At 40.8% G+C, this 71,795-nt stretch overlaps 3 protein-coding genes across 3 annotated transcripts in view; all 3 read left to right on the top strand.

Moving 5' to 3' along the window:
• The window catches only part of LOC123827696 (nuclear body protein SP140-like protein), a gene marked incomplete at its 5' end in the record, with an annotated part of 17,495 nt that extends 4,717 nt beyond the window's left edge, over positions 1-12,778 (top strand). Inside the window, 7 exons of the mRNA XM_045852138.1 lie at positions 2,828-2,970; positions 4,147-4,194; positions 9,958-10,073; positions 10,759-10,867; positions 11,168-11,245; positions 11,465-11,596; positions 12,341-12,778. Of these exons, the coding sequence (XP_045708094.1) occupies positions 2,828-2,970; positions 4,147-4,194; positions 9,958-10,073; positions 10,759-10,867; positions 11,168-11,245; positions 11,465-11,596; positions 12,341-12,418 (704 nt within the window). The remainder of the gene's footprint in view (positions 1-2,827; positions 2,971-4,146; positions 4,195-9,957; positions 10,074-10,758; positions 10,868-11,167; positions 11,246-11,464; positions 11,597-12,340) is intronic.
• A 20,966-nt stretch (positions 12,779-33,744) lies between these two features.
• On the top strand, positions 33,745-52,313 carry LOC123827695 (nuclear autoantigen Sp-100-like). Its single transcript, XM_045852137.1, has 6 exons — positions 33,745-33,928; positions 43,492-43,642; positions 44,731-44,899; positions 46,584-46,667; positions 47,355-47,417; positions 52,228-52,313. The coding sequence occupies exons 1-6, from the start codon at positions 33,894-33,896 to the stop codon at positions 52,302-52,304; spliced, it is 579 nt and encodes a 192-aa protein (XP_045708093.1). The 5' UTR covers positions 33,745-33,893; the 3' UTR covers positions 52,305-52,313.
• A 793-nt stretch (positions 52,314-53,106) lies between these two features.
• On the top strand, positions 53,107-67,428 carry LOC123827694 (nuclear body protein SP140-like protein). Its single transcript, XM_045852136.1, has 8 exons — positions 53,107-53,110; positions 54,799-54,849; positions 55,486-55,578; positions 57,650-57,704; positions 63,499-63,602; positions 65,663-65,805; positions 66,960-67,007; positions 67,186-67,428. Exons 1-8 carry the CDS (start codon positions 53,107-53,109, stop codon positions 67,204-67,206), a joined length of 519 nt encoding a protein of 172 aa, XP_045708092.1. The 3' UTR covers positions 67,207-67,428.
• Positions 67,429-71,795: the final 4,367 nt, after the last annotated feature.

Genomic DNA, 71,795 nt, shown 5'->3' with positions numbered 1-71,795 from the left:
GTGCTCCTATGTCGGGTGCATATATATTTACAATATTTATGTCTTCTTGGTGGATTCTTCCCTTGAGTATTATGAAGTGACCTGGGTCTCTCTTTATGGACCTTTCTTGGAAATGTCTTTTGTCTGATATGAGTATTGCTACCCCGGCTTTTTTTTTCCTGTTATTTGCTTGGAAGATTTGTTTCCAGCCCTTCACTTTCAGCCTGTGCAGGTCTTTTATCCTGAGGTGAGTCTCTTGTAGGCACCATATATGTGGGGCATTGTTTCTTATCCATTCAGCTATTCTATTCTTTTGATTGGAGCATTTAATCCATTTACATTTAGGGTTATTATTGATAGGTACTTATTCATTGCCTTTTATGTACGAGTGTTCCTCTCTCTCTCTTTTTCTTCCCTTCCTTAAATCAGTCCCTTTAGCATCTCTTGCAGAGCTGGTTTGGTGGAGGTGTATTCTTTTAGGCTTCTTTTGTCTGGGAAGCTTCTTATTTGGCCTTCTATCTTGATTGAGAGCCTTGCTCGGTAAAGTAGCCTTGGTTGCAGACCTCTGGTTCTCATTACTTGGAGTATTTCTTGCTATTCTCTTCTGGCTTGGAGTGTTTCCATTGAGAAATCAGCTGTTAGCCTTATTGGGGCTCCCTTGTATGTTCCTTCCTGTTTCTCCCTTAATGCTTTTAAGATTCTCTTTGTCTTGAAATTTTGCCATTTTAATTATGTGTCTTGAGGTGGGCCTCTTTGGGTTCCTCTTGGCTGGGACCCTCTGTGTTTCCTGGATTTGTGTGACTTTTTCTCTCATCAAATTAGGGAAGTTTTTCTTCATTACTTTTTCAACTAGATTTTCGATCCCTTGCTCTTGTTCTCCTTCTGGTATCCCTATTATATGGATATTATTATGGTTCACATCGTCTTGCATTTCTCTTAATCCCTATTCATTCTTTCTGAGCCTCTTTTCCTTTTCTTGCTCTTTCTGGGTGTCGTTTTCTATTTTATCCTCTAGCTGGCTAACCCAATCTTCTGCTTCATCGATCCTGCTTTTCATTCCTTCTACTATGTTCCTCAGTTCAGAAATGGCATTCTTCATTTCCTCTTGGCCTTTGTTGAGAGTTTCTATTTCCTTTTTCATGTTTATATAGTTTGCAGTGAGATTGTTGTAGCTTCCCTCTAGTTTCTGATAGCTCATTGTGAGTTCATTGAATTTCCCGATAATCATTGTTTTGAACTCACTATCTGATAGTTGAGTTGCTTCTATTTCATTTAGCATTTTTCCTGAGGCTTCCTCCTTTCCCTTCACTTGGGGATTGTTTCTTTGTTTTCTCATTGTTTGTGGGTTTCTTCTCGTTAGCCTCTGTTTCTTAATTTGATCTGTTCTTGTTTCCTGTAATTATGGTGTGAACTTCTGTGGTAGAATACTTGTGAGATTCAGTGGTGCAGTCTCCTTCGTGTATCTTGGTGTTCACAACTTCCCCCTACTCTTTTTTGTGATCGTCTGGTTTTTCAATGATCGCAATAATTATTGATGTCCTGTTTTCGAAAATGTTTCGGTAACCTAGGCTACTTGCTCTGTTTCTCCACCGATCCGCAAGATACCCTCCTCTTCACAGAAGCCGAGAAACATACTGCCTAGAGTAAAGCCACCATCTTTTCCCCCTCTATCATAATTATTTTTTAAACAGCTTCCTTGAGATATAACTCACATATGTATAACTCACCATTTAGAGTGTAGATTTCACTGTTTTTTTTTTTGCTTTGTTCATTCACAAGATTATAAAACCATTACCACAACCAAATTTTAGAACATTTTGTCCCCACCAAAGGAAACCCCGATGCCTCTTAGCTATCAGTGCCCATCCTCGCCCAGGCTCATCGCCCACCCTAAGCAATGATTAATCTGTGTTCTGACCTATAAATTGGCCTATTTAAGCATTTTATCTCAATTGACTCACATAACATCTGCCTTCCTGTCACTAGTTCCTTCACTTAGCATGAAGTTTTCAAGGTCCATACATAAAGTGCCATGTCTTATAAGTCATTCTTTTTATTGTCATATGTGAGCCATAATATGGATATGCAATACTGCATTTAGCCTTCAGTTAGGGTTTTCTCATTCTTTGGCTATCATGAATAATACCGTTTTCTGTAAAGTTTTTTTGTGAATATATTTTTAAGATGATTTTTAGTATATGCCCTGGAGTGGAATTGCAGGATTACGTGGTAATTCTATGTTTCTCTTATTAAGAAAAAAAAAACGAAAAAATTTTCAAAGTATTGCACCAATTTAATACTCATCGGCAAAATCTGAGGGTTCCAATTTCTTTGCATTCTAACCAACATTTGTTATTGTCTGTCTTTTTTGTAGTGGCCACCCTAGTGCTTAGACTGTAGTATTTGATTGTGGTTTAATTCCCTTTTATCTAATGATAATGTTGTTAAGTATATGATAATTTTTTACATATCAGTTAAACTTTCTACTGATTAGTATCTCACAATTATTTTAGTATTAGCTACCCATGATTTCAAGGATGGGAAAATATCTGCTCAACAATGACAGTAAACTCAGAGAAAATTGTTGTAACACAGGACGTGGATGTTGCCTTAGTGCCATTGTGAGCTGCAGGGCCTCCACTTGAGATTTTAATTCAAAGCAGCAAATCTCCTTGGAGGGAACTTAAAAGCTAGAATTGTGGGTTCTGAAGTATGGAAGGGGAAGCCAGAAGCTTCTGCTATTGATCTTGAACCCAGATGGGTGACATCAGATCCAAAATGGTGGGAGGCCAACCTCTGAGCACTGAGGACAAAGAGGGGTCAGGATCAATGTACCCTGGTCTTACAGGAGCCACAAGGAAGTGCATAAGAACTGAAGATGGAAACTGGTTCACTCCCAGGGAATTTGAAATCAGAGGAGGCTACGAAAAAGCAAATAACTGGAGGAACAGCCTGACCTGCGGTGGAAAAACCCTAAAACAGCTGATGGAGGTATTTCAGTGACAGGGGGCAGAAGGTGTGACTTTCTTTGTTGTGGTCAAAGATGAGGTCACTATTTGCTTACCCAGTATGTGCTGAGTTGTGGCTGGAGCTTTGAGGCCCAAGACTTTATCCTTTTCACAGGAAGAGGTGCCCCACACTCATACCTCAGTACAAGGGAACCCATCCATTTGTCGAAGGGGCTCTGTCAGGGTGGCTGCAGGGGCTTGGAGGAAGGAAAGGTCATTCTGACCCAGGTGCTTACAGACAACTTTTGGCACTAAAAGAAAGAAGACTCTCTACAGTCAAACAACTGGGCAGAACACACTCCAGAGAAAGAGTGGTATAAAATCAGAACCACAGTTACCATGACTCCATGAGTTGAGGTAGATGGATTGTGTGTGATACAGCATAATCCATCAATTGGGGTTGTTTGCAGAGGGATTTAATGTCAGGCTAAAGAGTGTGAACTTGTAACATGGACAGCGCAGAGCCACAGAGTCTCCTCAGGTGTGAAATGACATATTTAAAACAGTGTTTCAGACAATGTGGGAACTTGAACTGACTTCACTGTCTTTCAGCCCAAGAAACGTATAGTCAACCTTCAAGGCTCAGCTCCCATGTCACTCCTGTCTGAATGTTCCCTGACTGACCTACCCTGGTCACCCCTTCCCTTGGCCCCCTGAACTCTCAAGTGAGGCCCTTCTCACACTGTCTTATTCTTATCCTTCTACCCATTCCCTTTGTATCTCTAGACCCCCGTAGGTCTAGAGATTGTCCAGAGGGTGCCCAACATTGTGCCCAACATTGTCCAGGTGTCTGACACCCTGTAGGTGTGGGACATGTGTGTTGGTTGAATAGCCATAGTGTGAGGAGGCAGGTGTGAGTGGCACTGATGGGAATGGAGAGGGGGTGAGAGGTGCCAAAGAGATTGTGAAGGAAAACCTCTGAAAAGTTATTTAAAAAACACAAAAGAAAGGGAAGAGTTTCCAAAGATGTATTTCTGGGTTCTGTGGATGGATCTAGAAGAACAGGTGAGGAGAGGGAGATGGTTCCTCAATTAGACACCCGGGCTTTGAGATGACAGTTGGACATTTGTGTAGAAATATTTATAAGGAGGTTGGAATGCCAGACTCACAAAACTTAAACACAGGCTAAGCATCAACTTGGATCACTTTTATCTTTCAGCTTGGATATATCCATCTACCTCCTACTACACGTGAAAGCAAAAAAAAGGTGATTATTACTTTATACTACTTCTTATTCATAACTGCTTTTATATGTACTGCATCATTTGTATGGTTTCTCAGTTGCATAATAACTTTGTTTCTTTTTCTCCTCTTGGGTGCCTTTATTTATTTGTGTACCTGTTCATGTATGTATGTATTTTGCATGCCTTCAGAGTTGCTCCATTGAACATTAGGTTGTATGCAGGGTTATCTTCGATTGTAAACCATTTCAGATGAGGATGATAAGGAGCCATCAAAATAGATCCCATAGCTGAGTGTTAGCTATAGATGCAGATGTTGTAAAGTTGTTAAAGTTGTAAAAGCAAACGTGATTCTGGAATACAGGAAAACCTTTCTTAATAAGGTCATAGGGTCATCTTCAAGTCCCTCCCAGATTTTTCTGATAAAGGTTACTATTTTCTAACTTTAATGAAATTTAATGAAGAAAAAGTTTGCTCTTCATCATCCAGATGAACCTGTCTAGTGGATCATCTATCTTGGGACACATATGAAACCATGTACTACTTCATGAGATAGGAAACTGAGAGCCTATTTCTTCTCTGATTACTTACATAGTCATTCATTCTTCAATAAAACATATACACAGACAAATAAAATTCCTTCTCAAGCAGAAATTATTGCCACATTTTTCATCAGGATGGTGCTGTTGGGGAGGGACCCTTGGGAGATAGATGCAGGTTAAGTGAGGTACAGACCTGGAAAATTGTTTACTTTGATGCCCTCCTTTAGCTCCACCTCAGGGTCTGTACAGGCCTCCTATCTACCAGTGAAAGTGATTTCTCCTTCTGTGGAAGAAGGCTATGGAGGCAACAAACACAAAGGTAATATGAATGCAGATCCTGGACAAAGTGGTAGTTTTTACAACAGTGGGTATGAATGAGAACTTGAGAAGCAGGGGAAGGTGTGAGGTGCCATTCTCACACACTACAGGTAGAAATGGCTGCCCAGGACATTCACAGAATTCTACTTTAGCTTATAAAGAGCTGGCCACTGGGACTTCATATAGCACTGGGAATGTGAGGTCTAGGCATTCACATTACCTGATGATCTGGGTCTTTTAAAACCCCAGATATTGGGACATTTCACCCACTGGGTTTAATAAAGAGAAATTACTGTTGGACCTAGTCAGTAACTACTGTAAAGTTTCTATCATTCTCCATGTGCCTAGAGTTACTTTATCTGGATTACCTGAAGGAGCTAGCAGCTTCCTACCCACAGGTTCTATCATTATACATGGGCACAACACTTTGTAGCAACCAGGTTGAATTTTCCATATATTTTGTGTCTTTTCATCAGGAAGCAAAGTGACTCAGATTGGCAGATCTCAGGATGCATTTCTACCTTGATGGATCCTTTGTATCTCCTAGAACTTCTCTTGTTGACGGAGCCCCTGGTTCCTGAAAACTTCAGTGTGAATTTTGGCACCACACAACAGCTTCCTCTCATCAGATGAGGTCCACACATACTTTCTGGTGATAGCTGCTATGTGTTTTCATGTAATCTGAAATAATCAACCAGAACAACTATTTATTATATGCTAATATTTGCTAAAAAGATAACAAATGTTCTCTCTTCCTAAGTGAAACCATACTCATTTATTTACTCATTCAAAATAGTTACTCAGTGCATAGAAATGCCCAATGTCCATACAGAATATTGAAATCATGTCCCTGAGTTCAAGGATTGTTTCAAATTCAATTATCCACCATGTAAAAAATAACTGTTGGAGAGCAGGGACTCTAGAGTACCCAAGAGACAGGCTGTGACATGACCATTTCTCAGGTCACTTATCAGAGGACCACACTAGTCTGTGACCTCTCTGCCCTGGGTGGAGATAAAACCTGAGGCTGCCTGAAGGGAAAGAGGCCAAGTCATTCTAATGAAGGTACAAAAACACTGCAAGTGTAGTGTACAGAGCTTAGTTTCCTGTGAAAAGCCAGTCAGGTGCCATCTGGGGATTTGGATGAATGGAGAGGGGTGTGACCTTCTGGAAGAAGAATTGGAGTACAGAGGACCTAGGATTCATTTTATCATTAGGCTGGTGTCCTAGAAGAATTGTAGGAGCTGTTGGACTTCTCTGGGACATGTGCATGGTTCCCAGGACCCTGGATAAGAGATGGCAATCCAGTGGTTTCTGTCATACTGCCACTAACCAAGAGGCTGTCAGGAGGAGAAGGCAACTGTTCCAGGAAGAGTACTCTCACTCCTGTTAATAAGAATGTTTCCCAGGATAGATATTACAGGCCAATTCAACAATGCCTTATAAGATTCCCATGCATTAATAACCACCCTGGCTCAAGCTAAAGCTCAACGTAGGCTGTACTGGAATCACCTGAGGACCTTTGGAAAATAACATTGCTTTAGTCCCACTCTACACAAAATTTTGATTTCACCGTTCTAAGTTATCACTTTGACACTAGAATTGTTAAACAATCTTCAGATAATTTTTATAACAAGTTACTCATTCTAAAATTAAGGAAAATGCCAATGCTTAAGCCCTACTCAAATCAATTGATCAGAATCTCTGATATTGGAACCAGGACATTATTTGTATATATATATACAAAATTTTATATACTGTCCTTAGACAATTCAAATGTATGGCTGGGCTAACAAAGAAAGAACAAAAGAAATAAGAGCTGGTTTTGGTTGAAATGTATGAATGCAAGATTTTTATGCACTGTTTACATTTATTATTTCCTTGTTCTCCTGAGAAGAGGGTCGCCACTTTCTGGAGAGGATGATGGTAATCTGAGAGTCGCTACAGTGAGGAGAAGGAAATTATCCCTTGGCTTTCATGGTGGAGCAGTCTCAGCCCCCACTGCGCATGTGATTCAGGATTCTCCCAGAACACTGAATGGCAGCTCTTGGCAAGATGTCATTTGGCACTTGCACTTACTCATATATGGATATAAAACAAATGACCAGACTCTTGATTCTGGGAAAACTTATCACCCAAAATCATAGAACAAGTTTCAAAATGATTCTTACTGACTTATCATCCTTTATTATTTTCTACATTCTGAAAAATAACATAGCTATATTCCAAAGTACTCTGCCCAGTGATTTCAAGAAGGACATTTGTGATCTTTGTGTGTTGTTATTAGAGATATAATACAGACTTTGAGAAACAGACCCCTCTTTTGTGTATTAAGTTGGAACCATTCTTTAGGGTCTCAGCTTCCCTGTTTGCAGTGGACCCTACAGGGACAATGGATTTAACAACAACAACAAAAGCTTATGTTTTACTGTGAGAACAAACAGGGATAGATTGGATTTGGGACAGGAGCAAGAATATGGACTCAGAATGGATTCTCAGGTTTGTGGTTGAAGGTGCATGTTTTATGAGATGGAAGCACCAGGAAAGAGCAGGTAGTGGGTTGGGGAAAGAGAATACATTATGTTTTGACTGGATAAGTTTGGGGTGTGATTTAGGGCCCAGGAGGAGATGCTGGTGAGCACAGGGATGTACACAAAGGCAGGAGGCAGGGTGGACATAGGGGCACTAGAGACATAGTGATGTAACTGCGGATTTGAGAGTGATTTAACCATCTGGGGCCAACCAAATGGCCAAAAATGGTAACCTGGAGTATTCTTTCTAAATGTTGGAGGAGGAAGACTGAAGGTAACGCCAAACATATATGAGTCAAGGGAGTAACCCCAGGAGAAAGACAGCACAGACCATATGTGTTTGGAGAAAGCAGAAGGGTCTCAATATTGAAAGGTGGAAGCTGTCATTCCTGCCTCTTGCTCTTCAACAGCCCACTTCCCTCCACCCAGCACTCATCAATGGGAGGGCCAGTCCCCAAGCCAACCTCGTTTGCATGACTTCAGATGGTCACAGGAGGTGAAGAATTTCTTCAGCAGACCATGGGATAGACAGTATGTTTCTACCTGTGAGAGAACAACCTTCAAGCAGTTCTCAAACTTCTTGATTTTCTCAGAAGGCAGAACCAGAAAAGCAACCATGAGCTTGTACAGTTCCTAAAAGTTCATCCCCATCTATAAATGCTGCTTTTCATTCTTTTTGAAGAGGGTTTCTGCTTTAATCACCCCCTTCTTCACCCTACTTGTGAGGGAGATATATCCACTAGACATTTGGGAGGAGATGGCAAATAATAACATCTGTCACAGCACAGTTGGATGGACAGGTGTAATTAGTCACACCTACTCCCAAACTGAGAAAGGAAGTCAATACCAGACATGCAGGCCTTACCAAGATCACCCCCAGGAACCAAGTGACCAATGAGGGGCTGCAGAGTGTGGGGTGGCCCCCTGGTTTCCATGGCAAGTTGTGGCTGGCTTGTGTCAAAGATTCCATGGCTCACAGGGAAGTGAAACCTGATATTCCAGGATGGGCAGGATCAGTGCTGGTCCCTTGACAAGGAGTATTATTTAGCTGTAGGACCTTATCCAGGGAAATAGAGTAGGGAGATGAATATGGAGGAAGGCTGTCTGAGGCCATCTCAGTCTTAGCAGATGTCACAGCAGCACCTGACATTGAGCTTTAATATTATTTCTTACACTATTTTCTTCATTAACAAAAAGCTCAGTCACAGGCCAGTTCCTTATCAGGATACACGTGCTTGTATAGAACACAGTGTATCTTCATATCTGTTGTGCAAATTTATTTGGGTTTAATGAATAACAGTCAAGATTTGGATGAAAATATTATCAAATTTTATGTTCTCTAAGTGAAATTAAATCTGCTTAAAAGACACATATTGAGAGTGGAAAGAAATCCAGTTTCAGTTGATTGTGCATAGGTTGGGAGAGCACTCTCCATTCTGTTTAGGCACAAAGCACTTGTCCCACTCCCTGGACACTCAGAGATGAAGGCTCCATATCATACATGCCATGCTGAGTCACAGGGCATCTTCCTCAGGCTTCCAGAATCAAAGAGCTCCATCTTCCCGGGCAAGACATGGTCATTTGTGTCCATGACCTTTCCAACCCAAAGGCACTGTCACAGGGCCAGAGGCCCTCCAGGCCCACAATCCATAGTGCAGAGACCCCTACCAGGCCCTTCAACTCAGGGGGAGCCTACAGCCAAGAAAACGGGACGTTTATTCCACCTTATTGATATCCCAACATACCACCTTTCCATGATTCATTTCAGGCATTGTGTGTAGGCATAAGGATTTATCACTTTGTTTCAGAAACCTGGTTTTTCTGCAAGGTAATAAGATGATTCAGATTCCCATGAAATCATCCTCTTGTTTTGTTGCCTGTCTTGCTGTGTTAGCATCTCTAGTTTTTTTTTATCATTTTATTGCTGTTCAAATACAGTTGTCTGCATTTCCTCCCCACTACCCACCCCCTCCCCACACTGCAGCCAAACCGACTTCTATCCCTTGCTTCCACTATCCCGCTTGGTTTTGTTCATGTGTCCTTTATAGTAGTGCTTGAAAACCCTTCCCCCACTGGGCCCTCCCCCATCCCCTCTGGCTATTGTTAGATTGTTCTTAATTTCAATGCCTCTGGTTATACTTTGTTTGCATTTTTCTTTTGTATTGGATCTCTGGTTTTATCAGAAAAAACTCCAGTCTGGTCACACAGGCCCCTCCTTCTGAACTTCACAGCAGACCAAGAATTCCTCTTCTGACACCTCCACTCCATGCTGCCCCTTCACAGCTCACAGAAACACATAAGAGTCCCTGCAGGCTCACACAAAGACCATGAGTCCTAGATTCCCACAGTGCTTGTCATCAGGGGCCCATGGGAATGTGGACCTTATTTCATCTTCTAGGAGGAAAACTCAGGCAAATGCAAGATCTGCCAGGATGGAGGAAAGCTCTTCTGCTGTGAAAATTGTCAGAGCTTCTTTCATGGGGACTGTCACCTCCCACCTGTGGACACAAAGAGGTTTGTGAGATGCAGCCCCCTGTCTCCTTTTAGAGACCAATCCTCCTGCCATGCACACTCCCCCTGTGAGGTTCCTCCTTGTTTCCTGATGGGGACAGAGTGGGGCTGGAGGTACAGGGTCCAGCAGTATGATCCTGGGAGCTGCTGAAAGAAGCTGGCAACAAGAGGGTATTGTTCTCTTCTCTCTTTTGGGGAGGAGGGACTAGGGACTAGGTTCTTCGCCAACACAATGCTACTGTCCTTTCCAGAACTTTCCCAGCACAGACACCTTTTTATGGGAGTGGTTATGCCAATCGTTTTGTACTCTGGGCTTATTCAGAAAAGGAGGAAAACATGCCTGGTTTCCTCATTTCACTACATTCCAACTGGATGATGAAGGCCTAAGGTCCCCATGGGTTAAGGTCCAGTCTCTGGTGCTCAGGTTGATGGTCAGGGCTTCCTGTGCTACCAGCAGCTCAGACAAGAAGAGGAGAGCCCACTACCCACCCTGACTCAGCCTTCCACCCACTCACCCCCTGTGGTTACCCTCTATGGGTATCACATGAGAATTCTGCGGATGCCTGAAGATGTCCCCTTCACCCCCAGTCTGTGCCTACTGGCTGTTCCTTAAAGAGAACAGTGACAGCTATAGTGATGGTGGCGTTTTCTGAGCTTTGCCCTTTTTTACTTATATCTGACATCTCAGGAACGGTTGGAATTGTACCTTCTGCACAGTAGAAACTTCTTCACAAAGTCTGCAGTTTTATACGGAATCTGAGGTCCTGGTGAAGCAGATGGATCCTGGGAGGAAGTTGGTGAGTTGAATGTGACCCCAAGCCTTTTCTGTTGTGCTCACATGTAAGAAGTCAGTCAGTCACAGGATGAGGGGGAGGGTGTCAAACGATGCCTCCTCTTCTGAATGTGTCTCAGCCACACTGAAAACTCACCAGAAGCTATATGCAGGGGGGAAAAACAGTCATTACTTGTTAGCATCCAAGAGCAATACCAGTGTGGGGAAACTTCCAGAAGACTGATTGGGTTTGCGCCAGTCAGGGCATGCCTCTGGGCGCATTCTCTCCAAGCTGTTTTTCATTCACTGACGCCTTCTTTTGCAGAAATGTGAGTTCCTGCTCTTAAAGGTCTATCAACATTTAGAGAGCAACATTTTCCCAAATATTCCACGTGGAAGTTATGTGAGTAACAGCAAAAAAAACATCAATGCCGACCACCATGATATTCCCTGACCTTCACAGGGGCACTTGTGGGATTTATGCTCTGAAGCCGCTGGGAGGGAGAGCATGGGCTACTTTATCATTACCTTGGATTTCTGCTGGATTTGATGGGAATCCACAGAAGACATTGAACTCTGTCAAAACTCTCCATTTGATTGCTATTGGTATATTTTTCACCAGGTTACAAAGGCTTCTCAATACATAGGGAAACTTAGGGCGTTGGACACAATCAAGAAGAAACTAATCATGAATAAGTACTCCAAAGTGCAAGATTTTCTGGACGCCATGAACAAATTTTTTCAGGACCCCAGGGTAAGTGGCTCCCATGCATTCATTGCATTTTCTTTCCATGAGTTTCTCTGCTCTCATTTCCTGGTGCTGGGCATTTTTTAGAGTTTCCCTCAGATTTTAGGATCAGCCAGTATGAGCAAGAGTTCAGGAAGTGAGTGGGCTTTTACATTAAGGATTTCAGCTCACCAAGGAGAGGAACTATGAGTGAGAAGGTGTGCCTGCTTCCAGAACCCCTTGAGAGCTTCAATGAAGGCAACAGGTGCCCATTGAGAACAATCACATCCTTCTTCCTCCACACCTACAAAGGGGACTACATCCTAAAGTCACGTTATTCCTCTTACCTCTCCCCATTTATACTTACTGAGACCTTCCAGAAGTCACAAAATGCAGAGTCTTTTGCAAGTGACTCCCTATATAGTTAACAAGGGTAAACAAAGGGGAATAGAAGTGTCAATGTGAAAGGAAGACCACTGGTTGTACTTAGACATCTGTGATATTTAATTGTTTCTAGGATCTTCGGTTGCTTTTCTAACTCTCATTTAAAGAGACAACCCAAACCTAAGGAGTGAGAGTCCTGAAGTCTAGTAATGATTTCCCATTTCTGTCTAGTCATCAAGAAGTAATCGTTATTTTACGAAACAAGTTACTCTTAGCTGTGTGTATTTTTAAACTTAACCTGGTTAAGGGTCCTGATATTCTCAGTTGCAAGGTGTCTAAATGACAGTGATAATGAGTATCATTATTTTTGTCTGTTTTTTCTTGTAGTGTGAGAAATTACACTTAAACCAGGAGGAATTTATGAAGAAATTCAAAGAGGTCTTCGCTATTAAGGAAACAAATTAGAACAGTGCACTGGTGCAGTGCATGCTGTTGGCACCCTGAAACATCACACTGCTTTCTGGCACATTTCTTATCCCCCTGCTGCTATGAGGTTGGCTGCTGATGCCACCTCTCCCCAATGTATTGCTTTGGGCCAAATGGAGCCAGATTCACCTGAATGTTATATCTCTGTGGCCTAGGGGGTGGTTCCCACCCCAAGGTTGAACCAACTATGTTCAGTGACTCCATGTCCCCCAGGGACTGAGGCTACAACTATTGTCCAGCTATGACCATATCCTTGCTTAGCTTTCTCCTCCATGGTATCCTACATCCCTTACACTCCTCCTCCTGAGAGAATCCTCACAATAAATCACATAATCAAGAGACTTTATCTGCGGCTTTGCTTTTGGGAGCCCACCTTAACATAATGGTTTTAGCAAGCCATCCCTTAGGCATGGAGTACTGAGTTGGAAGGCTGGCTAGACAGACAGTTCCAGGCAGAATGTAGATAGTACCTGGGGTGCTCAAGCAGTGTGGTTCCAAAAACATTCACCTTCAGTAACTGAATGTGATAAAGGGGAAGATGTATACTACCTGATACAATTGTCTAGCATTCACAAAGGGAGAAATAGCAACCATAAGAACTATATAATTTGGTGCCTATTTCTAAACACCACTAATGTCTTAAATATTGAGTATATGATGGCTTAAATGTATTGGTTATCACCTACAGCTAGAGAGCAGGCAGTGAGAAAGTCCTAGCACAGCCCCTAATTTTAAGAATGATACCACTTCAGAGAAGACTGAATTCTAAGCTCAGTGTGACCTCTTGAGTAAAGTCAAGGCGTGATAAAGAAAGCATGAAGCGCTGAAACTCAGAATGGGGTTTTCTAGGTAGATGCACGTGAACTCTGAACTCAAGACCCCTCTGATTCCACAGACTTCAAAAGTCGTCCCTTGTCCTTATTTGTAAAGACCCTATCATATTCCCATTTAAGACTATGCACAGTTCTCTCAGCATAACACAACTAGGAATATAAGAGATAAGACTGCTAGGTGAACAATTCAGCAGAACTGCAGGACTAGGAGATTTGTGTGGGACTGGATCCTGGAAAAGCAATGTTACAAGGTACCACTGATGGGCAGTGGAGGCTACTGATACACGTACACTTTCCTGTGCCACACAGATTAATTTTCCAGATCAGTTCCAAAGGAAATGATTCTTGGTGACTCTTAGTGGCTGCTATAAACCACAGTGAACACTAGATAGAGTGAAAGGAGGAATACTAGACTTGCCAGGGCCAGCAAAATGGAGTTGGGGCACTCAAAACACTTAGGAAGATGGCACAGCTCTGCTCTCTACAACTGGAAAACCCATCCTTCAGGTGACTGTGTTCTCAGGAGGCCTCCGAAACACCACCTTAGTGAGCATAAGGAATGCACTGTTAAGAGGGCACCTGCATCCTTAAGATGATCACGTGGGACTGTCGTCTGTAGCCTGGAATAATGTAGAATTCAGGTACAGAGCTGGATTTCCTTGTAGCAAAGGAAATGATAGCATTTTACAGTAATTTAAGCTATGTGACAGCACTAAATTATCAAAGAAAGATGACTAATCTCCATAATGAGCAGCAAGCTTAGAATGACAACCAGGGACCCTGACCCATAGATGTCTAAGGGTATAGCTCATAGAAGATGGTGTTCTCACAGGCAGAACAGAGCAGCCAACAGGGTATTGCTTCATATATCTCACCAAAAAATATTTTTAAAATATATTTATTTATTTATTTTTTAGAGAGGGAAGGGAGGGAGAGAGAGAGAGAAACATCAATGTGTGGCTGGGGCTCATGGCCTGCAACCCAGGCATGTACCCTGATTGGGAATCGAACTTGCGACACTTTGGTTCGCAGCCTGTGCTCAATCCACTGAGCTACGCCAGCCAGGGCCCAAAAGATATTTTTAAAAGATGATCAGATGGTTCAGGTGCTACCTGAAAGAAAAGAAAACATTCGTTGCCTCCTTTCCAGACCTCAGCCAATCCTTGCTCCAGAGGCTATTGTTGGAAAGGAAGGCAGTTTTTATCAGAAAGGAGGATGCAAATGTACACAGTAGTAATTTCCTGAGCTCTTCCCCAAAGGAGCCTATGGCCATTCACTCAAGCAACCATATTCAAAACAAAGAAAACATATAGAAATTTTAAGGGTTATCAATAGAGTGTCTCAGTTCACATTTAGGGACCCAAAACACCACCTGTTAGAGTACACTTATGGAAGTAAGGTAATGTCCACCTAACACTGGGTCCACTCGATCCATGCAGCCATCCAGCAGTCATTTCCCAAGTTCCCAAAGGTATAATCAGGACACACATAGCAGTTGGCCAACCTGGTTTTCTATCCTATCATTCCTTAACCTAGGAAATAACAATGTCTGTCCTAGGAAAGGCCTGATGGAAGGCTCTGAAACTGAAGTTTTGTTTAGTGAAAACAGTAGGTTAAGGCAATGTCATCATTCTGGCAGAGAGGGGAATGACAGAGGTTGGCACCACCTGCAAAGACTTAAGGTTAAGGGTTATAATCCCCATTACATCTCCATTGATTCAGCAGTCTGGCTTTGTGATTTCTGGCTACTAGTTGACTAATAGGAACTCAGGCAAAGGTGGGGCTTAAGGCACCCAGCGTTAAGACCTTGGTGGACTGCTTTCCTCCTTGTAACAGTCCCTAAAGAGAAGGCCCAAGTAGTGGTTCTTCCCTTCTTCAGAGTACAGACCCTCATACCATCTGTCCAGAGAGCTCAGTTGTCTGTTTTACCTGATTTGGGTCCTAAGTCACACCATACCAACCATGGAGTCTATTCTAGCACACTGGATAACCAGAAAACACATGTGCAAGACCCACTCAACTACTGAGTGTTGCCCCAGTCCTGGCCATTTAAAAGGCTTGGACAAAACAACCCTGGCGGCCATACCAGCAGCCTATGATTCAGATGATATATGGAGACAAATTTATATCGCCATCTAGTGAGGCAGCCCATACTACAATGCTGTTCAATTGACTAACTCAGCCTGTGGTCTCACCCGTTCAAGGAGCCTACGCAGTTAACTCACTCAATCATAGAGTGTAGTTCATAACCCGCCCAGTGAGGGTTATGAGCCAGAAGAGTGACACTGCCCAATTATGGAATAGTCCATATCCCTACCCAATTCTATCATGCAGTTGGAGGCCCTTCCAAGTTGGGAATTTGGCCAATTACCACACCCAACAGCAGAGCACAACCAACAATTTTATTTATTGTGAAGCCAAGTCTGTAACCCTGCCAACTTAAGGAAACAACATTTGGCTTCACAAGATTTCATATCACATTCCAAGGCCCAGTATGACTGTGAAGCTCTTCTTGTTGCCCCAACTGAACATGAAATCCATCCAGAAGCAACATCAGGCTAAGGGAATATATCCTCAAACTTCCCCCACACAGGAGCCATTGCCAAATAGAGCCTGTAACCCTGACACATTGCAGAGTCTGACTAGTGGAACCTCCATACCTCAAAACACAGCCTGAAACATCACCCAACAAGAGGTGATGGTAAAACTCAGCAAGTGGACCCATCAAGCCCCAGAAAACAGTAAGCAGCCCAGTCTGATCAGGAAGCTGAATCAGCAGACCCAGAAAACCACACAACTCAGCCAACATCCAACCACCAAACTCAGTGCACAGGCATTAACTTTTCCAACAAAGACCCTGTTAACATGCCCCACACCCCCAGGAATGCTACCAAGTCTTCTGTTTGTTCTCTCCTCCAAACTGAGCTGATTGATAAAAACATTTTCATGATGAAGTGAGCCTTTAAAGTCTGGAATAGACACTGCTTACTTATATGCACTGATACCAGCACAAGGAATCAAGGGTCATGAAGACTTGGGTAAATATGGCACTATAAAAAAACTAATATGCTTTAATAACTACCCCTAAAAATGGTGATCTGTAAATCATCTGACAAAGACTTTAGAATAATCCCCTTAAAGAAGTTCAGTGAAGTACCAAAACCTGTAGACAGAAAAGTAAATAAAATGAACAAAACGACAAATTCAACAAAAAGGAAACTATCAAAAAAAAGAACTAAAATCCTAGAGCTGAAGAACACAATAACTGCACTAATGTATTTAATAGAAAATGTTAACAGCAGACTCAGTCAAGCAGAAGGGAGAATCAGGGAATTATAAGATACGTTATTTAAATTTATACAGTCAGAGGATAAACCGAGGATGTAAATGAGTGAAGAATAACCGCAGGATTTATGAGACATTATCAAGTAAAACATAAGAGCATTATGGGAATTCCAAAAGGAAAAAAGTAAAAGAAATGGAAAGTCTATTTAAAACAATAATGGTTGAGAATTTCCCATGTTCTGGGAGCAAAATAGACTTCCAGCTCCATGAAGCCCAATGGACCCAATAGGTAGAAACTGAACAGGGCTACACTGAGTCACTTGATAATTAAATTGTCCATAAGTCGAAGACAAAGAGACAATTTTAAAAGTAGCAAGAGAAAAGTGACTTATGTGTAAAAAACCTCCATAAGTGTATTAGTGCATTTCTTACCGGAAACTTTTCAGGCCGAAGAAAGAGGAATGATATATTCAAGATATTGAAAGAAAAAATCCGTGAACCAAGAGTAGTACCCAGCAAAGCTGCTTTTCAGGAATGAAGGAGAAATAGTCTTTCCCCAGCAGCTAAGCTTAGGCAGTTCATCACCAGTAGACCTGCCTTATAAGGGACGTTAAAGGGCCTTCTTCAGATGGAGGTGTGGGTAGACACACTGCACCTCCTCGCACAACCAAAATAAAGTCAGCAACGATTTAGAAACAAGATAACAACCAGATCTTACATAAAATTGAACTATATGGAAGTTGGACAATCAAGGAGTTAAAATATACGCATTCATCCAGACCGGTAGGAGGCGGGGAGGCGGGCAGCTGGGCAGAGAGGGGTTGTGGCACAATAAGAGATGCTTAATGCATCATGGGCCCGTAGGCATCCCAAGCACACAGGCGCTGGCAGACCCAGCGAGGCCGTGACTGTGAAGTGAGGCACTGTGCACAAGGCGCCTGGCTGTCCAGACCACGTGCATGCGCAGATAAACCAGGCAAAATTGGGCAGTGAGACAGACTGTGCAACCCAGGGTCACAGCGCTGGGAAATAGAGCCTCAGGAAACTGATTGAAAACACCTGCAGGGGTTGAGGGACAGGGAGAGATTCTCAGCCTCACAGGAGAGTGCGTTGGAGAGACCCACAGCATCCAAGAATATACACAATCCCACCCACATGGGAATTAGCACCAAAAAGGCCCAGTTTCCTTGGTGGAAGTGGTGGAAGGGACGGAAATCCGACAGAGAGCAGAGCAAGCGCCATTGTTTCCTTTCAGACCCCATCCCCACATAGAATGTCACAACCCAGCAACTGGGTTCCCCACCCTGGAGAACACCTAAGGCTCCACCCCTTACTGCGTAACAGGAGTGACTAGACAAAGAAAAAAAACAAGACTCAAACTGAAGTACAAATCAAAGCTCCAGCCCAATATTTTTAAGCAACCAAGAGATGGCCAACCTATCAGATGCACAGTTCAAAGGACTGGTGATCAGGATGCTCACAGAATTGGTTGAATTTGGTCACAAATTAGATGAACAAATGAAGGCTATGATAAGAGCAATGAAGAAAATGTGTAGGGAACCAATAGTGATGGTAAGGAAACTGGGACTCAAAACAATAGAGTGGACCAGAAGGAAGAAAGAAACAAGGAAACAGAAAAGAATGGAAAAATAAGAATTAAAAAAAAGGAAGAGAAGCTTAGGAACCTCCATGACATTTTAAACGTTACAACATGTGAATTATAGGGGTACCAGAAGAGGAAGAGGAAGAGCAACAAGTGATAAAGCTATTTGAAGAAATAATAAAGGAGAACTTTCCCAATCTGGCAAACGAAATAGACTTCCAGGAAGTCCAGGGAGCTCAGAGAGTCCCAAAGAAGTTGGACCCAAGGAGGAATACACCCAGGCACATCATAACTACATTGGCCAAGGTAAAGATGAAGGAGAGAATCCTGGAAGGGCAAGAGATAAGGGGACAGTAACCTACAAAGGAGTTCCCATCAGACTGTCAGCTGATTTCTCAAGGGAGACCTTATAGGCAAGAAGGGGCTGGAAAGAATTATTCCAAGGCATGAAGGGCAAGGACCTACGTCTAAGCTTGCTCTATCCAGCAAAGCTTTCATTTACAATGGAAGGGCAGATCAAGTGCTTCTCAGATAATGTCAAGTTAAAGGAGTTTACTATCACCAAGCCCTTATTTTATGAAATGCTAAAGGGACTTAGCTAAGAAAAAGAAGATATAAAGCATGTATAGTAAAATGACAGTGAACTCACAATTATGAACAACCACACCTAAAACAAAAAGAAATTAAGCAATCAACTAGAACAGCAGCAAAACCACAGAAATGGAAATCACATGGAGGGTTAGCAACAGGGGAGTGGGAGGAGGAGAGAGGGGGAAAAGGTACAGAGAATAAGTAGCATAGATGGTAGGTGGAAAATAGACAGGGGTAGGGTAAGAATAATATTGGAAATGTAAAAGCTAAGGAACTTATGACACATGGACATGAACTAAAGGGGGAAATGTGGGTGGGAGAGGGTGAGCACAGTGGAGGAGATTGAATGGGGGAAATGGGACAACTGTAGTAGCATAATCAATAAAATACATTTAAAAATGATGTTAATCAACATCATAAAAACATGTACATGAGTAAAATTCCTTGTGATTTTTTCCTTTTTTTGTTTTTTTTTATTTTAATGATTGTTCAAGTACAGTTTTCTCCCTTTTACTCCCAATCCAGCCCACCCAGTCAACCTTCCCCACTTCCCCCCCATTACCATTCTCCCCCTAGTTTTTGTCCATGTGCCCTTTGAATTTGTTCCTTTAAACCCTACCCATTCTCCTCTGAAATTCCCTCTTCTCTCCCCTCTGGTCACTCTCAGTCTGTCCTTTATTTCAGTGTCTTTGGTTATATTTTGCTTGTTTCTTTGTGTTGTTGTTTGCATTCCTGTTAAAGGTGAGATCATGTGGTATTTGTCTTTCACTGCCTGGCTTGTTTCGCTTAGCATAATGCTTTCCAGCTCCATCCAAGCTGTTGCAAAGGGTAGGAGCTCCTTCTTTCTTTCTGCTGCATAGAATTCCATTGTGTAAATGTACCACAGTCTTTTGATCCATTCATTTACTGATGGGCATCTCGGTTGCTTCCAGCATCTAGCTATTCTAAATTGTGCTGCTATGAACATTGGGATGCATAGGTTCTTTTGAATTGGTGTTTTAGTGTTCTTAGAATCCCAGCAGTGGAATTGCTGGGTCAAAAGGCAGATTCATTTCCAGTTTTCTGAGGAAGTACCATACTGCTTTCCATAGTGGTTGTACCAGTCTGCAGTCCCACCAACAGTGCACTAGGGACCCCTTTTCTCCACAACCTCTCCAACACTTGTTGTTTGTTGCTTTGTTTATGATGGCCATTCTGACTGGTGTGAAGTGGTATCTCATTGTGGTTTTAATTTGCATCTCTCTGATAGCTAGCAATATTGAACATCATTTCATGTGTCTTTGGCTCTTCTGTATGTCCTCCTTGGAGAAGTGTCTGTTCGAGTCCTTTGCCCAGTTTTTAATTGGGTTGTTTGTCTTCTTAGAGTGGAGTCATGTAAGTTCTTTATATATTTTGGAGATTAAACCCTTGTCTGAGGTTTCATTGGCAAATATGTTTTCCCATACAGTTGGTTCTCTTTTTATTTTGGTACTGTTTTCTTTAGCTGTGCAGAAGCTTTTAATTTTGATGAGGTCCCATTTGTTTATTCTTTCCTTTATGTCTCTTGCTCTAGGAGACATGTCAGAAAAAAAGTTTCTGCATGAAATATCTGAGATTTTCCTACCTACGTTCTCTTCTAGAACTTTAATGGTGTCACGGTTTATATTGAAGTCTTTTATCCACCTTGAATTTATTTTTGTATATGGTGTAAGTTGGTGCTCGAGTTTTTTGCACGTGGCTGTCCAGTTCTCCCAACACCATTTGTTGCAGAGGCTATTTTTATTCCATTTTATGTTGCTGCTTCCTTTGCCAAATATTAATTGACTATAGAGGCTTGGGTTTATTTCTGAGCTCTCTGTTCTGTTCCATTGGTCTATGTGCCTGTTTTTATGCCAGTACCAGGCTGTTTTGATTACAGTGGCCTTGTAGTATAGTTTAGTGTCAGGTATTGTGATCCCTCCTACTTTACTCTTCTTTCTCAAAATTGCAGCAGCTATTTGGGGTCATTTATGGTTCCATATAAATTTTTGAAGTGTTTGTTTTATGTCTGTGAAATAAGCCATTGGTACTTTAACAGGTATTGCATTGAATGTGTAAATTGCTTTAGGTAGTATGGACATTTTGATGATATTAATTCTTCCAATCCATGAACACAGTATATGTTTCCATTTGTTTTGTGTCTTCCTTGATTTCTTTCCTGAGTGTTATGTAGTTTTCTGAATACAGGTCTTTTACCTCTTAGGTTATGTTTATTCCTAGGTATTTTATTTTTCTTTTTGCTATTTCAAACGGGATTTTTTTCTTGATTTCTGCTTCTGCTGTTTCATTGTTGGTGTACAGAAATGCCTTTGATTTCTGGATATTGACTTTGCATCCTGCTGTTTTGCCAAATTCATTTATTAGATCAAGCAGTTTTTTGGTGGAGTCTATAGGATTTTCTATGTACTCTATCATGTCATTGGCAAACAGTGACAGTTTTGTTTCCTCCTTTCCAATTTGGATGCCTTTCATTTCTTTTTCTTGTCTGATCACTGTGGCTAAAACTTCCAGTACTATATTGAATAGAAGTGATGAATGTGGACAGCCTTGTTTTGTTCCTTATCTTAGTGGAAAAGATTTTAGTTTTTGCCCATTGAGTATGATGTTGGCTGTAGGTCTCTCATATGGCCTTTATTATGTTGAGGAATGCTCCCTCTATTCCCACTTAACTGAGTGTTTTCATCATGAATGGATGCTGTACCTTATCAAATGCTTTTTCTGCATCTATTGATATGATCATGTGGTTTTTGTGTTTGCCTTTGTTTATGTGATGTATTACATTTACTGAATTGCGAATATTGTACCATCCTTGCATCCCTGGAATGAATCCCACTTGGTCATGGGGTATGATCTTTTTAATGTATTGTTGGATGTGGTTTGCCAGTATTTTGTTGAGGATTTTAGCGTCAATGTTCATCAGCGATATTGGCCTGAAGTTTTCTTTCTTTGTTGTGTCTTTATCTAGTTTTGGAATTAGGATGATGTTGGCCTCCTAAAAAGAGTTTGAGAGTTTTCCATCTTTTTGGATTTTTTGGAATAGTCTGTAAAGGATAGGGGTTAGCTCTTTCATAAATACTTTGTAGAATTCTCTTGTGAAACCATCTGGTTCAGGGCTTTTGTGTGTTGGGAGTTTTTTGATTACTTCTTCAATTTCTTTTGCTGTTATTGGTTTGTTCAGGCTTTCTTGTTCCTTTTCATTGAGTTTTGGAAGATTATATTTTTCTAGAAATTTGTCCATTTCACCTAGGTTTTCCAATTTCTTGGCATACAGTTCTTTGTAGTAATTTCTTACAATCCTTTGTATTTTTGTGGTACTGTGGTAATCTCTCCTTTTTCATTTCTGATTGTGTTTATTTGGGTCTTCTCTCTTTTTTCCTTGATGAGTCTGCTTAAAGGCTTGTCGATTTTGTTTATCTTCTCAAATACCCAGCTCTTGGATTCATTGATCCTTAGAATTGTGCTTTTAGTCTCTCTGTCATTTAATTCTGCTTTGATCTTGGTTATTTCTTCCCTTCTGCTTGTTCTGGGCTGTCTTTGTTGTTGTTCCTCGAGTTCTTGTAGACGTAGGGTTCAGTTGTTTGTTTGAAATGTTTCTAACTTTTTTAGGTGGGCCTGTAGCACTATGAACTTCCCTCTCAGGACTGCCTTGGCTGTGTCCCACAAGTTTTGGGTTGTTGTGAGTTCATTTTCATTTGTGTCCAGAAACTTTTTGATTTCTTCCCTAATTTCATTCTTGACCCTTTCATTGTTTAATAGCATGCTATTTAATCTCCATGATTTTTAGTGTTTTGGGTTTTTTTCCTTGGGGTTGGTTTCTAGCTTCAGTCCCTTGTGATCTGAGAAAATGCTTAGTATGATTTCAACTTTTTTGAAATTGTTGAGGCTTGTTTTGTGTCCTATCATGTGGTCTATCTTTGAAAATGTTCCATGTACATTTGAAAAGAATGTGTATTTAGCTTCTTTGGGATGGAGGGCTATATATATATATCAGTTAAGCCCTTTTCATCTAGGGTATTGTTCAATGCCACAATATCTTTTTTGATATTTTGTTTGGAAGATCTGTCTATTTTTGATAGTGGGGTGTTAAAACCCCCCACAATAATTGTGTTCCTCTCAATATCTTTCTTGAAGTCCTCTAAGATTTTCTTTATGTATTTGGGTGCTCCTATTTCGGGTGCATACATATTTACAATATTTATGTCTTCTTGGTGGATTCTTCCACCAAGTATTATGAAATGACCTTGAGTCATTATGAAATTCTTCTTTGAGTATTATGAAATGACCTTCTGGGTCTCTCTTTATGGCCTTTTTTTGGAAGTCTATTTTGTCAGATATGAGTATTGCTACCCTGGCTTTTTTTTTCCTGTCCATTTGCTTGGAAAATTTGTTTCCAGCCCTTCACTTTTAGTCTGTGTAGATCTTTTGTTCTGAGGTGGGTCTCTTGTAGGTAACATATGTGTGGGTCATGCTTTCTTATCCATCCAGCTATTCTATGTCTTTGGATTGGAGGATTTAATCCATTTATGTTTAAGGTTATTACTGATAGGTACTTATTCATTGCCATTTTCATACCTGTGTTCCTCTCTCTCTCTCTCTCTCTCTCTCTCTCTCTCTCTCTCTCTCTTTCTTTTCCTTTCTTTCCTTAAAGTAGTCCCTTTAGCATCTCTTGCGGAGCTGGTTTGGTGGAGGTGTATTCTTTTAGATTTCTTTTGTCTGAGAAGCTTCTTATTTGGCCTTCTATTTTGAATGAGAGCCTTGCTGGGTAAAGTAGCCTTGGTTGCAGACCTCTGGTTTTCATTATTTGGAATATTTCTTGCCATTCTTTTCTGGCTTGGAGTGTTTCCATTGAGAAGTCAGCTGTTAGCCTTATTGGGGCTCCCTTGTATGTTACTTCCTGTTTCTCTCTTGATGCCTTTAATATTCTCTCTTTGTCTTGAAATTTTGCCATTTTAATTATGATGTGTCTTGACGTGAGCCTCTTTGGGTTCCTCTTGATTGGGACTCTCTGTGTTTCCTAGATTTGTGTGACTTTTTCTCTCATCAAATTAGGGAAGTTTTCCCTCATTACTACTTCAAATAGGTTTTCTATCCCTTGCTCTTCTTCTTCTCTTTCTGGTATCCCTATTATACGCATATTATTACATTTCATATTGTCTTGCATTTCTCTTAATCCCTCTTCATTCTTTCTGAACCTCTTTTCCTTTTCTTGCTCTTTCTGGGTGTTTTCTTCTACTTGGTCCTTGCGCTTGCTGATCCGATCTTCTGCTTCATCGATCCTGCTTTTCATTCCTTCTACTATGTTCTTTAGTTCAGAAATTGTATTTTTCATTTCCTCTTGGCCCTTGTTGATAGTTTCTATTTCCTTTTTCATGTTGATGTAGTTTTCAGTGAGTTCATTGTAGCTTCCCTGTAGTTTCTGATAGCTCATTGTGAGCTCATTGAGCTTCCTGACAATCATTGCTTTGAACTCAATATCTGATAGTTGAATTGCCTCTATTTCATTTAGCATTCTTTCTGAGGCTTCCTCCTTTCCTTTCATTTGGGGATTGTTTATTTGTCTTCCCATTGTTTGTGAGACTCTTGTTGTTAGCCTCAGCTTCTTAAATTGATCTGTTCTGGCTCCCTGGGTTTGTGGTGTGAACTTCCTTAGTAGAATAGCAGTGAGTTTCAGTGGCGCAGTTTCCTTGATCTCCCAAGCTCACTGGTCTTGGGCTGTCATTTAAGTTGGCTTGTGTTTGCCTTTGGGTTTTGATTGTTATTGTGTCTTTCTTTGGTGGTTCCTTCCCACCAGCTGGTTAAATGAGGGTCACTCTGTCCACCACCTCTTGTATTTTGTTGTGCTGGTGAGGGCAGGTTGTGTTGGTGGTTCCTTTGTTGTTGGGTTTCCTCTTCCAGTGGGTATCCTGGTGTTCACCACCTCCACCTACTCTTTTTTGTCATCAGTTGCAGGGGGAAGGCAAAATGGTTTAAGACAGCAACAGAGTATTTTATGATATTTACAGTAGCAGCAGGTAGAGAAGAGATAGGAGATCCTTTGACTATGTATAGTGTTAAGCATGATCTTCCACCCAGCTAGCTGATTTTTAGAAAGGATGAAAAGAAGATAAGACTCTTGTTGGGGAAGGAAGGATTGTGAGTTGGATCTATAAAGCAGGGAGGTTGTGGGAGGTGAGATTCTGAGGTCAGGTGAGAGTAAAGGATAGTAAATAGGTGTAGTGTGTGAGAGAATAGAGTTAACCACTACAGTAATAGAGGTCAGGAAACTTTGAAATGGGCTAAAATCTGGGAGGGGTGTTGTGAAGTAATTACAATTGCATGGAACAGCAATTATTTACAATAATATTAGGGCAACAATCATATGACAGAATCTATGAGATCTAGGTAACAAGAATAGGGAGTACAGAGCCTCGAGTAGTATGCTAATGGGACACAGGTGAGTTAAAGGACCGTAGATTAGCAATACACTATGGAAAGAGATATCGGGAAAGCTCTCAAGTCATACAATATATCCAGCCTAGCAAAGCAGACTACAAAAAGAAGAGAGATACAAAAATACTATTAAAAAGATGTAAGAATACTGGAAAAAATAATAATAATACAAATATGCAATAACTTGCAGGTTCTCTGTAATAACAGAGTGAAATTTGTCTCACTGTCCCGGCTGTTGTGATGCCCCTTCTTTAGGTTCAACTTTGGTCTTTTCACAGATCTAGGATTTTGTCTCACTTGTAGGTATTTAGGAAAAAATTTAAAAAATATAAATAGAAAAGGCAGATGAAGGAAAGAAGAAGAGATAAAATTGGAGGAAAGGAAGGAGGAAGGAATAAAACAAGAAATCAGGAAAGAGAGGAAAAAGAAATCAAAAGAGAATAAAAACAATAAAAATTTAAAAATTAAGAATTGTTAAAAAAATAGAATCAAATTAAAAAGTCTCTTGGTTTCAAAGTGGCCAAACCAGTTTTTCTGCTCTTGCTGGCTGTGGCAGGCTGAGGGGTGATTGGTATGGCTTTTCTTCCTCTGTCAGTGGCGCTTGCACTGGCTCCCACACTGTCTGGGAAGCTAACGTGGCTCCTCAGCCTTGCACCCTGGGTGTGGGAATCAGGTCTTTCCCCAGTGTTACTTCTGTGGACTGGGGTGTGGGGATGTTCTCCCTCCAAATACACCCTTGGCTGGATGGCAGGGAGGCTGGAGTGATTGATCACTTTAGGAGAAATCCCCAAACAGTGTCTGTCTATTCACTCCTTCCTCTTGGGAAATTCCTCCTGTTCAAGCCTGCTGCCCCACACAGTGGCCTGGCTTCTCCCACAGCCAAACTCTCCTGCCAGACCAGTGACTGGGGGGATCTGGGCCCGCTGCTCGACCCAGCCCCTCTGGTGTCCACAGCCTCCAAAGGTGCTCGCAGCCCTTGTGTGTTTGCTAGCACCTGGATTCCTCCCAGTGCCGCTCAGACCTTGTTTGGCTGGGAGGGAGCCTTTGTCCTGGCTCTCTCCCAAGGACTCTGTGGCAAACCCAGCAGTGGGCACTGGGCCTGGGGCTGCAGCCCCCAGACCACAAGCTGGTCCCTGGGACCCTACCTTGTTACAGCGCTCTTCTTAGGGTCCAGTTGTTTGGTTCTGCCACAATCCTTGCTCCCCTATTTTCACATATGCTGAACTATGTTGGTTGCTTGCTTCTCTACTCCATAGATCGGTCAGGATTTTCTCCCCTGAGTAAAGGGAAGCCGAATCTGCTCCTTCCTACTCTGATGCCATCTTAGCCCCACCAAAATCCTTGTGATTTTAAATAAGCAATTGAATTGTGATCCTCCAATATTGTAATGATATTAAATGCTTCACTACAACTATATTTTAAATGTTAAAAATACATTCAAATACCCATAACTAAACAAATATCATATTATCTCAACTATAAGTGGGATGTAATCAACAAAACAAGCAAACAAAATTAAAGCAGAGACATTGAAAATATCCATAACTATAATAATTTACTTTTGGATACACAATATTACAAAGATGTAAATTCTTACATCAGTACCCTTATATAGTATGTGGAGAAGTAAATACAATGTCTTCATATTATCAAATTTGAGTTGTCACCAGCTTAAAATAAAAATTATGAGTATAAGATATTTTATGTAAGCCTCATGCTAACCACAAAGGAAAATCCTGTAGTACATACATAAAAGATTATGGCAAAGGAGTCAAAATAAACAAGCACATGTCATCAAATCACAAAGGAACACTGTAAGAGAAAAAGAAAGCAAGGAAAAAGATATAGGAAACAATAAGGAAGAATTAATAACAGTGGAGAACTACAATGCCATACTCTCAACAATGTTAGATCATTCAGATAATTAATGGAAAATTGACAGATATGAAAGACACTATAGCTCAAATGAATCTGGCAAAAATATACATGTTTCATCCTATAGTAGCACACGTTGTCCTCAAGCACACACAGATTTTTTCAATATAGTTTACTGATTATGCTATTACAGTTGTCCCATTTGCCCCCTTTATCACTCTCCACGCTGTATACCTACTCCCACCCACATTCCCCCCACTTAGTTCATGTCCATGGGTTGTACATGTAAGTTCTTTGCCTTCTACATTTCCTATACTACTCTTACCCTCCTCCTGTCTATTTTGCACCTACCATTTATGCTATGCATTCCCTATACCTTTTCCTCCTTTGCCCCCATCCCCTTCAATGCTGATAACCCTCCATGTGATCTCCATTTTTGTGATTCTCTTCCTGTTCCAGGTGTTTGCTTAGTTCATTTTTGTTTTTGTTTTTGTTTTTAGGCTCAGTTGTTGATAGTTGTGAGTTTGTTGTCATTTTACTGTTCACATTTTTTATCCTCTTTTTCTTAGTTAAGTCCCTTTAACATTTCTTAGAATATGGGCTTCATGATGATGAACTCCTTGAACTTTACCTTATCTGGAAAGCACTTTATCTGCCCTTTCATTCTAAATGATAGCTTTGTTAGATAGAATAACCTTGGACATAGGTCCTTGCCTTTCATGACTTGGAATACTTCTTTCCAGCCCCTTCTTGACTGTATGTTTTCTTTTGAGAAATCAGCTAACAGTCTGATGGGAACTCTTTTGTAGGTAACTGTCTCCCTTTTTCTTGCTGCTTTTAAGATTCTTGCTTTACCTTTTATCTTTGGTAAATTAATAATGGTATGCCTTTGTGTACTCCTCTTTGGGTCCAACTTCTTTGGGACTCTCTGAGCTTCCTGGATTTCCTAGGAGTCTATTTTCTTGCCCAGATTAGGGAAGTTCTCCTTCATTATTTGTTCAAATAAGTTTCCAATTTCTTGCTCTTCCTCTTCTCCTCCTGGAACCCCTATTATTCAGATACTGGAATATTTAAAGTTGTCCAAGAGGTTCCTAAGCCTTTCTTCATTTTTTTAAATTCTTGCTTCTTCATTTTGTTCTGGTTGAATGTTTATTTCTTCCTTCTGGTCCAAACCAGTGATCTGAGTCCCAGTTTCCTTCCCATCACTGGTGGTTCCCTGTACATTTTCCTTTATTTTACTTTTCATACCCTTCACTTTTTCCTCTATTGTGTGACTATACTCAACCAATTCTGTGAATATCCTGATTACCAGTGTTCCGAACTGTTCATCTGATAGGCTGGCTATCTCTTCATTGCTTAGCTGTATTTTTTCTGAAGCTTTGATCTGTTCTTTCATTTGGGCCATTTTTTTTCTGGGCATAACTTGTTACCTAGTAAGGGGCAGAGCCTTAAGTATTCACCAGGACAGAGCAACCCATGTTGCTGTGTTGTGGTGCTGTATGTGGGGGAAGGGTCCAAGGAGGAACAATACCACTTGTTCAGCTCTTGGCCAGCTTTCAGTCACTTCCTCCACTACCCACAAACAAATTGGTGCTGATTCCCAGGTGGGTGGGTTTCTGTGCATTCTAAGACCCCGTGGGTCTCTCCAACAAACTCTTCTGTGAGGCTGGGAGTTTCTCTCAATGCCTCAACCATCACAGGTTTTTTCAGTCAGAGATTTTAAGGCTTTAGTTCTCCACACTGGAACCCTGGGTTGTGCAGTCTGTTCCTCCCAGTTTACCCACATGAAAATGTGGGACCACCTTCTCTGCCAGTCACCACCTCACCTGGTAAGCCAGTCACTGCCTTTCTGTGAGTACTCTGCCCTGACTGCCCATCTCTGGCCCTCCTATCAGTCTGGGTGAGTGCTTCTTCTTTAACTCTATGGTTGTCAGACTTTCGTACAGTTCTATTTCCTGTCAATTCTTGTTGTTTCTTTGTTTTTAAATTTGTTGTTGTCCTTATTTTGGTTGTGAGGAGGCACAGTGTATCAACCTATATCTCCATCTTGGTTGGAAGTCAGATTTTCTAGGATAAACCATAACTTAAGTAATAAGTCTCAACATACTCCAGAAATTAAAAATTGTGTTTTTTCCAATTACAATGTTATGAAACTAGAACTAAGTAACAAGAAGAAACCTGAAAAATTCACAAATATATTGAAATGCAATCCTTATCATGATTCTAATGGATATTTTTCCAGAAATAAAAAAGTAAATCCTAAAATTTCTGTGGAACCACAAAAGATCCTGCATAGTCAAAGGAATCCTTAAAATGCAAAACACAGCTGGAGGCATCACATTTTATGATTCAAACTACAACACAAAGCTCTAGTCATCAAAACACAGGTGTAAAACACTATGATACAGGTGTAAAAACAACACAAAGACAAATACAAAAGAACCAAGAGACCAGAAATAGATCCATGTAAAGGCAGTTAACTAATACTTGACAGTAGAGCCATAATACTCAATGGGGAAAGGATAGCTTCTTCAATAAATGGTGTTGGGAAAAGTAGATATTCACAGGCAAAAGAATGAAACTGGGCCTTCTGTAATACTTCTAAGAAAAATTAACACAAAATGGACTGAAGACATAAATGTAAGACCTGAAACTATAAAACTGCTGGAAGAAAACAAAGGGAAATGTTTTTTAACATTGGTCTACAGTGATTTTACATATGTGGCACCAAAAGCACAAACACCAGAAGCAAAAATAATCAATTGGGATGACATCAAACCAAAAAGCTTCCACACAACAGCAACAACAAAATACTCAACAAAATGAAAAGGCAATCTATAAAATGGGAGAAATTATTTATGGACCAACATGTCACTAAACAAGTATTTCCAACTGATTTTTTTAACTGCTCAACAAATTGCTTACAAGGGTCTAATTTCCCAAAGAGAGCCTGGCTGGCAGGCTGGCTGACAGGAAAGCATCTGAATTAACAGCCCCTCCATTCCTGCACACAGTGTATGTGTTGTCCACCCAGTGAAATCTGTGTCTTTGGAAGAGAGAACAGGTGGACAGATGGCCATGGGGACCAGGGCTGACTGAGGACACCACCAAGAATACTGCAGAGTGGGCCATGCTGTCTAAGAGGAGAAATACGACAGTCCCAGGCCAGTCATAGGGACCACAGACCCTGGCACTTTTTTAATGGAACTGCTTGTCTGTGGCCTGGTTTCCCTGTGCTGTAGAGAAAAGGGCTGAATTTGTCATCATGCTAGAAAGGAGAGTGTCTACCCCACCTCACTGGACAGCCAACAACAAGGAAGGCCACTAAGCGGTCATCTTGTCTGTCCCGTTTACCTACTCTCAGATGTGGGTTGTTTGATGGGGATCTCAGTTGTGGACCTACTTGGGGAGCATGGGGATGCAGAAAGACCTGGAGCTCCCAAGGTTCTAGGGCTCTTTGTAACCACCCAACACCAAACCTCCCAGAGAGGCCCCTCTCAGCGTCAGCTCACACACTGCTCTGCTTTGCTGGAGAGGAGTGCCGTGTGTTGAGGAGACCCAATATTCTCCAATGGTCTCTGTGTAAAATGGGCAGGGAGATCTCCCAGCAAGGCTTGACAGGGCCCACATCAGAGTTCAGGGACTGCATAAATAAACCATTTAAAAAAATACAGATTTGATACCATCACTCAATCTCTTCCTTTAACAGAAAGCAAATATTCTTAGTGTTCTTGTCAACAACTTATGTTTCTCATCATTCTAGATGGCTTGTAAAGTATTACCTCCAACTGAAATGTTAGAATAAACCCTGTTTTATTCTCCAGCCATATTGTTTGCTCTGTTATCTTATTTCTAAAGGAGCCCACTCTAATGGGCATGTGTTTCTGCTCCCGTGTACGGAAGTACAAAGTGTATCTACCCTGGCTTGTGGGTCGCCTAACAAATATGTGCCTCTGACGCTCTGCACAGCAGCAACTCTCTTCCTCGGTGGGCAGGGGCTCAGAGGCACTGGGCCTACTGGGCTTCTCCAGAAGTCAGAAAAGGGCTGGGCCTGGGAGTGTGCAGGGTGGTCTGCTGCTTATGAGTAAGGATGAGAGTTCTGCTTCTGATCTGTAGGAGTGACTTCCTACTGAGCCAGCCAATTGAAGAAAACAGCTAGAAACTCTAGGCAATAATCGGAGAACAACCCTGGCTCATGTGGCTCAGGGGACTGAGTGCTGGCCTGTGAACCAAAGGGTCATCTGTTCAATTCCCAGTCAGGGAACATGCCAGGGTTTCAGGCCAGTTCTCCAGTCAGGGGCATGTGAGAGGCAATCACACAGTGATGTTTCTCTCCCTCTTTCTCCCTCTCTTCCCCTCTCTCTAAAAACAAATTAAATCTTTTTAAAAAATAATGAGGAAACAATGCTTAAATTGTTGGAGGAATGAACAAAGACAGGACAATTTTGCAGAGAACTCAAATCTCACTTACAGCCAACACTTGAAGTTTCCGGTTTACTCTCACCAGGCTCTGAGAGCAGCCACAGGCTTGTGTGGTGCTCAGCGCTTTCATAGGAAGTCCACTTTCGTCATGGTAGCAAAGTCAGGCAAGTAGAGTGTCTGGTGGGAAAGAGGGTAATCTCAGAAAAAGGGAACATCAGAGAGAAACGTCAAATTTGGTTTATAAACTCTCCCCAAGTCACCAACGTACGTTCCCAACCAACTGAAGGCACAAAGATGAGAGAGATGAAGATCAACACAACAATTTCTTTCTGGGAAAAGGTGGATCAGGGGACCCGGCTTATTGTATGCCAGAAGTAACCCCTAAATCTGAACCCTAGGGTTGGATTTATCCACAAGGCCTCAGGCTGCTGCAATCAACTGAACAAGCACATGAACACACAAATGCACAGACAGTCCACACCCCACAGACTGCTCTCCCTGTGACCTTGAGCTTGAAGGAGCACTGAGTGCAAGCCTCTCCAGCCAGATGAACCCAGGGAGACCCACCAGGGAACAGACTCACCTTTCACAGAACTCCCAGCCTCAGAGTCTCCCCAGAAAGAAGGGTGCTCATGGGGACCAGGAGTCCTGCTGGTTAATGGGCCACCTTCCAGAAGGGGACATTGGTGTGGGGCCTGAGAGTTCCCATGAAGGTCCAGGTGCCACCCTCTCCATTCCTACCTCCACTGAGATGCCTCAGGTCTCCATCCTCAGCCCAGTGGCTGCTGTTGCTGCTGCTGCCACTTCTTCCTGCTGGTGATTTCTCGGGTCCGGACTCTGCCTCATCTCAGGGACAAACCTCTGTCCCCACAGGGTCTCCCAGGCTGGAGACTCAGCCCACTACTGACGTCTGATTGGAAGCTGCTCCTGGTGAAGCCAAGAAAGCCTGTTCCCTTTCTGAGTCCTCTGCTCCATGTGCCTCCTCAGTTGCTGCCTCTCCTGCTTTCTAGGTTCCGGGCACCGTAGCTGGGGGCAACTTCCCAGAGAACAGGAACTGTCCCCATTGTCATTGGTCCTTGCTGCATGGAAAATGTCCCAGGCACTCCCTTCTGTCCTTCACATCAGGCCAGCAGGACTGTTAGGGTCAACCTGCTTCTGAAGGTGGTCTCGTCCAGGTCTTCCCCCAGGTGGGTCTGAGGTTGCTTTCTGCATCAAAAAGTTTTGCTTTCTGCACAGAGGCCTCCTGATCCCACAGAAACCACTGCTGTTGGCAGAACGGGGTGCCTGCTCAGCTTTCTCTGGTCTCACAGGATTGTCTCCTTCCCTTTGGCCAGGGCCGCCCCAGTGTGGGAGTGTCTACCCAGGAGACTGGCCCTGGTGGACCTCCCACCCAGCCAACTGCTATCCACCGCTCATTCATGTGGTGATCTTGGTGACTCTCAGCAGACTCAGGGAAAACAGGCACATGTCTGCCCATATCCAGCACAGTGGGGCCCTAGTCGGCCTGCTGCTGAGGGACAGAGGAGAGAGGTGGGGGTCCCTGGAACAGGCTGGTATTGTCTATATGAGACCGTGCCTGGATCTCCCAAACCATGGAGGCAAGGAGCAGAGGACAGCTGTGCCCAGCAGAGGCTCAGCTTACAAATTTTCCACCCCCAAACGGAGGGTGACAGGGCTGGAGAGACAGACCCCGCCCCCATGTTTGCAGCATCCAGGACTCAGTGAGACCCTGTACCCTGGGAAAGAAACGTCCTCATCAGGGTACGGAATCTGTCCAGATTCATATTCACTCCTTGTAGGGAAAGAAGGACCATGTGTGGAGAGAGGGTACAACCTTTCCCTGTGTCTTAAATTTAATTGGACTGGAACTCATAGTCCAGCCAGGGGGAGTCAGACTCAGGGAACAAACATGGAAACCATCGCCCTGAGAATGGGGCTTCTCCAGCCCTGTGTCTGAACACGGACACCTAACTCTGTTCCTCTGCACCCTCTCAGAAAACCAGGGCCGTGAGCACAGTGGGGTTTGCTCATGTTTTTTTTTTCCCTCCAAAAAGGGGACTGCTGAAGGCTGGCCCTGCTCATTGCTGGAGGTCCCCAGCCCCTGGCACTCCAGGTCTTGAATGTCCCTCCTTGTCCTCCATTCCTGCTGCCACATGTCCTGATGGCTGAGAACCACTGTGGGGCTGCAGGAGGAGGGAAATGTGGCTAACAACACTGGGAAAGTTACTTTCACTTCTGTTTTCTGCATTAGGGTGGAGCCCTTTCGGGGTGAGTCTGTTACAGACTTCCCGCTCAGGGCTCGGTGGGCTGAAACGAGGCTGAAAGGAGGCCGAAACGAGGCTGAAACGAGGCCGGGGACACCGGAGGGATCAGAGGTCTTGGCAGGGCCCAGAGTAGGATGATGGCCAGTTCGAGCAGTGACCTCAGGAGAAGGTCAGTAAATGCCTTCCTTCTTTTAACTTCCTCTCTAGCTGTGCTCCTGCTTCACTGTCTGTCATTAGACACTGAACTAACCCTTGACCTTAGCCCTGCTTTACACGTACACTCACGTGCAGTGTAGTGGAATGCAGGAATGTGTGATAAGGAAATTGGATCTTTAAACAGCAGAGGGACAGCCGCTGGTGTGAGCGCAGCGGCCGCAGCCCACAGGACGCTGGTGGTACACCTACTGCTCCACTGATGGCCCCTCTGCACTCAGCTGTTCTTTCTGACTTTGAGAAAAGGATTTGTTATTGTCTCATGGCCTCTGAACTCTCTCATTTCCCTCTGGCCCCTCCACCTTCACCTAGGTTGTTTCAAAGAGGGCCCTTAAGAAAATATAAAATTCAGATTAAACATCTGACTTTGGGGGCCTTGGTCTCCTAACTGACCTGGGGACGGGTCAGCACCGGGCCTATTCCCACCTCTGGCTGGGGGTCTGGGTCTCCTCCAGGGGCCTTGATGAGGAAGTCAAAGGAAGAGGAAGGACCAAGACGCCAAAGCCCAGTGCAGGCTGCTGCTCTCATTTCTACTGTGATTTTCTGCTCTGGGTGGGTTCTACCTCTGACAAGGAAAAGGCTAGAAACCCCACCTTTTTCTTTAGTAAGGAGTCATAAATTACATTACTTGATATGTCTAATTGTTTGTTCTTTGAATCCAAAAGAAATACATTATACTTTCTTTGTCATGAAATTTCAAATGACACGGATGGACACAGAGGGAAGCAGTCCTGTTCACCACCCACGCCGTGGGGCTTCCATTCTTGGGCCTGCTGAGTGTTGTGGGCACGGCCTTCTGTGTGCATTTACTTTTGTACATTATGTGCATTATGTACTTTTATGTGTCTATACATTTACATGAAAACAGGTAAAGCGTGTTTCTGTGTAAATGAAAACATGACTGGTTTACCTAAATGCATAATTTCTGTCTTGTTTTTTGACTGAGATTATATTGTATACACCATTCTGGATTTTACATTTGTTAAATTTCAATATTAAAATTATTAGAGGTTTTTTACATTAATAAACATAGGATCTACCCCATTCTTATTAAAAGGTGCACACTGCTCCATGGAGTTGTTTTCCATAATTGTTAAATTATGTTCCGTTTAATCCATGTATGTTGTTTTTGATGGTTCACTGTTACTAACAAACTGTGATAATAACAATTACATATTTCTTTATGTTTTTGCATGTATACAAGTATTTGTCTCGTGTCAGAAAACAAAAGGTAGAATTGTTCAGGCAAAGGGTACTAATATTCACTTGTTCATAGATCCTACCAAATTGCCTTCCTCATGGCTGAACCACTGTATTCTCCCGCCACTGGCTGATGAGTCATCTCTTCACCCCCAGACTTCACAAAGGAGCTGGATAAAGGCATACAGACTGTTAATGTGCATTCTCTGATTGCATGGGAGGTTGAACAGGTTTTCAAGTCTATTGGCCTTAAATTGCCTCTTCTATGAACTGTTGGTTTATTTTTGGTCAATGTAATAAATTGAGGTGATTGTTCTTCCTTTGATGACAAGGGAGAGTTTGCTACATACTCTGAACTTGTCAGTATGCTTCCTTGTCTTTTAGCTTTTTTATGGCAACTTCTATCTTGTTAAAGCTTTCAGATTTAGAGTAAAAACTTACAGTATTGATTTTATAAGATAGATGCACCCTGTTTATCACAAATAAATAAAAGCAATGCTGAAAGATATTGGTGAATTCCATGCACACTGTCTTTAACCAGAGTTCTTGTGTTCGTGAGAAGACAGATTCAATTCTTCCTTTACTTCAGGGGAAGTTGCTTCTCTATTATCTACAAAATGCATATTTGTTTAATTTGGGGGTAAAACTCCTCTTCTCTGCATGTAACTTTAGCCTTCACAGCTTTATTTCTCCCTCATAAATCATCTTTTTGCTTCCTGTTCATAACAGTTGTCTCAAATTTTCTCCTATGACAACTACTTAAGTTTTAGTAGTTCTTTTGGGTTTTTTTATTACTAATTTTTTGGAATGCTGAGTCTGTGAGTTTCCCCATCTCCCAGAGGTAACCCTCTGTCTGTGTAAAGGCCAGGTAATCAGCCTCCAGGTGTGGCCAGAGCTGAGCTCTGCTTTCCTGGGAGGAAGTGACTTCCCAGCTTTCTGCTCGATGTTCTCTGGACCTCATCATCATGGTCATGGCCAGCTCCAAATGGTGAGCCTTTGGGTAATTCCTCTCTACTTTTCAGGGACATTTGACATGGCTTCTTTCGCTTTTTGCCCTGGAAAACTAGACCGTGTATCCGAAGGGGGAATCTGACTGTGTGTTGGGACCCTCACTCCAGCCCTGCCTGACCCTCGCAAGCTCACCTGTCCTCCTTGCTCCCAGCAGAACTCCTTGCCCTTGACCAAGCCTAGGTTCTCATTCTCTGCTCTGGGACTACTTTTTTTTTTTTTCATATTTTGTATGGTGTTTTTCGAAGCACAAAATATTTACTATTTTTTACTAATTTATCAGTTTTTTTCTTTATGGATGAAACTTTTGGTTTCATAGCTACCTTTTAGTCTTCTATAACCCAAAGTCACAAAGGTTTTTCAAAAAGTGATGTCATTGTCCCTTTTACACAGCACCAGCATTTTGCAATTTCTGCTCATACCAGCAGTGAATGTCTGCTTCTCTGAGTCTTCTCCCACGCTGCATTGTCACTTGTGAAACCGTGTTTGCCAATCCAGTGGGTGAGAAATGGTTTCTCATTGATATTTTACTTTATATGTATTTGTATGTTTATTGGACATTTTATTTCATTTTCTCTAAATGACTGTTCAGATGCATTTTCTTTGGCATTGTATGTCATATTTTGTCAATAGGCTGGAGTCTTTCTCTATCAGATATAATAACCCTTAGACCTGTGTACTGGAAACATATTTTTACATTCTTTTACTATCTCACTGAATTGTTAACATTAAATCAATTAAATCTTCTACTTAGTCTGCTTGACTCAGATATTTTTTCTGTCTTATATATTTTTAAATTACCTTATCCACTTTCAATATGATTACAAAATGCAGGTGCACTACACTTTTACAAGAATTTCAGGAAGATTGACACTTTAAAATTGTTATGTTTTCCTAAATAAAAGCACCTTCCACCTCCCCATTTATTTAGAGCTTGATAATTTTCTTCAATAAGACATTATAGTTTCTTTCATATAGTTCATAACTTTCAGATGTTTATAAATATATGAATGTGTATTGACTATTGTGTTTGAAGTAATATTTTCTTTCTTTTCAACATATGTTGTTGCAAATAAGATCTGTTCATTTTATGTACGTTTTTAAAAAATTCATGCCTCTTGGAAAATTCATTTTCTAGTTCTTAGGGAATTTATTTAGGTCTCTATCATTTCTGTATATGTAATCATACATCATATAATATTGTATCTTTTTTTTAGTATTTATGCCAATGAATTTTTTTCTTATCCTATTGCATTAGCTAAAACACACATGTGAGCAAATTGTGGTAATGGTAGGCATCATTGAATGGCCTCATCACTTCAATGTTTACTGTAGTATTTGCTGTTTTTTGAGAGTTTGTACTGTGTCAGCTTTCGACTCTTTCATATAGTTTTTCTAAAAATACCAGCGTGGAGTCTCCACATTTTAAAAAGTATATATAATAATTTATGAATATAACTATATACATTCACTGCTTTTGTTTATTGTTGCAATAAATTTCATAAAAGGTTTCCTGATATGCAACAGGCTTTGCTCAATCTCATTCCACTGTCTTCCTGTATTTTTTTTTCCAAAACAACCTCTAACAGAAAGATCTGTTTCCCCTTTTACCCAGTAGAGGGCTTTTTGTTTTCTGTCATACAATTTGGGGGCATTGTTATTATTTTCACATGCAGCATGTTTAGCTTTTACCAATTAAAATTTTCTGAAGCTTCTTTTGTAATGAAGATCATGATGTGTTGACATTCCTTTCAAAATACTGAAAATAAATTGTAGTTCCCTGTTTTCAGCATGCATGGTTAAGTAATGTGTCTTTCTAACAAATATCTCCAGATCCTGTATGATAATTTTTGCCTGTGCAAAAAGTCAAAACCTAGAAGTAAAAGTTTTTTTTAATATTTATAAAAGATTTGTTCCTTTACTTGTGTTTTGAATTGTTCTATCCCATCAGCACGAGCATCATTTGTTGGTGCTGTTTTGTTCATGTTTACATACCATAGCTTTTCTATCTGTGATTTTAACAACTTTTATGGCACTTTGTCTTCCTTGGGTCTCTTGCTGGATTCTATTTTTGATCCTGTGCTGTCCGATATCACCATTGTTTCATCTACATCAAGGATTTTGCATACTATAATTTTCGTACTTTTTCCTGTTTCCACTTTTAAACTCCTTATTGTTTTCCTTGTTCCTTTTTTGTCTAAAACTGCAGGCTATGTTTTCTATTTATTGTACTTCTTCCTGTCTTAAGTGACATTAAAAAGCTTAATTTTAATTAATCAGGGTTATTTTCAATTTTTAATTTATTTTTAATCTATATTTTTGTAGTATTGAATTTGAAACCATATTGTTCCAGTCTTTGAAATTTTTTTAAAAAATCATACCAAGCAAAAAGGAAAAAGGACTCATGGACAACAGTGTGGGGAACTAGGGCAGCAGGTTGAAAGGGGGATGGGGGTAATGAAAAAATTCAATGAAAAATGATTGTGAAATATAAAAACAAGTCATTTAACTAATTTCCCTTTACCACTCAGCTCTGAACTTTAAGTTGTTAATATACTTTGCAGACTTACATTGATAAAGTTATTATTTTGCAAAATAAAAATCTTCTCTTTCTAGAATAATGTTTTGAATACAGATTCTTTACACATTTAGTTGAATACCAACTTAGGTTTTGCATTATTGAAACTATTGTTAATGGTATTGTTTTATTTAATTTTGAATCTAATTTTTCAATGCTGGCATGTATAAAAGCCATTATCATTTTTACATTATTTTGTACCCAGTGTCCTTGCTATACTTATTTCTTAGTTACAGGAGATTTTTTGGAGGAATGTTTAGGATTTTCTGCATAGGAAGTTATGTCATCTGCGAAGACAGTTTTATTTCTTCCAAACTCTATAGTTTTAATTTCCTTTTCATTTTCCAGTATGCATTCCAGTACAATATTGACTAGGACTTGTAAAAGGGAACATCTTTCCTTTTCCTGATCTTAGGGGGAAAGGGTGCAGGTTCTCAACAGTAAGCCTCATGTCTGCTACAGGATTCTTATGGATGTTTCTTCTCCAGTTGTGGAAGTTCCTTTTTGTATCCAGGTTGCTAGGGGATTTTACATGAACGGAAGTAAACTTTGTCAAGTGAACTTTCTGCATCAGTTGACATGATCACTCCATTTTCTTCTTCAGCCTCTTGATATAGTGGGTTACACTGAGTGATTTGGAATATTGAACCAGCCTTGTATATCTGGGGTAAATTCCAGTTGGTCATGGGGATAATTTTTTTATACATTGTAATATGCAATTTGCTGATGTTTTGGTAAAGATTTTTGTATTGCTATTCATGTGAGTTATAGGTTTGTAGTCCGTCTTTCTCTGCTTTTGGTGTTGCAGTATACTGGACTCATGGGATGAGTTAAAACTTTTCCCTCTGCTTCTATTTTCTGGACAAGGCTTTGGAGAACTATATCATTTCTTAGTTTAATGTTCAGCAAAATTCGCCAGTGAAATTATCTGAGCCTGATACTTTTTTTCAGTGTTAATTACTCCTTCACTTTAAAAAAAAACAAATATAAGACTAGTCAAATGATCTATTTCTTCTTGTACAAGTTTTGGTAGTTTGTATCTTTCAAGGACTTGGCCCATTTTATTGAAATTACCAAAATGGTACTCAGAGATTTGTCACAGTAGGTTTTGAAAGTGCTTTCATTGTCCTTGGGATCAGTTGGTGATGATCCTGCTTAAACTTCTAATATTGGTATTTTGTGTCTTTTATCTGTTTTTCTTATTAGCCTGTGTTAAAGTTTATCAATTTGATTAATCTTTACCAAGAACTGGATTTAGGTGTTGTGGTTCTTCCTATTTTTTCTATTTCCACTTTCACTGATTCCTATCTTATTAAATATTTATTTTATCCTATTTCTTCCATTTTAGGTTTATATTCTTTTGTAACATATGTATTTAACAGAATCTATTTCCCACTAATTACTGCTATTTCTGCATCACCAATTTTTGATAAATTATATGTTCAATTGTGTTTAATTTAAACAATTTTAAAATTTCTCTTGAGACTTACTTTTGCCCATGTTATTTAGAAGTATATTTTTGATCTGCAAATAGTTGAGGAGTTTCTATTTATTTCTGTGTAATGAATTTCTCATTTAATTTCTTTGTTGTCTGAGTGTATATTCTGTGATTTCTATTCTTCTGTACTTGTTAAAGTGGGCTTTAAGGCCCCAAATGTGGTCTGTCTTGATGTAGGTGAGTTTCCCTGTAATCATGTGGTCTGTGTGTACACAGTGTTATGAGTCAGACTATTCTGTAAATGCCAGACAGACTAATTTCATTAACAGTGTTACTCAGATCAAATGTATTTTTATTAAATCTTTGCTTGCTAGGCCTATAAATTACTAAAAGAGGGTTTGAAAGCATCAAACTCTAATAGTAGACTTATTTATTTCTACTTGTGGTTCTTTCCATTGTTACCTTCTATAATCTGATGGTGTGTGTTTAGGTAAATGCATGTTAAGGGTTGTTAAGTCTTGGAAAACAGACCCCTGTTTCATGTGTAATGCCCTCTTGCACCTTCATACCTTCTCTCATTCTGAATCATCTTTGTCTGGAAATAACATAGCTACTCCATCTCTCTCTTGGTTAGTATTAGCATGACCTCTCTTTCTCCATTCTTAACATGAGCTTTATATTTAAAGGTTTATTTTGTTAAGACAAATAGGTTTTAATTTTGTTACGACATAGAGGTTTTTTATTTTTGCAGTCACTTTGATAATCTCTGGGGTTTTTCTTATTTTTTATTGCTGACACTATTACAGATGGACCTATGTGTCCCCCTTGGCCTACCTCCACCAACCCCTGCCTCCCCTTCCCTCTGGCCTTCACCCCACTGTTGTCTGTGTCTGTGGGTTGTGCTTGTATGTTCTTTGCCTGATCCCTTCACTTCTTTCATATGTAATCTCTGTTTTTTAATTGGAATATTAAGACCAATCACATTGAAATAATTACTAATAAATTGAGTTAATATCTATCATGTTTGTAACAGTTCTCTATTCCATCTCACTTTTATACAAATGTAATTTTTTCTTGTTTAAATTCCCATCTCCCCACCTCCTCTCCTTTGACAAACATTAGCTTATTCTCTGGATGTATGAGTCTGTTTCTGCTTCGTTTTGCTTTGTTTATTCATTTGTTTTTTGAGGTTCTCTACTCACATAAATGATATCATACGGTATCTGTTTTTCCCTATCTGACTTAATTCACTTAGTATAATACCCTCCAGGTCCATCCATGTTTTTGCAAATGGCAAAATTTCATACTTTCGTATTGGTGAATAATATTCTAGTGTGTGTGTGTGTGTGTTTATAAAACATCTTTATCCATTTCTTTATTGATAGATGTCTAGATTGCTTCCATATCTCAGCTGTTACTAGAAATGCTGCAATGAACATAAGAGTACACATATCTTTATGAATTAGTGTTGTTTTCTTCAGATAACTGTCCAGAAGTGGAATTGCCAGATTATATGGCAGCTCTGTTTTTACTTGTATGACGAGGAATCTCCATACTGTTTTCCATAGTCACTGCACCTATTTACAGTTCCACAAACAAAGTACAAGAGTTCCCTTTTCTCTGCATCCTGTAGGCACTTGTTATCTGTTGATTTATTGATGATAGCCATTCTAAGGAGTGTGAGGTAATATCTCATTGTGCTTTGAATGTACATCTCCCTGGTAACTAGTGATGTTGAGCCTCTTTTCATATATCTGTTGGCCATTTGCATGTCCTCTTTGGAGAAGTGTCTGTTCAGGTCCTCTGTCCATTTTTCTATGGAATTTTTGTATCTTTTGTGTTGACTTGTATGACTTGTTTTTATACTTTAAATGTTAATCCTCTATTAAATGTGTGAAAATTAGCAAATATCAGTAGCTTGTCTTTTCATTTTGGTAATGGTATGCTGTGCTGTGCAAAACCTTTTTAGTGTAATGTAATCCCATTTATTTATTTTTTCTTTTTTTATTTTTCTCAAAAAGATACATCCAGAAAGACATTTCTAAGAGTGATGTCAAAGGGCTTACTGCATATGTTTTCTTCCAAAAGTTTTAAGGTTTCAAGTCTAACAGTTAAGTCTTTAATTTATTCTGAGTTTATTTTTGTCTGTGGTATAAGAAAGTGGTCAAATTTCAATTTTTATACATGTAACTGTTGAGTTTTGTCAACACCACTTATTGAAGAAACTATCTTTACCCCATTGTATACCTTTGTCTTACATTAATTAGCCATATATGTGAGGATTTATTTCTGGGCTATCTATTGTAGTCCATTGATCTATATATCCGTTTGTTTTTGCCAATACTATACTGTTTTGATTATTACAGTTGTATAGTGTAGTTTTATGTCAGGGAGTGTGATACTTCCCACTTTGTTTCTTCTTGAGATTTTTTTGGCTATTTGGGGTCTTTTCTGGTTCCATAAAAAGAATTAGAATTAATTCTAATTTCTAGAAGAATGTATTTCAACAGGGATTGTACTGAGTATATATATTACTTGAGGTAGTAAGGACATTTTAACAATATTAATCCTTCCAAATCATGAATATGGTACACTATATTTTTCCATTTATTTGTAACTTCTTCAATTTCTTTTCACAAGTTTTATTCTGTTCAGAGTAAAAGTATTTCACCTCTTTGGTTAAATTTATTCCTAGATATTTTAGATGTTTTGATGCAATTGTAAATGGGATTGTTTTCTTAATTTCTTCTTCTTATTGTTTCTTATTGATGTATAGAAACATGACAGATTTTTTGTGTATTGATTCTGTACTCTGCAACTTTACTAATATCATTTATTAGTTCTAATAGTTTTGGGTAGAGGTTTTAGGGTTTTCTATTGTAATATCATGTCATCTGCTAAGAAGTAGAGTTTTACTTCTTCCTTTCCAAATTATAATGACATTTATTTCTTTGTCTTGTCTCATTGTTGTGGCTAGAACTGCCAATATTATGTTGAATAGAAGGTTTTAATAAAAAATATTTCAAATATGTTTAGGAGGAGACATGTGTACAATGACTTCAATTGGGACAGTCTGGACATTTTCTATAATACGCATGTCTTTGGGATCCTCCATGCTTCTTCTATTATATCTTTGTTGATTGCACCACTTCCATTTATTCTGGTCTCTACTCAGAAATCCTTATTTAATTCATGTGATTCTTCACATTCTGTCCTTCATATATAAAACATTGCACTCTGCACAAGCACTTAAAAGGCTTGATGACCATTTTATCATGGTATCCTTTCTCCCTAGGATGTCCCCAGAAGACTACAAACTTGCGTGTGAGATTGCAGTCAAACGCTTCAAAGAACGTAAGGTTGAGATTTCAGATGCAATAAAAACACCATTTCCTTTCCTTGAGACACTTCGTGACAATAAATTGATCACCAATAAAATATATGAAGTAAGTGAAGTTTATTATGTCACAATCTGGTAAACCAGCCCCACATTAGTTGTTTTGGTAGTTTGGAATCAAATGTCAGGGCACAAATAGACAAGTGAGGGGTCTCCTGTAAGTGGGGGCTTTCTCAAGTACTGCTCTAAGTGTTCCTATAAAGTGAAAAGGAGAAGCTGGCATCATTGGAGGCAGTCATGCTTCTGACTGAAGGAACGGGACTTTTTGGTGCCCCCTAGAGTTGAGGTGAGTAACAATGGAGATAGGCTGGATCTGAAGGTTATGGGCCCTATAGGTGTACAGTATAATGCTTGTAGGTGTTAGATGTACAATACAGCATAAACTAGAGATTAAATGTATTTTTAATGAATGGATGAATAACTTTAATCAACTGATTTAATAAAATAATTTACACGCACTTTCTTCCAGTGAACATCAATTTAAATGCTTAGGTCTGAGAACATTAAAACCCACAGAAAATGAATGCATTGTTAGGACAAATTTCTAACTATTTACATGCTATTCTCCCTCCAACAGCTTTCAATTTTCTTTTCCTTTGTTATTTCTGGAATCTTGAAAATTAGATAATTCTAGCAAAAGACATAAGTGGAGATACAAAATTCGAATCTTCTCTTTCCCTATGAATAGGCTACTTTACAGCAAAGCTCACAAGAAGGGAAAAATGATCACCTGGCTTCCTTGAACTTTGCCAGGCCAAGTTGGTCCTAGGGAAGGGACAATTGTTTTTCATTCAATAGAACATCAGCCTATCACCCGCTCAGTCAATTCCTAAAATATTTTGCCAGGTTCTGAAAGGGCTACATATCATTTAACTTTGAACCAATTTTCGTTCTGCATATTGCTCCTCCTTCCATATAATATAAATGGGAATGACGAGATCAAATGCACAAATACATAGTTTTAAGGAAAAAAGATTTACTTATTTGTAGCTATACTAATATGGGGAAATTTTAAAACTGTACATGAGAAGATACCTATGTAGGAGAATTGTAATACATTAAAATGAAATCACTTTCTAGGGCACTTCTGTAACTTAAAATTCTGTATTCATATTTCTCTGTTTACTACTTTTTAAGGAGTCTAAAGCATCTTGTGAAAACCAGTCAGCTGTACCGAAAGTGGTGTATGCAGTCCTCAATAAAATGAAGGAGAAATGTCACCTGCCACTTCTGGAAATCTTGTTCAGCGAGTTCATGATGAAGAGCTACCCTGATTTGAATGGCATTTGTAAAGGCTTCAAAGATGGTAATGAGGCTTATAGCCTACTTTTCAATGTCTGTGGCAAATTTTTTGACAAATATATTTTGAGCATGTGTCACACATGATGCTGGTCCGAGGTGACATAGCAATTAAGAATACAGACATCATGAGCCTTCTCGAAGCTTTTGCTATAGTGACTACAGTATAAAATACACCTGGAGGTCTGCCTAACTAAGCATTGAAACTCACACAACAATTAGAGTCACAGTCATGTCAGATTTACTTCCAAGAACAAATGACAAGAACCACTGCATCTGAGTAAGGCACCATCAGTTGCTGCTCTATTTCATGTGTCCAAATAGCAGACCATCAAGTACCCTACTATCTGCCTCAGCTGACAGCTCAGCAGTGGGTGCAGAATCCACCTGGCTTAGCAGCACCAAGACCAGGGGAGTCAATGTCTCATGTAACAACTCTGTAGTCATTGCTTTCAGGGACCCCATTAGAGACAACTGAGTTATAAGTGTCACCACATGAGAAGCTCATAGTTGACGTGGAGTCCTTCTGAGTCCAGTTATGGGTCATTTTTCACCCTAAACCCAGTGTTGACCTCGTAATACCAAAAAGAGAGACCACCTTCATCAGGTGCTCAGAGTAATGAGCAAGAAAATTAACCCAGGTCAAATTGGCCCTTAAAGATGATGGCTGAATTAGCTCTTTCTCCACCAGGGGCAAGACAAACATTAATCGAATAATCTCAAAATCAATTTCTCTGCCAGAAACTGTGTTTGGTACCACATAAAAGTGATTGATTCAACACTTTTTCCTGAGAATCATAATGTATAATTTTTAACTGTAGTCTGAATTTGCTGTTTAAACTGTTTGGGCAATAATTTTAGCATGATTGTCACTCATTATAATTTCTTCTTCCTATAATTTTTGTTTTGACCTGCCAAAAAAATTTTATTTCAACACAGTTTCGTATCCAGCAAGATCTCCAAATAACAATGGAGAATCCACAGAAAAAAGAATTATATGAACTGAGTAGTGCAGATGCTCTTGGAAAAGCACTTGGCTGGTGCACTGGTCTCACCTTTTTGGCAGCCTCCCAGGCACTGATACAGACCTCTTGAGATGTCTTCCAGGGCCACAATATCCTCTCCCTCCTGGCAGCTTCAGAGAGTCTCCTGGGATCTGGGTCCCTGGAGGTCTTTCTAGTTCTTTCTGTGTCCTCTGCTGTCTCTTTGGGAGATGCTCATCCTCCTGACCCAGTAAACTCCACCCTTCACTTGACCACCTATTTATTTCAAGTTTCTGTGCTTTCACTTTCATACATGCAGTCACTCACAGGACCTTTGTCCTTCTCCCAAGGAAATTCTTGTCTTCTCTTTACCGTTTGAAGAGGTCAGAAAACACACTTCACCTCCACTTTTTATTTGGCACATGCTTTTCCAACCATCTGTAATTTTTTTTACATGAGTAACAAACTCATGGTGTTTTCAACGACTTTTTCATCCTGATATTCGAGTGACTCCTTTCTGTGTGGGTAACATAAGGGTGCCCTTATTGGGGATTCTCTTTTCTGTACCAGGGATGGTGTGGAACTTGACCATGAGGACTGGGACTCACTGAGTTCTGAGTGACCAGAGGCTGAAAATTCCTAAACATGCCCACTTGATGTCCCTGCACTCTGATGGAGATCTCTAACTTCTTTTCTCTCTCTCTTCAGTGATCGAAAACAAAATTTTAAATCAGGCAAGTACTGGAGGTGAGAGTGCAGAGAACCGTAATACTCAACTGAACATTGAACAAGGTGATTACAAATAGATAAAAACCGATTGTCTTCTGCTAAAATGTAAGGAGAACTGTGTTTAGTGCTCACTGCTGCCCTTGGGTAGAAGTATCACCATGTGCCCATTTGCAGAAAAAGTGACTGAAATCTGGAGAGACCATGTAGGCAGTTGGCTTGGAGTCAAATGAACAGGATGAACCCAGGCCTTCTGAACCCAAAGGCCATCCTCTAAACTCTATAAACTCCAAGATAAACTGAAGGCAAAGACAAACCCGTGAGTCAAGAATAGGGCAATATATTCAGAAAGGAAGATACAAAAGGAAGAATACCAAGAGGTACAGGAGTAAAGGGAAATCACTTGCTGAACCCTGGTGTTAAAGCCCACAAAGCAGAGTGAACAGACCTGCAGAGGGAGGGTCTGTGTGAAGCAGGCCGGGGGTCCAGTAAGACCACCAGTCTGGGGTAGCTCTAGAGACTAGAACAGGTTCCCTATGGCTGTGGCTGAAAAGACAAGCCATCACTAGTTACCAAGTGCCTCATGGATGACATAGTGAGATGGCCTGACTGAGACCAGGGGTGCAGGTCTGCGTTGATTCCTGGGGGAAGGGGTTGTCAAGTACTACACTGTAAAGATTAACATGGGACTGGAAGAGAATTGCACAGCTCACACTTCAATTTCTGAAATAAGTTTCTAAATTTTTCCTTCAGGAACTGGTGAAAACTCATATCCATTCCTGTCCTGGCTCTCCCTGGACAAGTCCAATTACACAGGTCTGTTCCTTCTGGCTATTCTGTGATGCTTTGCTGCTCCTGTCCCTTTCTGCAATAGGCTGTGGTGGGAGGGCTGCTTCTTTTTAGTATGGAGTGCCCAGAATTGTCCATCTTGTCATGTGCAATGTCTCCAAAGATTTAGATAACAGAGTCTTCATACACTGAGTTGCCTGGGAGGGTTGGTCCTCTCCTTCTCACATGTGCTTTCTGCCAACTGTTGACAGCTCTGGGACCTATTGTCCATGTGCCTGGCTTCATGGCCTCTGCATCTGTCTTGCTTGAAATAGGCTGTGGCCTCAGCTGATGATTTTCCATCCTGAGGTGGCCTGTCCTGCAGGAGACAGCTTAGCAGTGATGACTGTGTTCCCTGGGGGAGAGTCCCTCACCTGCTGAATCCTTTACACAGCCCCATGTGCCTCCCGTGCAAACCCTCTCCCATCATCCCCAGCACAGTGGGCCAGACGCTGGTCAGAAATACCAGAGGGGCCTCTGAACAAACACTTGAAACTTTAACAACCAATAACCACTGTTTACAACTCTTAACATTTCCTTAGTCTATAACATACTTACTAAAGTTGTTAAAATATTTAAAATAAGATTAATTAAAGACATGAATCCTGAAAAGTTAATTTTTTGTCAGTCACCATATCACGAATAGTAACACAGGCAATATTTTATGTCAAACAGTTACAATGATGGTATGTCATCTGAGTTTTTCAGAAGACAAAGAATCTGCTTGGAGACTTGGGCTATTTGTGGGAGTTCAGGCACTGAGACTAGGGATTAAACTCTGCCATAGGGCAGTGTCAGAGCAGGAGGTCTGGTGACTCACAGCTGGCTCCAATTCTGCCCTGAGACCTTGGGAAGTGACTTCCCCTCTTTGTCCCGCAGTTTCATCACTTATGAAATGGAGGTGATAATAGTACCTCCCTCACAGGGTGACAAGTTGTATCATGTAAAGAATTCACAGACTTGCATTGTTACAGAAAAGATGACTCAGATGGCCTGGGAGTTTACAAAGTGGAGTTTGTTCACGCATGTGGACCCAGAGGAGATAAAATTCCAAATTCTGGGCATTGAGCTTAGCTGGAGTTTCCTTATAAGCTTGTTACACAGGCAGAAGGAGGGGGGAAAGGACTGCATCTGCTAAAAGCGGGGATTAGCGTACGACCTTGACATGACTGCTTATCTGGGAAAGACTGCTGTCTGGGAATGGCTGCTGGTCAGCTCCTGCCTAAGAATGGCTACTGCTCAGCTATGTCCTGTCACAGCATGAGTCTTCATCAGCGTTCTAAAGATTTTTTAATGTTACTATGTTTATGATCATTATTATTAGTATTGAGCCAGAGTCTAAACTGTTATGTACCACAGTAAACTGTGGGGTTTTCTTTTCTCACGTATGTCCATGTGGATTTAATGATCCCTCAGGTTATGGAGTAGTGATCAAAACAGTACCAACCTCAGGCCCAAGAAAATAAATAGACAACCACAGGTTCACCATCCTTATATCACACTGGTATATAATAAATTTATGTCCTTATTCCCTGACTCTTCTTTGCAAATAAGTGACACGGAGGAGACTCAGGGAACTTCCTGCACCATGGAAAGCATAATTCTGTAGCTCATGTGGGATGTGTTATTTATAAAGGACATTATAAATTAGCATTTTTATAAAATAAAAACACAGAGTGATTTATTTCATTTTATTTTTTTAACATTTTATTTATTTATTTTTAGAGAGGGAAGGGAGGGAGATAGAAAGAAAGAAACATCAATGTGCGGTTGCTGGGGGTCATGGCCTCCAACCCAGGCATGTACCCTGATTGGAAATCGAACCTGCGACACTTTGGTTCGCAGCCCGCACTCAATCCACTGAGCTACGCCATCCAGGGCTCAGAGTGACTTTTTAAAAACACTCTGATACTCTTAGAAAATTACATTTAGTGAAAGAGTTAACACTTAACAGGCATCCAACATTCATCAGAGTGTATTCTTAGCAGTTCATCTACCAGTGTACTGGTGGGAACAGGAAGGATTGGGAGGAAGGAATTGTGACTAGTAATGAGCAGAGAAGGAATTTAATGTGCAGATGGGGTGTTGGGTGGAACCATGACATTATGACCCAAATAATGTGCAACAAACCACCAGTAAATACACCCAAGAGTCTGACCTAGCAGGACGGGTTGACTGTGACATGCACAGGCAAGGATAACACTGTGCCTGATGCCACCCCCACCCCAAGAGGAGGCTCCAAGGAATGTGTATGTAACATAAAACATGTACCAGGGCCCATGTCCTATGTTAACGTTGTGGGAATTAAATTTTAAATCATCTTTACATAAAGTACTTTGTTTAGGAAAAGAGCAGTAGATGAAATAATTGAAGTTGTACTGATAAAATATTTTCCATCCATACAGTATTGAGGTTGGAGGGAACACAGTGGGATGGGTCAGTGGAATCAGTAATGAGTGAGGGAGGTTCAGTGTGGGGAAGAGGGTGTGCTGGTCCTGGGTAGTTTATCCAGGACCTTATTGTTTCTTCCTTCAATGTGCCCTTTGTCTCTGGCCACAGACCCATGCAGACTTGCTTGACAGCTCACTTGCTTCTGCTTCTTGCTGGGTTCTTAACCTGATCACCCTAGCAAGAGATTGGAGAGTGGGAGCAAGGGAGAAGCTTGGTGTTTCCAATTCACTGTCTTGGGCAACAGTTCTGGCAGCAGCAGCAACTCTGATGACTCTGCCTTCCACCAGGCAGGCAAACATGATCTCCTTTCTAGCTCCCAGGCAGCCTTGGCACATGACCTCACTCTTGGTCCCTCCCATAGCTTCCTATTCATTATTTTTGGGTTGGAATTCTCAGCTCTTCTATTAGCTGTATGACTGATCATCTGGATTAAATTCCTTCTGCTCTAAAAGCTTAGAGAGGTTTCTATTTTCTGGTTGGACCCTGAGTGATAAAGAAAGCAAAGAAAATATCTATGAATCATACATGGTCTTAGTACAGCTCCACCTGACAATAGACTCTCAGAGTGCCTCTCTGGAACAGAAGACATAAATGTGCTAGATACAGGTACAATCAGTGACAACAATGCATTAGCAGCCCAACAAGGGATTGAAAAATATGCCCAAGGGTTTGAGCCAGTAGGTAAGACTGAGTGCCTGAGTATAATGAGTGTGGAGGGGAACAGGCAGGTGGAGGGACCCTACATTGTGGGTAAAGGCACAGGGAGACTGCAGTGATGACTGGAATGCTAGACAGGAAGAAATTACAAAGAAAGACAAAGTTGACAAAGATGAGGGCTCTACGAGTCAAAAAATAATGAAGAGAGAGAAAGAAAATAGGAGAAAGTAGGAAACATAGCTGAGAAAGGATAAACTAAAAAGTTGGGTGGCACCACAGGACCAGGTCTAAGGTGAGGGGGGAATACCCTGGGACACAAGTAAGGAGGAGCTCACCCTGAGGACCGCTTGTGTCTTGAGCACCTTCTATGCTTTACCCAAGACCCTGTTGCCCCTGGTAGGCAAGGACAAAAATGTAAAGAAATAGTATAAAGAGACAAAGATACAGAGGGAAATGAGTATCAATAATAAAAAATGGGGAGGGAGACACAAAGAAAACTGTATTGAAGTGAGTAAAGGACAATGAATGGAGAACTGGCAGAGAGAGGACCAAGCTTTGTCTGATAGGAGGAGACAGTCACCACAAAGAGGGCACAGTGGGCTGCTGTCCACAGTGCTCAAAGTGGCCCTGGAACCCTATCAGATGAAAATAGGCTTCTACTTTGAAAAGTAGAAACAAAAGTGAAAAAGTAAATAAATAAAACCCAGTGGCATTACAGGGAGAAAGTCTTAATTGTAGTGAGGGTGCTCACTTCCTTTGGGGAGACAAACAAAATTCTTCATTTTTGTAATTAGGTTCAGGAGCAGAGCTACCCCACCATGGAAACTGAATAAATTCTTTCTCTGTAGATCTTGTGGATATAATGAAGGAAAAGTCATTTTTTAATTCAGGAGATGAATGGGAAACCCAAGCAAAGATGGACTGTAACCAGGCATCTGATATAGTAGGCAAGGCTGACTGAAAGAATGTGTGATGTGAATCATGGTAGCAGGTCAGGGTATGGGACACGTCATATGGCCTATGGAGGTTGTCCTGGTGGCCTGAGTTAGCAGTAGGAAAGTGAGAGGATCAGTACCTTATGCAGTGAGTTCAACAGAAAAATGTCCCCTGTGATTGTATAAATGTCCCCTGTGAAAAGTATAAAAAACAGAAAAGGTAAATTTCAGTGTTGATGTCAGAGAGTATTCTATGTTCAAGGCAAATTATTCAGAGAGCCAAGATGTTCATGAAAGGAGATTAAAACAAACACAGGAAGAGAAGAGAATGTGTAAAGAGATACCATCACCAGAAACAAAAATAGTAAAAATAGGCCAAACCAAGAGGAAAGTGAAGAATTAAAGATAGGAATGAAAGAAAAGAGATAGAATGGGGATGGAAGTAATAGAGAGCAAAGGGAAGAGGTAGAATGAGGGTGGGGATCGGATGTAGAGTGAGGATGGAAGTAGGAGACGGGGTGACTGTGGGGTAAGCATTGCTGCAGAATGGGCACAGCTGTCCTCTGTGCCTGAATGTCACCACCTTCTGTGTAGGACCTGGAGCAACCTGCAGGCCACACATGTTGGGGCACAAACCTGGGGGAACCTCTTGACTTAGCTTCTAGGTCTTCCTTGTGCTCTTGTCATGAGGTTTCCTATCAGTGGGCTCCTTGGCACCTCCCTGAAAGTCTAAGGGGTTTTTGTTCTCTGTGCAGTGACGAGCAGTGCTGACTCTGCAGAATGTAGAAACAGAAAAAGAGCCTCCCAAAGGTTCCACCTCAGCACTGAATAAAAAACCAGGTGAGGAGGTGGGAGCTCAAGGCTTGGGCTGCAGGACCTGAATTAAGAGCAACTCTTTCCAGGGGCATGTGTTCTAGCTCATGCTGCACTATGGATCCAGTTTATCTTGGAATCTCATTCTCTGCATTTATTTCACTATTTTACTTAATCTCTTGGGAATGTGCAAGTTAATAAGAATTCATTATGTTTACATTTTTTGAAAATGGGGCCTATTAATTTATGGGTCCTATTAATCAACCTATGCATCTATCTATTGATTATATAGTAGAAATAAGCCAGCAAAGTAATGAATGTGTTTGAAAACTGAGTCTATGACTATAAAGCGCTGGTTGGATTTTTACAGTGGTTTCCATAGAGAAAAGAAAGCTAAGTATTTCTTTTACTGGAAGGTCATATTGTCATCAGGTCACAAGCTTTGAATAGTGTCAAGGGCCAATTCCTTCAGTTATCTAGTGTGAGCAGGAAACAGATAAGGAATTTTGAAACCCAAAGTATGGTTTTTGACAGAGCTCTTCAGCAGGTTAGGAACATATAGTGACTTTTCAAAGGACCTTTGCAAATAGTGTCTTACTTTTTCCTTTACAGCAACCCTGAGGGGTAAGCAGTATGGACAGTGTCAATTTTGTTTCTAGATGAGCAAACACAATCACATAAATATTTCAAGGACTTCCACAAAGTCTCATGGAGAAAAAGGGGAAGACAAGACTAGCATGCCAGATGCTGTGTTGTTTCCTTTGTAAAACTGGAGCTCAAAACAGTTACCAAAATATGGTTTCCTCAATTCTTTGTGCAGCATGAGTAATTGTAAGATTTGTGGCTCTTTAGTGCACAAATCAGAGATTCGTTTTCCCTTCCTGCTTCCTCAGAGGATATTGCAAACCTGCCTATTGGAAACATTTTTAATAAGTCAAGCCTTTAAAAGCAAATAAATATGTTACCTGCTCTTGATGTTACAACAGAACAATATTGCAAGTAATACTTTTGTTCTGATATCTCACTATATCCATCAGTGTATAATGTAAGTTTGCTTCAGTTTTTAGGGAGTATGCTTTCTGACTTGTGTCTCAGTGTAGGCAACTGCACTGAAAGATGGTCCCAACATAGGTCTATGGCTCAGACACAAGAGAAGATTATTTCTCAGCCTTGCAAATGATTCAAGGGGCACTACGGTGTATAGGAGTCTCTCTACCTTCAACAAAAGATATCCAAGGCCTCCTCACAAAGAAACAGCCAATGAATACATTGTGAAATGACAATAGAAGGGGTAGGAGGAGGAAGAGAGAGAAGTGTAGGAAGGTCAGGTTCAAACAAAGCAATGAATTGTCTCTGCTCTGGGAACAGGGAAAGGAACATCAATACCTACAAGGCAGGTGACCTAGGAGAGCAGTTCAGGTGGCCTATGCAAAGGCCATGATATACATGGGTTTTCAAAATATTTCCAAGTTTATTAGGGAATTTCCTGCTGAATTGGTTCCTTAGTCACACACTGAGACACTTAGCGAATCCTATTCCTCTGTGCAGATATCAATAACCTGGACTCCTTAGAAATGAGCAAAGGAGGAAAGACCAACAAGTCACCTGTTCATGACTCTAAAATGCAACAGATAAGATGTATTACTGGACATCAAAATCCAGAGTCTAAATCCAGAGCTCTATTTTCTAAACAAACCTCACTCTGACATTCTCCATATGCATTGATTCAATGACTTCTAGAGCATCACTTTGAGCATTTAATGTCTTCAACCCTATTGGAATATGAAAGAGGGAAAAGGGGGCATTATGAACTGTTGTTCAACTGGATGAGCCCAGTCAATTGATATTATAACAACATAGCAATAACATACTCCACTGGCAAATGGCAGTCTTTTATACTACACACTGACTACATACTGTCATATTAATTATTGCTAAATAGTTGAAAAAATATACTTCATCTCTACCAACATGTTTTATATTCTACAGAGAGTAGTGAGCATAGTATTTCATAATTTCTTAGCAATATTCTCATTAGTGCAAAACTTGGAAAGTCTTCATAGAATCATTGGTGCTGCTATTTAGGTACTGATGGAAAAAGTGGCTCAGACCAACTACCTCTCAAGCCCAAATGATACTTAAACTATTGGCTTACATTTTGATTTTTTCACAGTGCTATTCTGAATATAGATTCACTTTGTTTTCACAAATACCTTAACAGGGAGATAGGGTAACTAGGTTATTTCAGTATTACAGATGAGGAAACTGGAGATGAGGAAACTGGAGGTAATGTTTCAAGGTCATTTACAAATTCACATATAGAAGTAAAGGGGAGAGCCTGGCAGGACCCAGTATTAGGACTGTGGGCACCAGAACTGGGTTCAGCTCAAGGAAAGAGGAAAATGCTAATTTCAAAATTGAGATTATCACAAACCCTATGTGCTGTGTGAGTCATCATACATTATGTAAGACTGTTGGTAACAAATAACAGTTTTCTTCCTCTTACTTTATAGAGTCTGTGAACTTAAAGCCATCTCCATCTGGAAAGAAACCTTCCAAAAGAGGTAAGAGCAAATAACAGCTTTTCATGGTTACAAATGAGCAGTGTTTTCTGCAAAAAAATTCCTTCCAATTCCTTGCTATATCTTTTATAGTAAAGTACAAATTTGTTTTAATTTATGATAGTTCATTTTAACTTTTATATTAAGTAGATTAGTGGCTATGACAAAAAAAGCAACAACTCGAAGATATCAATGTCCCAAACACAGTAGAATTTAAGGGGAGGGGTGGGGCTCTTTTTCACAAAGTTATCCTGGGGAGAAGTCAAGTGACAGGTCTGCCTCCTTCAATGCCAAATTTGTAAGACCACCTTGGGAGAGAAGCACAGCTAATGATGAACACAATTATAGGCATAAACACAAATCCATAAAGCTACATGGAAAGGAAGAAAGAGAGTGCAGTGCAGAATGCAGAGGGCCAAGAGAATGCAGAGGAGTCCAGTGAGAGAGAAATATCTCCACCCCAGGCCCAGGGGACAGGGATGATAAAGTTCTGACCTACAGGTCACGTGAATACAAAAGACACATCATGGGGGACTGAGGGAGGGACAAGCTAGCCCTGGGTTTTCAGAGCTTCCCAACTTTTTCCTGAGTTCCTTGTCACACACTGAGACCTGCAAGGAACATTTGCTCCTTCTGCAGTGAGAAGTCCTGGAGGGTCTTCGGGGTTCAGTGCACAGGAGAAGCGCCCAGAAGCCGGGAGCTCTGCAGTGAGAAGTGGTGCTGACCAGGAGGGTAAGGGTCACCATGGCTGGGCTCCAGGACAGCAGGAGCCTGAGGTCAGGGCTCCTGTTCCTCTGAGCACACCTCACATGCGGGAGCCCAGTCCTGCCTTGTTCTCATGTGGCCACTGTGAAGACTGCAAAGAACAAAATTAACTAGCAAACAAAATAGACTCAGACTCATAGATACAGAGGGAAAAAATGACAGGTGTCAGATGGGAGGGGGTAAAGGGGCTGGGTGAAAGAAGGGTTTAAGCAGAAGAAAAAAAGAAGAAAGAAAAGAAAAGAATAACCTCATACCTAGACAAATAAAACAGTATGGCGATTACCAGATGGAAGTAGGGTGGGGAGATGTAGAAGAGAATAAAGGAGGATGAATGGGGATGGGAGGACACATGGCTTGGGGTGGTGAATGCACAACACGATGTACACGTGATGTATTATAGCATCATGCACCTGAAACTTACATAATTTCATTAACCAATGTCACCCCAACCAATTCAATAACAAATGAAAGTAAATAAACCTGCAAAGAAAGAAATCACTTAAGTTCAGGCTTAACAAGATGGCTCTGGCAGGACAGCAGTGCCTCCTTACTGACTACATGCTCAGAGACATCATCCCCCAAGTTCTGGACCACATAGAGATGTTCACGCACTCAGCACCTGATCTGTCCAGGACAGAGACAGCTGGACAGTCAGGTATTGCTCAATTTTGTCACAAGCCTGTTCATATTTCAACAGACTCTTAGTTATTTTTTAGTTATGGACACAAGGAAAAGTTTTTGGTTATGACTATTAAGTTCCCTTTATAGCTTTTGACAGATGACCCCCAACATGACATTGGCCTATCTAGTGATGTTTGAACATGGCTTTGCCTAAAAGGACATCTATTTATGTTTACAACAACCTCAAAGTTTGGCCAGATAACAGTTGCTCCCCCATTTCACTGTTGGGGAGCCATCAGTTTCCTCTCTGTATCTATGATGTTCTCAGACTCTTTACAGAATCACAGGGAGAGTTACCTTTATTCAAAACCTCTGAAGCCACACGTAAAATAATAATGTTTTACTATTTTAGAAATGCACTGTGATTTATATCCTTTATGTTACAAAAGACCCCACTGTGCCTGGGGCAAAATCTTATTCTCAAATATATTAATGTTTCTTCAATAAATTGTGTGAAGTCACACCAAGTGTGATAAGTTAAAGATTCTACATGGACTCATGGCAGCTAAGGTCAGCTTCCCTGCCAAGTGACTTAGCTGAAAACCTGTGAAAAGCTGATGGTTTTCAAGACTTCTTTGATTCTGCATATGGGATAAAGCATTGTGAGACTTTGCTTCATTTTATAGCAATCTCATTGCTTTAGATGAGAAGAGACAGAAATGATCATCACCACATCTTTAAGTTCCAAATCCTTCAACAATGTGAAGAGTCATAAGATTTACCACTCCTTCAGTTTTACAATATTGGCTGTGTTTTCCTTTTCTTCCAAATCCTGTGGACATTGGAAACAAATCTATTTAAAAAATAGGCTAAAGGAAGAAACCTAAGAGCAAAGATAACTAGTAGCTTTCTTTGTTACAAAAGCTCTGTTCAAGTATTCCTGTTTTTTCCTTTAAATAAAAAATAGTAATTTGGGGGGATTTTAGATGACACACAATAAATATTATGCGTTTGGAGCACTGCTGACTGGTATAAAAGGTCAATGGCACAAGTGCAACATAAGTGCATTTGTCTGCAATAAAAGGATACCTGGGCGACACCAATATACTGCATACGCCTGCTCTTTGGGGACCTGGCTGAGGAGGCACCGACACCTCGCAAAAACATTAACACCTGGACAGGATGGAATACCTGTTGCAATCCCTGCATAAGCTGAAGTACAGAAGCATTTAAGGTATATTTCCAAAGTCATGTTGAGAAATTAAACAAGACCCAGGGCCCATGCCAGACACTTATTTCTCAAGAAATCAGACGCCTTTATACTCGTATACTCAGGTCTTCTGCCATGAACCATCCTAAGACCTGGAAATTTTATTTGTTCATGTTTGTTTTCTCACCACCATCTGTTATTTTCTAGGTTTCATGGATGTTGGAAACAACTCTGCTTCACAAAAACCCAAGAAAAAAAGAAGTAAGAGTGAATAAAACTTTCCTTACTTTTAATGTGAGAAATTCGCTTTAAACACCAGAGTTTCATCATTGTTATTATTTACAATATTATATTAGGCAAAATGATGTCTCCTCAAAGATGTCTATGTCCCTAATCCCTGGAACCTGTAATCTGTTATCTCACATGGCAAGTAGACTTGACAGATGTGATTGAACTGAGGACCTTGAAATGGGGGAGATTTTCCTTGATGACCTGGGTGATGCCAATGTACTCAATAGCCCTTAAAAAATGGAGAGCCTTTCTTGGCTGTGGAGAGAGGAAGAAGTGACTATGGAGGATCAGTCAGAGAGGTGCAATATCACTGGCTCTGCAGATGGAGGAGGGACTAGGGAATGTGGGGGACCTTAAGAAGCTGGAAAAATCAAGGAAGCAGATTACACCCTACACCCTCCAGAAAGCAATGAAGGTCTGCTAAAAACTGGATTTTATCCCAGTGAGTCATTGCCAGACTTCTTATTGACATTAATTGGAAGATGATAAGTTTGTGTTGTTTTAATCCATTATTTGTAGTAAATTGTTATGACAAAAATATAGAAATAATACAGACTTTGGCTCTTGTAAGTGCCTTATGGCTATAAAACAATCCTAAAAATCCATCAGTGTCTTTGTGCAGTGAGCAGTGCCTAGAAGAATTTAAGTAAAAAGATTTTTAAAAGCCTAGATGGCCTTGAGGAATTTGTTCTTAGAAATGTGGTTGCTGAGGACCTGCAGAGGACTCAGAAGGAGAGAAAAATGTGGGAAAGAAAACCTGTGCTGTCTCAGAGAAATTGTAAATCATCCCGAACATCACAAATAGGGAGGTTATTGGTGTGACTGCTGAGGGTCAGAAGGAAGTAAAAAACATGTGTTTGGGAACTGGAAGAAGATCCTTATTATAAAATGACTGAAAGCATACGGAAACCCTGTACTGCACATATGTGGAAAGCAGAACTTTGTAGAGATTTCTAGGTGATAAGAATGCAGCAGTTGTCTTTTTGCTGCTTACAATAAAATGTGAGAGGAAAGAGATAAACTAAGGGGAGAACTGTGATTTTAAAAAAAACAAAGGAATCAGGACTTGATGACTTGGGTTCTTCTTAGCTTACTCAGGTTGCAAAAGATGCCAAAGCTGAAATTCACTGTCAGGTAAGTGTGCTCTGCAGAATGACCAAGAATGTGGCTTAATGACTATTTGGTGGAAACTCAGAAGTAAGAAAAAGTCAGAATATTCAGTCACAGAAAAATTCTGTGATGAGACTATGTGTGTGATTTACAGATCCTCTCAGCCATCCCAGCAGAAGCCAAAAATTTGTACATGATTATGTAGGGAGGATCCGTGCAGGAGCCCTTTGTTAATGGAGCAGATCCCCATGACATATATGGCTGACCTATTCAGTTCTTGAGAATTTTATACCAACAGAAACAGAGCTGTCCATGTGCAATCCCCAGAATCTGCAATCTGGTTCTCTTTTTTTTACTTTATTTTTATTGTTGACACTATTACAGATGTCCCCATTTCCTGCCCTTAGCCACCGCCACCCAGCCCCCATCCTCCTTCCCTTTGGCCCTTACCACACTGTTGTGTGTGTCTATGTGTTATGCATATGTGTTCCTTAGGTAATCCCTTCCCCTTCTTTCACCCAGTCCCCTTATCCTCCCTCCCCTCTGACAGCCATCAGATTGGTATCTGATATCCAGTCTGAGCTGTTTAATTTTTGCACATGACATTAAGTAAAACCTTTGGGGGGTGGCATATAGATATTCCATTGTCCCTGCACCATTTACTGAAGATTATCCTTTTACATTGAATCAATTGCTTTGACATTTTGGCTTATGGCCAAAAGTCATTTGCCCATCCAAGTAGGATGTATTTCTCTACTTCTTTTTTCTGTTCTATTTTCCAATGTGTCTATCTTTAGGTCAATATTCTATTTTCTGGATTACTACAGCTTTATGATAAGTCCTAAAATTATATACTAAGACCTATAATTTTTGTTTCTCTTTTTCAAAATGGTTTTAGCTATATTAGGCCCTGTGTATTTGGAAGCTTCTTCTTTTTCCCTTTAGTTTAGCCACTTTGAAGATCACATCATTGCCCAAGGTGCCTGCTGAATGCAGCCACCTAGACATGCTCTAGGCTATCCAAAGGAGAAATGGGGAAGAGCAAAATATACTTTCCTTCAGAGATCTGCCCCTTTTTGTGAGAAGCTTTCCTAGACTTCCCCACCTCCCACATCTCACTCATCAAATCTGAAACAGGTGGTCCTGCCAGCTATTAGTGAAGTTATGGACTACGGTATTTTGTCTGGACTATGACATCTCCAAGAAGGCACATGTTCTCTTAATAAATTAGGAATTAAAAATGCACAGCTGGAATACAGTATGAAGAATTGTCTCTTTCAGCTCTTAAAAATTTGTTGAAAGTTCCTTTGGAATCTAATGTGTGATCCATATTTATAAATGTTTTCTGTCCCTTTCAAAGTATGCACATTGGAACTATTTTGGTGATCTGGCTCCTCCCCATATACATTCTCTTCCTGAAGCACAACTTGGTTGTTTAAATCCCCTGGATGCACAGGAAATTAGGTTGTACGCATTCCATCCTGTCATATAGGGATGTATTACATGCCCCGACTTGACTGTGTATTTGACAATTCCTCCTTGTTCTGTTTTTGTACTAGAAATACTTTGAGGCTATTCATGACTGTTATTACTTAGGTGGATTTCTTCTTTTATAATTACAGAGTGTTCCTGTATATCGTACTAAATGCTTTTTACTTTCAAATCTTTACACAGGGTGCTAATATTGTCACATTAACTTTTATGTTTTATGTTTTTTTACTGCCTTTTCATTAAGTCCCACTATGCAGTTTATGTTATGCCTCATAATGACACTCTGCCTCTTGCAAACTTCTCTGATAAATCTGGTCTTTTAATATGATTTTATTATTATAATGATTCCTGATATATGTGGACTTATGTATTCTATATTCTTGTTAACCATTTCTTTGGGGTGCTTTTATGTCTTTTTCCCTCATTCTGATTGATTGAGATAGAATTCCATATTCCACCATTTGTCTCTTCTGGTTTGGAAATTGGAGATAAAATTTCTGCCATCTCTCCAACTATGCCCTAATCTCAAAAGATGTCAAGGATCTCAGCATGAATATTCTCAAACTGAACCTTTAATCTCCATGATCTCCACATTTCTGCAAAATAATTCATCATTTTATACACTTATCATTGTTTCTTTCCTTTGGCTTTACTTTGTGTCTAGTGGAATTAATACCTACTTATTGTAGTAGGCTGTCTATGTGGCAAACCTGCCAGTGTTGTACATGGAAAGTTGCCTTTGATTTGAAAAAATTTTTAAATAGAAAGATGTCTTCAGTATGCCAATATGGTTACTGGTTGTCTTTCAGGATCTATTGCATGGGTGATGATTTCTTTTTTGTAGTTTAACTGTCATTTTTTGCTTAACAGCTTCTTTTCTTGCCAAAATCTTATTTTCCAACTATCAAGTTGTGAAAATTTTAGGACCACTGAAAACTTGAAATATTGTACCATAAACATCAAAATACTTTCCCATCAATGCAAAATTAACATTCACTATTCTGGCTTTATCACATTTCTGTCCATCTATCCATGTCCCTATCCATCCACTAACCACCCTCAGGTTTGAAACATTTCAATCAGTACATTTCTCTCCAATCCCTTCAGCATGCAGAGTATTAACTAGACTGCAATATTTGTTTGCAGTGCTTTTTCTTTGTCTCTGGACATAAAGTTTATTATTTATAATAAGATGCACAAATACTAAGAGCTATGATTAAAGTATTCTCTGGTAAAGTCCAATCTTTATGAAGATACAGAACATGACCATCACCCTGGAACATAAGGAGCTCTCCCCTGGGGAGAGGAGGGACAATGGACTATCCTAAAATATCTCAGGGGTGAGGTGATCTCTATTTTATATTGATCAGGTAACAACATTAACATTAGCTTGCAACACAGTTTCTTAATCAAAATTCCTTGAAAAGATACCCTGAGGAAACTGGAAATGCCACAGAAAATTGCCTCCCAATAAGCTCACCCCACATAGCAGAGTCTGGCAGTGTCCCCAGGAGGTCACCACTCCACCAGCCACTCTGATTAATATCACCACCAAGGGGGGCTGAGCCCCAATCCATTCATTTGTTTCCTGCAGCATTTACCAAGTTTCTTCTACTGCAATTGCTTTAGGATCCTGTGATCACTCCTATGGTGCAAGTCACCATGTTTGCATGACAGAGACAAGTGAACACAGTGCCCTCAAAGGGAAGTATTCACCACTGTCGAGGTCTGTGAGGATGTGTATATACATCAGCTAGGAGGTGGAGGGACAGGCATGTTCTCCAGTCTGGGCCACTGGCCAGCTATAGGTCTTATGTTGTTGCTTCTGTTCACTGTTTCTAGTTTTTAATGGGGCAGGAGGGGGCAAGGTTACTACCTAAGAACCATCTCTCCAATCTGCCTCTTATGTCCATGACACCAGGCAGGTCACATTTGTTCTTTTCACAACCCTCCACCAAATGACTAAGAATCTATGTGGGGGCACATTGCCCAGAGACATTCTGCATGGGATTTCAGATGCTGGCACCAGCCCCTGTTTCCTTGGATCAGATGCTGAGTGGCAGACTCAGCATCCCTGTGGTGAAAGACCTGGACCAGGTGGTTTCATTCTCTAAGGAGGACTCAGGGAGCTCGGAATGACAGATATCATTAAGGTCTCCCTACCTCCCCTACCTTCCTAGATGTTTCTTCCTCAGGGGCCTGGATCTTTGCTCTTCCTTCACTGTTATGAAACCTGTGTGTACTATTCCACTGGCTCCAGCTTTATTGTTCTTTCCATAATCTCCTGCTGTCACTCAGATTTTTCATCTAGAAGGGTCACACATAAAATGGAAAAGGCATTTCAAAAAAAAACATGAAAGAAATTAAACCTGAATCATCTGGGCACTCCAAGGGAGTCCACCTTCCAGGCTGGTTGGGGAAAGTATGAGGCATCAATGCCAGCAAGGGTCAGAGCAGAATCTGGACTTTCCACAGTTGGTCTCTGTAACACCATTAATCCCCACATTCACTTTTGTCCTGATCACAATGCAAGAAGAAGCTGATCCCTTTCTGCCTTCTTTGGGGACAGCTGCCTTCAGGGACCAAGGAGCCTTCACAGAGAAGTGTGTGGACAAGGGAAGACAAGGTCATCTAAGTCTATGGACTTAGATGATCAGAGCATTGGTTGTAGCTTTTGATAAACGACACACCATTCACAGACTACAACTAGTCTAACCACCCATGCAATTTATAGATTGCCTAGAGATTCCTGACTTCCCCTTTCACACAGGAAGGTGCAGGTACAGTCTGGGACTTTGCCTCCAATGACCCTAACTACAGGGAAACAGCACAGTCACAGAGCTCCCTTCTACCAGAACAGCAGTGTCACTGTCACATAAGAATCAGGGGGCTGACTGCATGGGGAGCTGAGACAGGTGTCCTGATGCCTGGTGTCTCTGCTAAAGTGTTCTTAGTGTGGGGGGTGTGAGAGGTGAAATCAAGGCAAACGTTGTGTGGGTATGTATGAAAAAATGCCACTGAAAGAAAGGCTTGGAAACTCTGAAGATGTGTGGAATACAGTTTGCTTAGTACCCCTATGACTTTGTAGAAACAATAACTACATGGTAGGAAGTTCTCTCTGTGCAATTATGAAATGAGACAGAATAAAAATCTTCTCTTTCAGGGTCAAGACAGCAGCCAGATGCGCCTGTGAATTTTCGTGCTGAAATACTTCGTGTGGCCTGTGGGGAGATGAGGGGGCTGTTAATTAAGAGAAAATTGGAACGAGGTAGGTTTCCAGGTTACTTTAATTTGCAACCCCTCTGTGAAGGAATCACATGAAATAATGGAATGACCCACGTGAATTTCCTGTCATTCAAGGAATTGAGTCCCCACTGTGGCTTGAAAGAAAAAAAAGGATCCCTAAGATGATATTTTTACACTGTAAGCAGTGCTGCATATCAAGTGCTCACTCCCCATGTGCAAGTGCCCATGAGGATGCCCAAAGAAACAAAGAGAAGTACAGGAATGTCTGTCTCAGGGTTCAAAATACTGCATTTTCTACTTTGAATCAGATATAACAGGGAAGAGGCCCTCAGCCTCCACGTTCACATACTGTATCCCATCTGGGTAATCACCACCAGGACAGGGTGTTGGATGTAGTGAGGAGATCACAGAGTTTAGAGTCAGAAGACCTGATCCCAGCCTCAGCCCTGCTGAGAGTGACAGTGTGAAGACTGGGACCTTCCTGAGCCTGAAACTTCCCATCTAAGAAATGAATAATAATTACAAACATGCCTCCTACTCTGACTTTGAGAGTTCTTTTATATATGAATATAAAGTATTTTGTGATTTTAATATTATAAAGCTTAAAGCTTTTTGTCTATATGATGAACTTCATATCAGATTACTAAGATTTTATTTATTTATTTATTTTTAGAGAGAAGGGAAGGGAAAGAGAAAGAGAGAGAGAGAGAAACATCAATGTGTGGTTGCCTCTCATGTGTCCCCTACTGGGAACCTGGCCTGGAACCCAGGCATGTGCCCTGACTGGGAATAGAACCAACAACCCTTTGGTTCACAGTCCCGTGCTCAAACCACTGAGCTACACCAACCAGGGCTCAGATTATTTTTAATATGGCTATGAGAACACTAATATGAATAAATGTTTTATCATAATTATTTTTAAACAACTTCCCTGAGATATAACTCACATATGTATAATTCACCATTTACAGTGTAGATTTCACTGATTTTTTTTTATTTTGTTCATTCACAAGATTATAAAACCATCATCACAATCTAATTTTAGAACATTTTGTCCCCACCAAAGGAAACCCGATGCCTCTCAGCTGTCAGGGCCCATTCCCACCCAGCCCATCGCCCACCCTAAGCACTGATTAATCTATGTTCTGACCTATAAATTGGCCTATGTAAGCATTTTATCTCAATTGACTCACATAACATCTGCCTTTCTGTCACTGGTTCCTTCACTTAGCATGAAGTTTTCAAGGTTCACACATACAGTGCCATGTCTTATAAGTCATTCTTTTTATTGTCCTATGTGAGCCATAATATGGATATGCAATATTGCATTTAGTCTTCAGTTAGGGTTTTCTCATTCTTTGGCTATCATGAATAATAATAACCCTTTTATGTAAAGTTATTTTTGTGAGTATATTTTTAAGATACTTTTTAGTATATACCCTGCAGTGGAATTGCAGGATTACCTGGTAATTCTGTGTTTTTCTTATTGAGAAAAAGACAAACTATGTTTCAAAGTATTGCACCATTTTAATTCTCATCAGCAAAATCTGAGGGTTTCAATCTCTATGTATTCTCACCAACACTTGTTATTGTCTGTCTTTTTCGTAGTGGCCACCCTAGTGCTTAGACTCTAGAATTTGATTGTGGTTTAATTTCCTTTTATCTAATGATAATGGCATTAAGTATATGACAATCTTTTACATATAAGTTAAATTTTCTACTGATTAATATCTCACAATTATTTTAGTATCAGCTACCCATGATTTCAAGGATGGAAAAATATCTGCTCAACAATGACAGTAAACTCAGAGAAAATTGTTGTAACACAGGACGTGGATGTTGCCTTAGTGCCATTGTGAGCTGCAGGGCCCCCACTTGAGATTTTAATTCAAAGCAGCAAATCTCCTTGGAGGGAACTTATAAGCTAGGATTCTAGGTTCTGAAGTATGGAAGGGGAGGCCAGATGCTCCTGCTATTGATCTTGAACCCAGATGGGTGACATCAGATCCAAAGAGGTGGGAGGCCAACCTCTGAGCACTGAGGACAAAGAGGGGTCAGCATCAATGTACCCTGGTCTTACAGGAGCCACAAGGAAGTGCATAAGAACTGAAGATGGAAACTGGTTCACCCCCAGGGAATTTGAAGTCAGAGGAGGCTTGGAAAAAGCAAGTAACTGGAAGACCAGCCTCACCTGCGGTGGAAAATCCCTAAAAAAGCTGATAAAGGTATTTCAGTAACAGGGGCAGAAGGTATGACTTCCTTTGCTGTCATCAAAGATGAGGTCAGTATTCAATACCCAGTATGTGCTGAGTTGTGGCTGGAGCCTTGAAGCCAAGACTTTATCCTTTTCACAAGAAGAGGTGCCCCACACTCACACCTCAGTACAAGGGAACCCATCCATTTGTCAAAGGGGCTCTGTCAGGGTGACTGCAGGGGCTTGGGAGAGGGAAAGGTCATTCGGACCCAGGTGCTTACAAACAACTTTTGGCACTAAAAGAAAGAAGACTGTGTAGAGTCACACAACTGGGCAGAACACACTCCCGAGAAAGAGTGGTATAAAACCAGAACCACAGTTACCACGACTCCATGAGCTGAGGTAGATGGATTGTGTGTGACACAGCATAATCCATCAATTGGGGTTGTTTGCAGAGGGATTTAATGTCAGGTTAAAGAGTTCAAACTGGTAACATGGACAGTGCAGAACCACAGAGTCTCCTGAGCTATGAAATGACATATTTAAAACAGTATTTCAGACAATGCAGGAACTTGAACTGAATTCACTATCTTTCAGCCCAAGAAACATATAGTCAACCTTCAAGGCTCAGCTCCCATGTCACTCCTGTCTGAATGTTCCCTGACTGACCTGCCCTGGTCACCCCTTCCCTGGGTCCCCTGAACTCTCAAGTGAGGCCCTTCTCATACTGTCTTATTCTTATCCTTCCACCCATTCCCTTTGTTTCTCTAGAACCCTAGTAGGGTTTGTCCTTTATGTGCCCATCATTGTCCAGAGGGTGTGACACCCTGTAGCTGTGGGACACGTGCATTCAGTTAAATAGCCCTGGTGTGAGCAGGCAGGTCTGAGTGGCACTGGTGGGAATGGAGAGGGAGTGAGAGGTGCCTAAGAGATTGTGAAGGAAAACCTCTGAAAAGTTATTTTAAAATGCACAAAAGAAAAAGAAGAATTTCTAAAGATGTATTTCTGGGTTCTGTGGATGAATCTAGAACAGGTGGGGGGAGGGAGATGGTTCCTCAATGAGACACCTGGGCTTTGAGATGACAGTTGGACATTTGTGTAGAAATATTCATAAGGAGGTTGGAATGCCAGATTCACAAAACTTAAACACAGGCTAAGCATCAACTTGGGTCTTTTTTCTTTCAGGATAAACATATCCGTCCACCTCCCATTACACGTGAAAGCAAAAAAATGGTGATTATTACTTTATATAGTTCTTATTCATAACTGATTTTATATGTACTGCATCATTTCTATGGTTTCTCAGTTGTATAATAATTTTGTTTCTTTTTCTCCTCTCCTGTACCTTTATTTATGTACCTGTGCATGTATGTATATAATGTATGTATGTATATATTTTGCATGCCTTCAGAGTTGCTCCATTGAACATTAGGTGGTATCCAAGGTTATCTTGAATTGTAAACCATTTCAGATGGGGATGATAAGGAGCCATAAAACCAGATCTAATAGCTGAGTGTTACCTATAGAGGCAGCTGCTGTAAAGTTGTTACAGTTGTAAAAGCAAACATGATTCTGGAATACATGAAAACCTTCCTTAATAAGGTCATAGGGTTATCTTCAAGTCAATCCCAGATTTTTCTGATAAAGGTTACTATTTTCTAACTTTAATGAAATTTAATGAAGAAGAAACGTTTGCTCCCCATCATCCAGTTGAACCTGTCTGGTGGATCATCTATCTTGGGACACATATGAAACCATGTACTACTTCATGAGATAGGAAGCTAAGAGCATATTTCTTCTCTGATTACTTGTATACTCTTTTATCCTTCAATAAAACATACACACAGACAAACAAAATTCCTTCTGAAGCAGAAAATATTGGCACATTTTTCATGAGGATGGTGCTGTTGGGGAGGGACCCTTGGGGGATAGATGTAGCTTAAGTGAGAGACAGACCTGGAAAATTGTTTACTTTGATGCCCTCCTTTGGCTCCACCTCAGGGTCTATGAAAACTGATTTCTCCTTCTGTGGATGAAGGCTATGGAGGCAACAAACACATATGTAATATGAATGCAGATCCAGGACAAAGTGGTAGTTTTTTACAACAGTGGGTATGAATGAGAACTTGAGAAGCAGGGGGAAGGTGCGAGGTGCCATTCTCACACACTACAGGTAGAAATGGCCCCCCAGGACATTCACAGAATTCTGCATTAGTTTACACAGAGCTGGCCACTGGGACTTCATCTAGCACTGGGAATGTGAGACCCAGGCCTTTACACTACCTGATGTTCTGCGTCTTTTAAACACTCAGACATTGGGACATTTCACCCACTGGGTTTAGTAAAGAGAAATTACTGTGGACCTAGTCAGTGAACACTGTAAAGTTTCCATCATTCTCCATGTGCCTAGAGTTACTTTATCTGGATTACCTGAAGGAGCTAGCAACTTCCTACCCATAGGTTCTATCATTATATGTGGGTGCAACACTTTGTACCAACCAGGTTCAATTTTCCATATATTTTGTGTCTTTTCATCAAAAACCAAAGTGACTCAGATTGGCAGATCTCAGGATGCATTACTACCTTGGTGGATCGTCTGTATCTCCCACAACTTCTCTTGTTGATGGAGCCCCTGGTTCCTGAAAACTTCAGTGTGAATTTTGGCACCACACAACAGCTTCCTGTCATCAGATGAGGTCCACTCATACTTTCTGGTGACAGCTCCTGAGTGTTGTCAAGTAATCTGAAATAATCAGCCAGAAGAACCACTTATTATATACTAACATTTGCTAAAAAGATAACAAATGTTCTCTTTTCCTAAGTGAAACCATACTCATTTATTTACTCATTCAACATACAGCTACTGAGTGCATAGAAATGCCCAATGTCCATAAATAATATTGAAATCATATCCCTGAGCTCAAGGATTGTTTCAAATTCAATTATCCACCATGTGACAATAACTATTGGGGATCAGGGACACTAGAGTACTCAAGAGACAGGCTGTGAGTTGACTATTTCTCAGGTCACTTATCAGAGGATCACACTAGTCTGTGACCTCTCTGCCCTGGGTGGGGATAAAAGCTGAGGCTGCCTGAAGGGAAGGAGGCCAAGTCATTCTACTGAAGGTACAGAAGCACTGCAAGTGTCGTGTGCAGAGCTCAGTTTCCTGTGAAAGGCCAGTCAGGTGCCATCTGGGGATTTGGATGAAGGGAGAGGGGTGTGACCTTCTGGAAGAAGAATTGGAGTACAGAGGACCTAGGATTCATTTTATCATTAGGCTGGTGTCCTAGAAGAATTGTAGGAGCTGCTGGACTTCTCTGGGACATGTGCATGGTTCCCAGGACCCTCAAATAAGAGATGGCGATCCAGAGGGTCCTGTCATACTGCCAGTAACCAAGAGTCTGTGGGGACGAGAAAGCAACTGTTCCAGGAAGAGCACTCTCACTCCTGTTAATAACAAAGTTTCCCAGGATAGATATTACAGGCCAATTCAACACTGACTTATAAGATTCCCATGCATTAATAACCACACTGGCTCGGGCTAAAGCTCAGTTTAGGCTGTACTGGAATCACCTGAAGACCTTTGGAAAATAACATTGCTTTAATCCCACTCTACACAAAGTTTGATTTCACCATTCTACATTATCACTTGGACATTAGAATTGTTAAACAATCTTCAGATGATTTTCATACACAAGTTACTCATTGTACAATTTAAGCAGAATGCCAGGGCCTAAGCCCTACCAAATCAATTGATCAGAATATCTGCCACTGGGACCAGGAAATTATTATTTCATATACTCTCCCTCAGACAGTTCAAATGTATAGCTGGGCTAACAAAGAGCAAGCCAAAGAAATAAGAGCTGCTCTTGATTAAAATGTATGAGTGCAAGATTTTTAGGCAATTTTTACATTTATTATTTCCTTGTTCTTCTGAGAAGAGGGTCGCCACTTTCTGGAGAGGGTGATGGTAAGGTGAGAGTCCCTGCAGTGAGGAGAAGGAAACTGTCCCAGGGCTCCCATGGTGGAGCAGTCTCAGCCCCCACTGCGCATGTGATTCAGGATTCGCCCAGAACACTGAATGGCAGCTCTTGGCAAGATGTCATTTGGCACTTGCACTTTGTCCTATACGGATATAAAACAAATGACCAGACTCTTGATTCTGGGAAAACATTTCACCCAAAATCCCAGAACAAGATTCAAAATAATTCTTAGTGACTTTTCATCCTTTATTATTTTGTACATTCAGAAAAATAACATAGTTATGCTCCAAATTACTCTGCCCTAATTATTTAAGGACATTTGTGATCTCTGTGTGTTGTTATTAGAGATGTAATACAGATTTGAGAAACAGACCCCTCTTTTGTGTGTTAAGCTTGAACCATTCTTTAGGGTATCAGCGTCCCTGTTTGCAGTGGACCCTACAGGGACAATGGATTTAACAACAACAACAACAACAAAAAAAGTTTATATTTTACTGTGAGAAGAAATGGGGATAGATTGGATTTGGGACACAAGCAAGAATAGGGACTCAGAATGGATTCTCAGGTTTGTGGTTGAAGGTGCATGTTTTATGAGATGGAAGCACCAGGAAAGAGCAGGTAGTGGGTTGGGGAAAGAGAACACATTGTGTTTTGACTGGATAAGTTTGGGGTGTGATTTAGGGCCCAGGAGGCGATGCTGGTGAGCACAGGGATGCACACAAAGGCAGGAGGCAGGGTGGACATAGGGGGCACTAGGGACATAATGATGTAACTGCGGATTTGAGAGTGATTTAACCATCTGGGACCAACCAAATGGCCAAAAATGGTAACCTGGAGTATCCTTTCTAAATGTTGGATGAGAAAGACTGAAGGTAACATCATGCATCAGTTAGTCAAGGTAGTAACCCCAGGAGAAAGACAGCACAGACCATATGTGTTTGGAGAAAGCAGAAGGGTCTCAATAGAGAAAGGTGGATGCTGTCATTCCTGCCTCCTGCTCTTCAACAGCCCACTTCCCTCCTACCCAGCACTCATCAATGGGAGGGCCAGTCCCCAACCTCATTTGTGTTACCTCAGATGGTCACAGGAGGGGAAGAATTTCTTCAACAGACCATGAGATATACAGGATGTTTCTACCTGGAAGAGAAGAACCTTCAAGCAGTTCTCAAACTTCTTGATTCTCTCAGAAGGCAGAACCAGGAAAGCAACCACGAGCTTATACAGTTCCTAAAAGTTCATCTTCATCTATAAATGCTGCTTTTCAGTTTTTTTAAGTGGGTTTCTGCTTTAATCACCCCCTTCTTCACCCTACTTTAGGGGGGGATGGCAAGTAATAACATCTGTCACAGCACAATTGGGTAGACAGGTGTTATTAGTCACACCTACTCCCATGCTGAGAAAGGAGGTCAATGCCAGACATGCAGGCCTTACCGAGATCACTCCCAGGAACCAAGTGGACAATGAGGGGCTGCAGAGTGTGGGGTGGCCCCCTGGTTTCCACGGGAGGTTGTGGCTGGCTTGTGTCAAAGATTCCCTGGCTCACAGGGAACTGAAACCTGATATTCCAGGATGGGCAGGATCAGTGCTGATCCCTTGACAAGGGAATTATTTATTAATAATAATGCACAGCTAAATTATTTAGCTGTAGGACCTTATCCAGGGAAATAGAGTGGGGAGAGGAATGTGCAGATAGGCTATCTGAGGCCATCTCAGTCTTACCAGATATCACAGCAGCACCTGACTTTGAGCTTTAATATTATTTCTCACACTATTTTCTTCATTAACAAAAAGCTCAGTCACAGGCCAGTTCATTCTCACAGGTACACACGCTTGGATAGAACACAGTGTATCTTCATATCTGCTGTGCAAATTTATTAGGTTTTAATGAATAACGGTCAAATTTTGGATGAAAATATTATCAAATTTTATCTTCTCCAAGTGAAATTAAATCTGGTTAAAAAACACATATTGAGACTGGTAACAAATCCAGTTTCAGTTGATTGTGCATAAGTTTGGGGAGAGAGCTCCCCACTCT

Source organism: Phyllostomus hastatus, unplaced genomic scaffold (genome assembly GCF_019186645.2).
Source record: "Phyllostomus hastatus isolate PE091 unplaced genomic scaffold, TTU_PhHast_1.1 phas_contig_860, whole genome shotgun sequence".
Lineage (NCBI taxonomy): Eukaryota > Metazoa > Chordata > Mammalia > Chiroptera > Phyllostomidae > Phyllostomus > Phyllostomus hastatus.
This window is presented reverse-complemented; position numbering and strand designations above follow the sequence as displayed.

What these genes read in the sequence shown, in the direction of transcription:
- LOC123827695 (XM_045852137.1), top strand. Translation starts at nt 33,894, where the DNA reads ATGATGGCCAGTTCGAGCAGTGACCTCAGGAGAAG. An exon ending in TCACCAATAAAATATATGAA is followed by an intron (nt 43,643 to 44,730) that starts GTAAGTGAAGTT and finishes CTACTTTTTAAG; the next exon opens with GAGTCTAAAGCATCTTGTGA. An exon ending in TCAACTGAACATTGAACAAG is followed by an intron (nt 46,668 to 47,354) that starts GTGATTACAAAT and finishes TTTTTCCTTCAG; the next exon opens with GAACTGGTGAAAACTCATAT.
- LOC123827694 (XM_045852136.1), top strand. An exon ending in AAGTGGTGCTGACCAGGAGG is followed by an intron (nt 55,579 to 57,649) that starts GTAAGGGTCACC and finishes GTTATTTTCTAG; the next exon opens with GTTTCATGGATGTTGGAAAC. An exon ending in CCCTAAAAAAGCTGATAAAG is followed by an intron (nt 65,806 to 66,959) that starts GTATTTCAGTAA and finishes TTTTTCTTTCAG; the next exon opens with GATAAACATATCCGTCCACC.